The sequence below is a fragment of the Nicotiana attenuata genome, unplaced genomic scaffold, assembly GCF_001879085.1.
Source record: "Nicotiana attenuata strain UT unplaced genomic scaffold, NIATTr2, whole genome shotgun sequence".
Taxonomy (NCBI): domain Eukaryota; kingdom Viridiplantae; phylum Streptophyta; class Magnoliopsida; order Solanales; family Solanaceae; genus Nicotiana; species Nicotiana attenuata.
Window position 1 is genome coordinate 299,137 of NW_017671011.1, and position 72,089 is coordinate 371,225.

General features: G+C 39.6%; 2 protein-coding genes across 2 annotated transcripts; both read left to right on the top strand.

Annotated features, from left to right (window-relative positions):
* The first annotated feature begins 27,189 nt into the window (after nucleotides 1-27,189).
* Nucleotides 27,190-28,989, top strand: LOC109205205. The gene is made up of 2 exons (XM_019367892.1): nucleotides 27,190-28,176; nucleotides 28,646-28,989. Exon 1 carries the CDS (start codon nucleotides 27,313-27,315, stop codon nucleotides 28,165-28,167), a length of 855 nt encoding a protein of 284 aa, XP_019223437.1. The 5' UTR covers nucleotides 27,190-27,312; the 3' UTR covers nucleotides 28,168-28,176; nucleotides 28,646-28,989.
* Nucleotides 28,990-32,393: 3,404 nt separating this feature from the next.
* On the top strand, nucleotides 32,394-33,389 carry LOC109205206. Its single transcript, XM_019367893.1, has one exon. The coding sequence runs from the start codon at nucleotides 32,487-32,489 to the stop codon at nucleotides 33,315-33,317; it is 831 nt and encodes a 276-aa protein (XP_019223438.1). The 5' UTR covers nucleotides 32,394-32,486; the 3' UTR covers nucleotides 33,318-33,389.
* The last annotated feature ends 38,700 nt before the right edge of the window (nucleotides 33,390-72,089 follow it).

Consider the following 72,089-nt stretch of genomic DNA (forward strand, 5'->3'; position numbering starts at 1 on the left):
TGAGAATGAGGGAGCTGAGGACTAAAATACGTATAAATGGATTTTATTTAATAGGTGGTAAAAATAGCACGGGCTAGCCAGGTTCGGACTGGTCATTCAAAAATAGCCAGCGTTTGTAAAGTCATTGAAAAATAGCCACTATTTTGCTGCAACACGGAAAGTTCCAGCATAATATACTGGAGATCGATGCACTTGTGTATGAACTTCTAGCATATTATGGTGGAACTCCAACACGCGAAAAGTTCCAGTATAATATACTGGAGAGTGGAGCACCGGTGCTCCAATCTCCAGTATATTATGCTGGCGGCATATTATACTGGAACTCCAATATAATATACTGGAGTTCCAGTATACTTATGCAGGAACTCCAGTATATTATACTGGAGTATTTTTTCAGATTTTGAACAATGTTTTCGTTCAGATTTATCTTTACATGAAAAGTGGCTAAATTTCGATTACTTTTAAAATTGTGACTATTTTTAGTGACCACTTATAAATCTGACTATTTTTGAATTTCTCCCTAAAAGGTGTCATCGTAAATCAGTACTGATGGATGAAAAGTTTGAATCCTATAGGTATGAACTTTTTCCTAATCTATAGGACAGGCCCAAGTTGATTTTGGTGCTCGTCTAGGCTCAATCCTTCAGCAGAGTTCATAACACATAATGCGTGAATTTTGGATGGAATTTTTACAAACTTATATACTATTTAAAATTTTATTACCAAAAATATCCATGTTTAGTTAATTATCCGGCCTAAACAAGTTTTGTTTACAAAATATATATATTACATCTTAAAAGGCTCCCAATCTATTATTAGTGCCTTTAATCGAGAGATTTAGTTACACCCTTTTCCTTTTTTTTCCTCCTCCTCTCTCCCCTTTTCTCTCCAGATTAAACTTATATTTAGGAATTTATAGAATCTAATCCCTCAGATCTCAACTGATGTATATAGAGCTTCAGTTGAAAATTCGAATTCAATTGTGTCCGCCACTGGTGGCTAAGTTTCTAAGACTAACATCCTTCTAAAGTTTTGGTATTGTTTTTTCAGTTGATAGACTATGCTATCCTTTTCTTATTCGGCCAAAAATGGAGAGAAAAAAGATTAATTTGCTTTTTTCACCACGTTAAAATTATAGAGAGTGAAAGAGATAATAGAAAAGAGAAAAAAAAATATCAAAATAGCTCATGGGCGGAGACCACTAGGATAGAATGAAGCAAATTTTAACATTAATAGTAAAAAAAGAAAAGGAGGACGTAGCTTGATACAACTTATCTACAACTTATCCAATTCATCCGATTTTCATATATTATTTTTACCCAGTTATATACAACTACAATATCAGACAACTTAAATACAAATTTTGTACAAAATTTATGCAATATGTCTTTGTATATTTTGTATCTGATTTATATACAGTAGAAAACAAACGTCATACAACTAATTATATATTATACAACTTATCTACAACTTTCATACATTATTTCTATCCAGTTATATACAACTACAATATCATACAACTTAATACAATTTTTATACAATATTGTTCAACTTTCATACAATATTTAAATAAAAAAATATATATAAACAATAGAATACAATTTTTCTATAATTTTACTAGAACTTTACTACAATTTCTGCAGTATAATGTACGTCATGTCTTCTTCTTTTTCTTCTTCTTCTTCGATTTTCAATCTGAAATTCAGCCAAAATCAAGTCTAATCTTCACCAAAACACCCTCAAAATTGAGATACAAACTCCAAACAGTATTTCTAATTGTTTGCAATAATACCCAATCCAAACAAATAATGGTTTTTGAAAATCCAAATTCGAATTCAAAGCTTCAAAGCTTTTTAATGGCTGTCAATGGTGAAATTGCTTCTCTCTTTTCCTTTGCTTTACATTACTGAAATTAGGGATTGAGAGATAGAGAGGGACGTAGAGAGAACTCCCAATTGCTTGCAACAACACCCTATCCAAACAAATAATGTTTTCTGAAAACCCAAATTCGAATTCAAAGCTTCAATGATTTTTAATGGCTGTCAATAGTGGAATTGCTGATCTCTTTTCCTTTGCTCTACATTACTGGAATTAGGGATTGAGATATAGAGAGAGACGTAGAGAGAGAGAGAGAGAGGGAGAGAGAGGGGGAGAGAGAGAGAGAGAGAGAGAGAGAGAGAGAGCGTAGGAGAGAGAACCACTACAAAAAACGGAACAGTGATAGTGTTTTTAAAGTGGCGGTTATCAAAAAACCATCATTATAGCACTATAATTCGGCAATTTTTAAATCGTCAATGATGCATCTGTAACAACTAAGTTTCGCTCCTGAAAAATAATAATCAAGACAAGAAATATAGCGACAAATATTATATTCGGTTTCAAGTGACGGGGTTACAATCTCTAAAATATCTCTAAATCTAAAGAGATGTAGTCCTCTGATTCTTCTCCTCACGGACGATAGTTCAAGAGCTTGAGAGCTTGATCTTGAACTTGACGGATTTCAGATTTGTAGTACGTCACGAACAATTTGAATGTCGTCACGAACCAGGATTTGGTGTTGGGTAATCACGAACGGAAGATTTGAAGCCGCCCGCCTATGATTTGAGTTCGCCTTTGGAATTTGACCACAGACGACGATTGCAGATATGGATGGAGACCTTGATGCTATTCTTCAGAGCTTCTTTAGCCTTTCCTTCTGCTTACTTGCTTGTCTTATCCTTCTCCTTTGACCCCTTTATATAGGTGTGGGGTGGAGTAATCTCCAAGAATACCCTAGTGGATCATTGGGCTTGAGGTTTATGGGCCGACCCATTTGATAGAAGACCAATTGACGGGCTATCCCAATAATACATTGGACTTTTATTTAAATCAATTCATTTTAGATTTAAATAATCGACCCTATTATACTAGCCAATAGTATCATTTGGATTAATATGTATTTAATATATGATGAAATCCAAATTACTTATGGGTTTAAATTTAATAAAATTTATTTGTCTACAAATTCCCCCTACTTCAAGGCTTGTCGAGGCTTGCCGAAATCAAAGAAGAGACTTGAGGTACCCATGAAGATAACGTCCCTTCGTGAATCATTTAGTCAAATGGTCCGATGTACCAACGTTAACTATCTTGGTTTTTTTTCCATGTTAGAGAAAAATTTAGTTGCGTCAATTGCCTTTGGCAAATACCATGATCACCACGTTGCAGCCTGAATGTTAGCCTGCAATGCAAATTGATAACCATCAATGTAGAACTAAGCAGTGGTATTACCAAATTTCTAAAATAACTTGGCTTGTCGATCGGATAAGTTTTTTTTGTTCCATGAAACACTTGGTCGTCATTCCTTCTATGGAAAGAACATATATGGACTTAAAATAAATTAGTCAAACCCATTTTATATATGATCAAGTAAAGACTTAACAAATTTGGTAAGAATTCTCCAACACTTCGACATTAAACAAGGATTACAATACTTGGAATCTTTTTTTACCAATCATATTATAAAAGTGTTGGAATTTGTTTTCATGTTTGAAATCCTTGTCCAACAAGCTATGGTTGTTTCTGTTGAAAATGTATCAAGGGAACCACCTCTGAGAATCTACATAAGAGAGCATGCTTAATATAACTTATTTTTAGACGTGGCCATACCTCCAGCCTCATTGTAGTGATCAACAGGCAACAACTAGCAATTTGCTTTTTTTATGCTTTAGTTAAGTCGGACGTCTCCCGTTAGTCCGAGAGCTTGGAGCACTTATAGAAAATAATTCACATCTTGTCATAGGTGTGTCCAAAACTTAATCCATTTGATCCTCCAAAAAAGTAGACACTTAGAGGAAAGACAAGTTAAAAAACTGAGGTTAAATTCGCTTTGTACTGTTCCATGTGAACTTCTTAAACTTGGTTCCAAGTTCTGTTGCGTTCAATATTTCAGTTTTGCGCGTCTTCACAAAAAACTTCATATCTTGGTGTAGGAATGTCTAAATCACGAGCGGTTTGTGGCTACAGAAACTAGACTCGGAGTACTGCAACATACGAAAAATTTGGATTTAAATTAGCATTGTATTATCCCAAGTGAGCTTCCTAATCTTGGTCCAAGTTCTGCCGCGCTCAACATTTCAGATTTGCGTGTCTTCACCAAAAAATATGATATTTTGGTGTAGGATCATCGAAATAACGAGCGGTCCACGGCTACAGAAAATAGAATTCTGGATCTACGACATAGGTAAAAATCATAATCAGAATGTTCTAATATATTCCTAGATATTTTCTCGAATTTAGGCAATATATTGTGACATGCTGTCCCTTCAGTTTTGCTGGTTTTCATAGATTCTTCCCTTTTCTTTTCGCAGACTCTCGGAGCAGCCCATAGGACTGTAAATTCCATCAGCAAGGATGCATTTTATCGACCACGATACACCATATCTACACCTTAAGATTAATAGCGACAAGCAGAATCCGCACGCTCAAGTTCTCGCTTTAAAAGTTCATCCTCCGGTGATAGGTGCTTTCCAGTTTGCTAGAAAGCCGCTTGACGCATCCCTTGATCTTGCAGAATGGTCGACTAGAGAGACTCAGGATGCATTGGACAAATTTTTGGGCAATGCAACCAACATGAAGGTCCTACTTTTGAAGTCCTCCACCCATTAGAAGGTCGCGTCTCTAGTCCTCCTCATCGTGATCACGATGGATGTCTGCCACTTGGAGTGTTCCTCCTTCCGGCTTTGGTGAAGTTTGCTATACGTCCAAATATTGGGAGTGAGTAGAAGATGTTCTTGCCTGCAACAAGTTGACTCTGGATGGCATCAAGGTCTATGATGCCATCTTTGCTTCATTGTTCACATATGACTACAAAGAGAATGTCCTCCGTGCCTTTTATGAGATTTGGCGTCCATATACCAACACAATTTCTACCTCTATTGGTGAACTCTCCATCTTTTGTGGGACTTGCGAGCAATCAGAGGCCTTCCGGTGCAGAGTTCCTTCTACGACGAAGTTATCCCCTCGGCTAAGGAGTTGACACAAACGGATGATCAAGGAAAACCTTTCCTCACAAGAAGTTGTCTGCACCTATTGTCGGCATTCTACAAACTCATAAAGGATGATGTCCGCAAGGTCTCCATTCGTGATTGGGTGGAGTTTTGGTTTCGAGGTCCGAGTAGGTATGCCAAGCCTCTGCAAAAGTCATCAAGGAATCGGACTACAAGGCCGAAGTTGAATCATAATCCTTCTGGAAATATTGACGCGGGCTTCCTACCATGAACCTATGAGGAGAATGCCCCTTTTATTGAGCTTGGCGTGGAGGAGTCACTTAGAGCTGAGGCTTATTTGGCGGCTTTCCTTGCATGTTGGCTTTGCAAACGATATACGATCAACCTTATCTGTTATTATATAACTAGGAATGCCGAAACGATATACGATGTTCACTCGAAGTTTGCAACATTCTCTTTCTTCACTTCCTTGAAAGCGACAGCCTCAGACCATTTTGAGAAGTAATTAGTTGCAACCAAGATGTATAGATGTCCTCTAGAAGATTTTGGAAGTAGTCCAACAACATCTAATCCCCAAGCGTCAAATGGCCAAGATGTAACAGTAGGGTGTAACATTTCAGGTGGTTGGTGTATAAAATTTGTGTGAAACTGGCAAGCCTTGCATCTTCGAGCATAATCCAAGCAATCTTTCACCATTGTCGGCCAGTAGTAACCCATCCTCTTAATGTGGAAGTGGAGCTTCGGCCCAGATGGATATGATCCACAAACTCCAGAGTGTGCCTCTTGCATAGCTTGAGTTGCTTCATCTTCCTCTAAACAACGCAAGAGAACTCCCTTAAATGATCTTCGATACGAAGTGTCTTTATAGTAAAGGAAGCGAGGGGCACGCCAACGAATTTTAGTCTTTCTCCTTGGATCTTCGGGAAGTATCCCATAACATAAGTAGTCAATAATGGTTTGTCGCCAATCAACCTTTTCAACTTTAGTGACGGCTACCAAACGCTCGAGCTTGCTTTCTTTATCCTCGTTCTCATCTGGTGGTATTATCCATTTTTGGCAGATAGTGATTTGTGTCTGGCCGGGCAGAGTCAATGTCGAAGCTAAAGCAGCTAAGGCATCAACTTTCTGTTTTCCTTCATTGGCACATGTTGAAGAGTTACATTGCCAAGCCATCCTATCAATTTCTGCGCATAATCATGATAAGGGCGCAATTCTGGCTTTTTGACCTCGTAGCTACCTAGAAATTGATTGATCACTAACTCAGAGTCTCCAAAAATATGTAATTGGAGTTGTCTCATATCAACGGCCATCTCAAGACCAAGTATGAGTGCTTGATATTCTGTAACGTTGTTGGTGCAATGTTGTGTTAAGGTGAAGGAATATGGCAAGACTTCTCCTTGAGAAGTGACAAACACAACACCTGCACCAGCTCCTTCACGATGTGAGACACCATCAAAATACATTTTCCATGGTGGTTGCACTTCGATGACCATTGCATCCTCATCAGGTAGTTCATCAGTCAACTCCCAATCATTAGGTATTGGATGATCTGCCAAGAAATTCGCTAAAGCTTGTCCTTTCACAGCTTTTTGTGTGATGTACACAATCTTGAATTGTTGAAATTGGAGGTACCACCTTGCTAATCGATTCATTGAGGATGGGTTTTGACATAACAAACTTGATCGGGTTTGCCCTTGAGACGAGACGGATGACATGAGCTTGAAAGTAGTGCTTCGGCTTTTGAATTGCGAAAACCAATGCTAGACACAACTTTTCGATCGGAGAATACTTCAGCTCATTTGGGCTAATCATCCTACTCAAGTAGTAGAGGAAATTTTCTTTACTTTCACCATTTTCTTAGGCCAAAAGGGCTCCAACTGACCTTTCTTGGGCTGCATATATAGAATCAATGCTTTCCTGGTATAGGGGCTTCTAGAACCGGAGGTTTCATCAAGTAGGATTTGATGCTTTGGAATGCGTTGCTACAAGCTTGGTCCCATTCAAAAGGTACATCATTCTTCATGAGACGACTAAAAGGCTGGCACTTCCCTACTAGATTTGAGATGAATCTTCTAAGGTACGCCAATCTTCCTTATAGACTTTTCAGTTCATGTATATTTTTGGGCTCCGGCATCTTCAAGATTGCATCAACTTTGGCTTGATCTATCTCAATCCCTCGACGTCGAATAATGAAGCCAAGGAATCTTCCAGAAGTAATTCCAAAGGCACATTTCAATGGGTTCATTCTAAGTTGATATCTCCGGAGTAATTCGAACACCATTCTTAAGTCTTGCAAGTGGTCTCATCCCTTTCTTAATTTCACCACTAAATCATCCACATAAGATTCCACATTCTTGTGGAGGATGACGTCAAAGACATTCTGCATTGTCCTTTGATATGTGGCGCCGGCATTCTTCAAGCCAAAAGACATTACTTTGTAGCAATAAATGCCTTTAGGGGTGAGAAATTTAGTAAGCTCTTCATCTTTCGGTGCCATACGTATTTGATTGTAGCCAGATAATTCATCCACGAAAGACATCGCCTCATATTTGGTGGTGCCATCAATCATAAGCACTGGGATGGGGAGCGGAAATTCATCCTTAGCATGCATTATTGAGGTCTCTAAAATCGACACAAACTCGAATTTGGCCATTCTTCTTCTTCACAAGAACAATGCTTGAAATCCATGTAGGATATTTAACCTCCCGAATGAAACCAGCTTCGAATTGACCTTGGCTTTGATTGATGGGATCAATTCTGGCTTGAAGCGTCTTTGGGCTTGCTTAACAGGACGAGCTCTTTTCTTGACCGCGAGATGATGAACTGCTACTTTAGGATCCAAACTAGGCATCTCTTTGTAGCTCCAAGCAAAGACATCTCTATCTTCTTTGAGTAGCTCCACATAAGTGCTTTCTTCATCTGTGGTTAGTAGGGCACTTACATAGGTGGGCCTGGAGTCTTCTGCAGTGCCAAGGTTGACTTCTTTCAATGCATCAACTGTCATTTTAATTCCTTTTTCTAGTTATAGAGGAGAATTCTCGACATCTTCGTCTTCTTGGGGATCACCATCATTAAAGGATATATGGCCATACCAAGAGGCATCTCCCAAATTTTCGTCGACCTTCCTTAGAAATGAAGTGTATTGCTCTTCATTCGCAGTAATGTGATATGAAGATCCTACACTTTCTTCATCTTTGTCGCGCTCTCTAGTGTGGACCACTGGGCGAGTCTTCACTTTGAGTACCTCTCCATATGAAATCAAAAGTTCTGATTGTCGCCTCATTCTGGAAGGGATCAAGCTTTGACACTCTTTGGAGATACTTTGGACTCTAGATGGCAAAGGTCTTCTTATTTTTTCATAATTTCTTTGGGACTTGTTCTTCTTCCTTTTCAATGGCCCCAACCTCTCAAATACAGAAGTTCTTGTAGTTGGTTCTCCAAGTCGATCAAAGACAGAAGACCTTTTATTAGGATCAACAGGCTCATCTTCCTTCGTGATATAGTTACTACTTGCTCTTCTAATGGAGATGCGAACTGGTGGGGGTTGTTTGTAACCCAGACCCTCACGTGATTGCTTCACCATATGCTCCTTATCCTTCATCGTGTTTGCTTTCCTAGTAGCTTCTGGTGGGAGCTTCCCTAGCTTAGATGGTTCGTTGGGATCATATCCAGCCTTTGCAAACAACCTGTAAGCATCCAGATCAAAACCTTCATTTGTGCGTTTCGTGGGGAGTGCCTTATTTTGAGGCATGTTAGGGGACACAAACTTTTGCAGTAGCTTTGAAGATAACTTTATCGTATCAATCTGCTTGATAGGAAGGGTTAATTCTCTTGGTGCATCTTTTTGAAGGCTTGATGATTCTCCTTCATCTTTCTTCACTTTTGGGACGTAACGAAATAAAGGAGTTATTTTCTTGCCTGCAGTTGCAACATTCTTTTTGTGAGCTTTAGAAACTTGGTATGCTTCTATTGTAACTTTATCTTCACCAGAAGCTACTTCAGCCCTTTTGGACACGATATTATCACCTTTGGCCTTCGTGATGTCATCAAACTTTTACTCCCTTCACGATGTGGTTCTTCAAGTAGAACTTTGCATCAATGAATTATGCCCCGGCTTTAACGAACGACTTATCGTCAATAACTATCTTCTTTTCAACTCCATGTTTATTATATTTCAAACATTGGTAGTAAGTTGTTGGGACAACTTTTTTCTCGTGTATCCACGGTCTGCCAAGCAACAAATTGTATGAAGTCTTTGCATCAATCACATGCATCCATGTAGTTGATTGCATATCTCCCATGGTGATTTCTAGTTTGATAGCTCCTATGGACCTTTGTCCCCCCTGATTGAATCCTTGAATCATCAGTCGACTTTCAGAAAGTTCTTCAGTTGAGATGCCGAGTTCTTTTATTATGCGAATGGGAATAATGTTAACTCCAGATCCGTCATCTATCAAGATTCTGTTTATCCTCCACTCGAGCACGTAACCCACCATAAAGAAAGGGCGATTGTGTGGTGTCTCACCAAGTAGGAGATCGTCTTCAGTGAAGGTAATTTTTGTATTACAGACATCTGCTTCTTGGAAGGAGGACTTAACAAGACTATTAGACAGTGATGGAGACGGTGTTGATGTAACTTTATTCTTTTCCTCTTCTTCTTTATCAGCATTACAACACAAGGCCTTGTCACCATCGTCAGAAATCCTCATGCGAAACCAACTCGGCAAGAATTCTCCCAAAGTCACCGGGTGGCGTGGATTTGGTGATGGTGTGTCTCTATCTCCACCTTCTTTGGGTTCTTAACCATTTGTTGCTTCTTTGGTCTTCTCACCATCTTATTCCTTGTAGGTTGCTTCGTTGATCCTTTTTGCGGACTCAATTTACGGCGTCTTCGACGAGTCACCAGGGTCCAACCTTCTTCATCGGGTTGATAAACTCGGACTTTGTCATCCTCCAACAATTCTTCATCTTTATTCCCTTCACAGGTGCACATTTCAATCGGATCGAATGATCCAAAGGTAATGGACACATGGTTTGTGCTCACCTTTTCGTCTTCAAGCTCGATCTTCTTTTGTGTGCCAAATCCATAACTTTCTCCTTGAAGACAAAGCATTTCTCAAGAGGGTGACCTACAAGGTGATGGTATTTGTAGTAATTCGGGTCATTGCCTTTTCTAGCTTCATCTGGCCGCTTCATCTCTGGCAGCTCAATAAGCTTTAGCTCGAGGAGTTCTTCAAATATTGCAGGCACACCAGAGTCTAGAAATGGGTACTCCTTTTCTTGCATCTCTTTGGGAGTCAAGTTCTGATTTGCATTGTCTTGAGAGGAAGTTGTTTTCATACTCTGTTTCTTGCTCAACTTGGTAGTAAACTTCAAAGGAGAGGCATTGACGTTCATGGATTCTTTGTTTTCATTCTTGGGTATGAACTTGCTCGATTTCTTTACTTCTTGCTCATCTCTTCCCTTGCGAGGTTTGTAGATGGGCAGCTCTTCATTTCCCGAAGAAGCCATGCTCAACTTTATATCATAAGCACGGGTGGCAAGTTCTTCAAATGTCCCGGGCTTAATACCTTGCAAGATATAACAAAGTCCCCAATGCATTCCTTGGATGCACATCTCTATGCCAGAAGCTTCGCTTATCCTATCTTTGCAGTTAAGGCTTGCATTCCTCCATCGGTTGATAAAGTCAATAACTGGTTCATGTTTTCGTTGGCGAGTGTTCATAAGTTCCACCATGTTCACAGTACGCCTCGTGCTATAAAAACGATTGAGAAACTCTTGCTCCAATTGGTCCCAACTATCAGTAGATCCAGCCTCGAGGTCGGTGAGTGAGCGGACAAACTGATTGACAAGGTAATCTCCGTAAGTCCCTGCATTGTTGCATGTCTCAACAAAGTGCACGACATATTGCTTTGGATTTCCCTTGCCGTCGAACTGCTGAAATTTGGGAGGTTGATATCCGGCAGGCATCTTCAAGCTATCGATTCTTGCAGTATACGACTTTGCGTACGTGAGAGAAGACTTTGAAGCGACCTCACACTTATTTTTGATAGTTCCCATAATGAATTCCTTCAATTGTTCGATGGGAATTGATCCTTCGGAGGAGACATGAAATTCTTTGGCTGATGACACTTGTTTTGATGGAGGATCAGCCTTCTCGTGGACTTCAGGGAGCTTTCCAGGTTCGTGACTTGATTCTCCATCCATCATTCTTTCAACTATGCCTGTCAATTTTGCGATACGGACATCTTGATCTTGAGCATACTTTGTTAAGCCATCGATCGACTTTGTCAGGTTTGTGAGTTACTCCTCCATTGTCGAAGTATTAGTCATCAATGCCCCCATGATTATTGCAGATGATGAAGAATAACCGAGACCTTCCCACGGACTGAACTCAGTTTGGAACATGTCATGTGGCGAGATTGACATAGTGCCAACACTTAAAACTTCATCATCAGGTTGGGTAAGCTGACTCTTGGTATTGTATAAAGTTAGTTGAGCAAGAGCTTTCTCCACAACTTCTGCAATATTATCTCCTCTCTCTCATTTGCTAGCAGAGGACCTTTCTTCTTCGGATGATGAAGATCTCAAAGCATGCATTGGTGCAGACGACACTTGGAGTGCTTGCTGTCCCAAGACGCTCGCCTTTCTTGGGATGATTCGCTCAAGACTCCCATAATAGCATTCAGGATACTTTCAACGTCAGAAGAAAACTTGGAGTCAACAACTTTTGAGTTGATCTTCTTTGAAGCCATCTTAGTGATCTTGAATGTTGATAGTTGAGAAGAGATGAGAGGTAGAGATGGTCCCATCGGGCGTGCCAAAATTTGTAACAACTAAATTTCGCTTCTGCAAAATAATAATCAAGACAAGAAATATAGCGACAAATATTATATTCGATTTCAAGTGATGGGGTTACAATCTCTTAAATATATCTAAATCTAAAGAGATGTAGTCCACTGATTCTTCTCCTCACGGACAATGGTTCAAGAGCTTAAGAGCTTGATTTTGAACTTGATGGATTTCAGATTTGTAGTACGTCACGAACAATTTGAAGGTCGTCACGTACAAGGATTTGGTGTTGGGTTATCACGAACGGAAGATTTGAAGCTGCCCGCCTATGATTTGAGTTCGCCTTTGGAATTTGACCACAGACGACGATTGCAGATATGGATGGAGACCTTTATGCTATTCTTCAGGGCTTCTTTAGCCTTTCCTTCTGCTTACTTGCTTGTCTTAACCGTATCCTTTGACCCCTTTATATAGGTGTTGGGTGGAGTAATCTCCAAGAAAATCCTAGTGGATCATTGGGCTTGGGGCTTATGGGCCGACCCATTTGATAGAAGATCAATTGACGGGCTAGCCAATAATAGATTGGACTTTTATTTAAATCAATTCATTTTAGATTTAAATAATTTACCCTATTATACTAGCCCATATTATCATTTGGAGTAATATGTATTTGTTATATGATAAAATTCAAATTACTTATGGGTTTGAATTTAATAAAATTTTATTTGTCTACATCATCCATAAAGCAGCGATTTTAGAATATTAAATGGCGGCTTAAAATGCCACTATTATTGTTTTAGAATTTAAATGTAATTTTATGATTTATTTGGAAAAGTTGTCTCTCTCACACAAATTAGGACTTGCTCTCTCACTCTTCTAATAAAACCCTTTTCTCTCTTCCTTGCGGCGATTCATCATATCGTCTAGCTGGCGACTCTCTCTCCTCTCCTCTCCTACTCTGTCCTCTCCTCTCCTACTCTCTCCTTTACAATTGCAAGTGAACCAAAAAAAAATTTCCCGTGAAAGAATGTCAATTGCCGCTATTTAAACAAGGGTGGTTCCAGTCAAAGAGCATCAATGATCAAATGAAATTGATTTAATTATGTTAATAGCTTATAGCTAAATGATTGGGTAATACATAATCTTATGTAGCTCTTAGTATAAATAGTTGTCTTTAGGGTTTAGCTCATCAGGAAGAATATATATTGAATATACTCTTTTTGAATTAGGGATTGCACAACCTTTTTCCATTGGACCCTCTAGAATTCTTCCATAGTAAGAATTCCATGCATAAGTTCCAATTACCTTCTTTGCAACCAAATGCTAATTGCTTTCAATTATTCCATGCATAAGTTCCAATTACCTTCTTTGCAACCAAATGCTAATTGCTTTCAATTATTTAGCATTAATTCTTTCTTTCTTCTAAATTTATTTCCCCTTCTTTCTAATTCTTGTCTATCTTTTTAATTTCTTTGTTCTTGCAATTTATTTGCTATCAGAGTTAATCGACCAACAAATATTTGGGCCAGGCATGTAAGATTGACTGGAAAAAAAAAAATTTCTTCCATGCATATTCAGAAGGTTTTATGAAAATTGTTTTACGGGGTGTCCTATTTAGTTGCCCCTATTTAACTTGTACCTAAAAAAAATTAACTTGTACCTAAAGTACATACATATAACTTCAAATAAGTTGCTTCTTCTATGCTTTTCCTCCTCCTCCTCCTCCTCCTCCTTTTTCTTAGTGGGTGTGAAAACAGAGGTGACAATGAGTTTACATGGTATTTATGAGCAGGTTGTAAGGTGATTTATGGTATCTTACGATAGTGATCAGTTGTGACGCTCATTTCTTTGCTATTGCATAGGGTTTTTTCTTTTTTCTTCTTTATTGCAAAATAAATTTGTTAGATTTGTTATTATTTTGATAAATTGATGATTGGGGTTTGTTCTTTAAGATATTTGAAAGTTATGTTTCAAACCTGCGCTCATTTGAAGTAGATTTGGGCCATGAATCGTGTGTTGGCTAGTCAAAAATTTGAAGAACAAATTTCTGTTTCTCAATAATTTGCACTTCACACTAAAACGTCTTAAGTGCATGCAGAAATTTAGCTACACTTCAGACTAAAATATCTTAAGTGCATTTAAGTACAAAATTTACACTTTTGACTAAAATGTCTTAAGTGCGTGCAAAAAAATTAACTGCACTTCAGACTAAAATATTTAAGTGCAATTTTTTATTCTTTTTCTTCTTCCGCTTCAAAAACTTTGCTCGGTGTTTGTTAATAGAGATTCCATGGCTTATTGTATTGTGAATCTCCATAGCTTTTGTTTATTTTTGGGCTAATTTCGAGGCCAAAGAAGAATAAATTGAATGTAGCATTTTCATATATACCTATTTTGGGGCGATCATTGAAGTTATACCCGCATTGCACAAAATTTACAAAGTATACCTGCTCGAATATGAAGTATTTTAATTTCTTCAATGTAACGTTACAAAGCAAATATGATGTTCTTCTATCTTTCAAATGCAAGTTTAGAAATTCAAAATCTGAATTAGTTCAATCTTTCAACGCAACTTCAGAACTCAAATCTGAAGTTCTTCTATCTTTCAAATGCGAAATTCGAACCTTAAGTAGTTCAATCTATTGATTGAAACTTCAGATTTCAAATCTTAAGTTTTGAAACAAAAACTTGTGTCATGACCCCAAATGCCGGGCGTGATGGCGCCTATCACATTACTAGGCAAGCCGACTGAACAATTAACCACAACCTTTTTTCTTAAACATTAAATCACTTTTACGCAGGTTTAAATACCATATTTTATAATAAGCAAGTAAAGCAACAGATAAATATGCAGAAGTCAATAAAACATGAACTACACAGCCCCACAAATCTGGTATCACGAGTCTAGAGCCTCTAATACAAGTCTGAACATCTACTACATCAATAGTCTAGGAAATGCGGAAAAGATAACAAGATAGAAGGGAGAAATCAGGGCTGCGGACGCCATGCAGCTACCTCGAAATACCCGGCAAATGCTGAATAACTGAAAGGCTCTCATTCGGCCGCTCGGGCACCTGGATCTGCACACAAGGTGCATGGAGTAACGTGAGTACGCCAACTCAGTAAGTAACTAAAGTAAATAAGTACTGAAAGCAGTGACGTGCAGTTCAAAAAGCATGTAACTGGGAAATCACAGGATAACAGATCAACTTTACAGTTAGAAACCAGTTTCGTCAAAGAATCTTTAAACATTTGAAATCAGATACTTAGCAATAATTTCAACAGAGTCTTATTCAAAGGAGAGTGAAAGCAGTGAAAACATCATAACAGGGCCCCTCGGGCAAGAAATCACTCAGAATATAGCCCCTCGGGCAGCCTCCCAGTCACTCGTGACCCAACTCTCGTCAGACAATACTCAGTATCGCACTCAACTCAGTATTATCTCGTAATAATAGAAATCATAGTAACCGCTGCGGCGTGCAGCCCGATCCATACACTTATAGTCGACTACGCTCACTAGTTATGTGTAGACTTTCTCAGTCAAACCTCACAGCCTCTCGGGCACCACAATAGAAATTGGGAACTCAGCCAAACAGTCCATCACAACTAGGAAATGGAGTCATAAAACCAGTTTTAAATAGTTATATGGATAAAACATGACTGAGGATATGTTTTTAGCAAGTAGAGTGAGGAAAACCGTCAAAATGCCCCTAAGGGTTTCTACAGGTCGGCACAAGGCCCCAAACATGGCATACAGCCCATAATACAGTATAATATCCAAAATAAGGAGTAATATATTATTTCCAAACCAAACACGTAGCTTAATAGTCGCTACGGGACGGACCAAGTCACAATCTCCACCGGTGCACGCCCACACGCCCGTCACCTAGCATGTGCGTTACCGTGTTTATCAAAGCAAGTCAAATACCGGGGTTTTGTACCCTTAGTTCCAGATTTACAATGGTTACTTACCTCAAGCCGGTGAAAATCTACTCCGCGATGCCTTTGCCTCTCGAATCGGCCTCCACCCGCGTCGAATCTAGTCAAAATCAGAATTACGGCGTCAAAATATGCTAAGGGAACGAAGCCCAAGCGAAAACAATCGAAAAATACCAAAAATCCCGAAATTACCAAAACCCGACCCCCGGGCCCACGTCTCGAAATTCAGAAATTTTTACATCAATAGATTCCTCGTCTCCCCACGAGTCTATGCATATAAAGGACACCAAAATCGGAGTCCAAATGACCCCTCAAATCCCCCATTAAAGGCCTCTTAAACTCAAGCCCTAATCCTCCATTTTTAGCCCTTTAATCCTCTTAATTACAGCCATAATTCATGAAATTCTACCATAGGAATGTGTTTTATGTCCAAAATCCTTACCTCAATGAAGCCTCTTTGATTTCTCTCTTCAAAATCGCCTAAAGCTCCCAATTCCGAGTTCAAAAATGGTTAAACCCTTCAAAAATCGCGAAGGAAGAAATATATACATTCTGCCCAGTCCTTTTCGCATCTGCGGTCCCATAACCGCTTCTGCGGTACCGCATTTGCGGTCATTCATCCGCTTCTGCGGAAGTCACTTAAAAGGCCCAAAACCGCATCTGCGGTCAAGCTTCCGCACCTGCGGCTTCGGAGATGCGGCTCATCAACCGCATCTGCGGCTCCTGACGAATCTTTCCTAAAACCGCTTCTGCGGCTCCTCTCCCGCACGTGCGGCACCGCACCTGCGGTCCCCAAACCGCAGGTGCGAAAACACCAGAAGCAGTAAACTTCAGCAGCTGCAATAACACTTCGACTCTTCCGCTAACCATCCGAAATCACCCCGAGGCCCCCGGGACCTCAACCAAAAGCACAAACATAACCCAATATCTTATTCAAACTTGCTCCAATCGTCAAAACACCTCAAACAACATCAGATCTACCAAATCACATCGAATTCAAGCCTAAGTTTCTAAATTCTTCCGAAATATGCTTTTGATCAAAAACCTAACCGAACCACCTCCAAATGACCTGAAATTTTACACACACATCCCAAATGTCATAAGGAAGCTATTGCAACTCTCGGAATTCCATTCCGACCCCTATATTAAAATCTCGCCTATCAACCGGAAATCGCCAAAATATCAACTTCGCCAATTCAAGCCTAAATCGATTCCAAACCTTCAAAACCCATTCCGATTACACTCCTAAGTCATAATTCACCTCCCGAAGCTAACCGAACCATCGAAACTCACATCCGAGCCCTCTAACACATAAGTCAACATCCGGTTGACTTTTCCAACTTAAGCCTTCTTAAAAGAGACTAAGTGTCTCAAACTTCACCAAAACCAAACTAGATTCAATCCAACCAACCCGATACCTCAAAACACAGATGAACAAAGCAATAAGAAGCAGAAATGGGGGAAACGGAGCGGTAACTCATGAGACGACCGGCCGAGTAGTCACATCCTACCCAACTTAAATAAACGTTCGTCCTCGAACGAGTCAAGAAACATACCCGAAGCCTCAAACAGGTGAGGATATCTGCTCCGCATCTCCCGCTCGGTCTCCCAGGTAGCCTCCTCCACGGGCCGACCTCTCCACTGCACCTTCAATGAAGCTATATCTTTTGATCTCGACTTCCGAACCTGTCGCTCCAAAATAGTTGCTGGCTCCACATCATAAGTCACATCACCCTCCAACTGAACCGTGCTGAAATCCAGGACATGGGACGGATCTCCAATATACTTTCGGAGCATAGAAACATGGAAAATCGGATGCACACTCGACAAGCTGGGTGGCAAAGCAAGCTCATAAGCCACCTCCCCAATCCTCCGAAGCACCTCAAAAGGCCCAATGAACCGCAGACTCAACTTCCCTTTCTTTCCGAATCTCATAACACCTTTCGTGGGCGAAACCTTCAACAGGACCTTCTCACCAACCATGTAGGACACATCTCGAACCTTCCTATCAGCATAACTCTTTTGCCTTGACTCCGCTGTACGAAGTCTCTCCTGAATCTCCTTCACTTTATCTAAGGCATCCTGAACCAAATCTGTCCCCAATAGCCTAGCCTCACCGGGCTCGAACCAACCAACTGGAGATCTACACCGCCTCCCGTACAAAGCCTCATATGGAGCCATCTGGATACTCGACTGATAGCTGTTGTTATAATCAAACTGTGCAAGCGGTAGAAACTGATCCCATGACCCTCCGAAATCAATAACACAAGCGTGCAGCATATCCTCCAATATCTGAACGGTGCGCTCGGACTGCCCGTCCGTCTGAGGGTGAAAAGCTGTGCTCAACTGTACCTGATTACCCAACTCTCGCTAAACAGACTTCCAAAACTGGGAAGTAAACTGAGTGCCCCGATCTGAAATGATGGAAACTGGGACACCATGCAACCGAACAATCTCCCGAATATATAACTCCGCCAGCCGCTCTGAAGAATAAGTAGTACAGATAGGAATGAAGTGCGCGGACTTGGTCAGCCTATCCACAATCACCCAAATAGAATCGAACTTCTTCAAAGTCCGAGGGAGTCCAACAACAAATTCCATAGTGATCCTCTCCCACTTCCACTCAGGAATAACCATCTGCTGAAGCAAGCCACCCGGTCTCTGATGCTCATATTTCACCTGCTGACAATTGAGACACCGAGCTACAAATCCCACGATATCTTTCTTCATTCTCCGCCACCAGTAATGCTGTCTCAGATCCTGATACATCTTCGCGGCTCCTGGATGAATGGAATACCGCGAGCTATGGGCCTCCTCCAGAATCAACTCCCGAAGCCCATCCACATTGGGCACACAAATCCGACCCTGCATCCTCAATACCCCATCATCTCCAATGGTCACATCTCTGGCATCATCATGCTGAACTCTATCTCTAAGGACGAGAAAATGTGGATCATCATACTGGCGCTCTCTGATGCGCTCATATAGGGAAGACCGAGAAATCACACAAGCCAATACCCGACTGGGCTCCGAAATATCCAACCTCACGAACCGATTGGCCAAAGCCTGAACATCAACTGCAAGAGGTCTCTCCCCAACTGGAATATATGCCAAACTCCCTATACTCACTACCTTTCGGCTCAAAGCATCGGCCACCACATTGGCCTTTCCCGGATGGTACAATATAGTGATGTCATAATCCTTAAGCAACTCCAACCATCTCCGCTGCCTCAAATTAAGGTCCTTTTGCTTGAACAAATGCTGAAGACTGCGATAATCGGTGAATACCTCACAAGATACGCCATACAAGTAATGCCTCCAAATCTTCAACGCGTGAACTATGGCAGCCAACACCAAATCATGAACGGGGTAGTTCTTCTCATGGGGCTTCAAGTGACGAGAAGCATATGCAATAAATCTACCCTCCTGCATCAACACACAACCAATCCCTACTCTCGAAGCATCACAATATACGGTATATGAACCTGAAATTGATGGCAAAACCAACACTGGAGCTGTGATCAAAGCTGTCTTGAGCTTCTGAAAGCTCACCTCACACTCGTCCGACCATACAAATGAAACACCCTTTTGAGTCAACTTGGTCAAGGGCGATGCGATATATGAGAATCCCTGAACAAACCGGCGATAATAGCCTGCCAAACCAAGAAAACTACGAATCTCTGTGGCTGAGGACGGTCTGGGCCAACTCTGCACCGCCTCTATCTTCTTTGGATCAACCTGAATACCCTCACTGGACACCACGTGTCCCAAGAATGCCACTGAACTGAGCCAAAACTCACACTTGGAGAACTTTGCATAAAGCTTCTCCTCCCTCAATCTCTGCAACATAACCCTTAAATCCTCCGCGTGCTCCTCCTGAATACGCGAATATACCAGGATATCATCAATGAAAACTATGACAAATGAGTCAAGATAAGGCCGGAACACGCTGTTCATCAGATGCATGAACGCTGCTGGGGCATTGGTCAACCCAAAAGACATAAGCAGGAACTCATAGTGACCATATCTGGTCCTGAAGGCTGTCTTAAGAATATTCGAATCGCTGATCTTCAACTGGTGATAACCCGAACGGAGATCAATCTTGGAGAATACCCTCGCTCCCTGAAGCTGGTCGAATAAATCATCAATGCAAGGAAAAGGATACTTGTTCTTAACTTTTACCTTGTTCAATTGCCTATAATCAATGCACATTCTTATAGTGCTATCCTTTTTCTTCACAAACAGAACCGGCACACCCCAAGGTGACACACTAGGCTGAATGAACCCCTTACCTAGGAGTTCTTGAAGCTGCTCCTTTAACTCCTTCAACTCCGCTGGTGCCATACGATACGGCAGAATAGACATGGGCTGAGTGCCCGGCACCAGGTCAATACCAAAATCAATATCCCTGTCCGGTGGCATGCCCGGCAGGTCTGCAGGAAATACATCAGGGAAATCCCTCACAACTGGAACAAAATCAATACTGGGAGTCTCAGCTCCAACATCCCTCACAAAGGCAAGATACGAAAGACAACCCTTCCCAACCATACGCTGGGCTTTCAAGAAAGAAATCACTCTGCTAGGAACATAATCAGCCACACCTCGCCACTCGATCCGTGGCACACCCGGAATAGCTAACGTGACTATCTTGGCATGACAATCTAGAATAGCGCGACACGAAGATAGCCAATCCATGCCTAGAATGACATCAAAATCCACCATACTCAATAATAAAAGATCAACTCGGGTCTCCAGACCCCCAATAGTCACCACACACGACCGGTACACACGGTCTACAATAATAGTATCGCCCACCGCAGTAGATACATGAACAGGTAAAGCAAGAAACTCACTAGGAGTACCCAAATAGCGAGCAAAGTATGATGACATATAAGAATAGGTGGAATCGGGGTCAAATAATACAGAGGCATCTCTGTGGCAGACTGAAATAATACCTGTAATGACAGCATCAGAAGCAATGGCATCGGGTCTGTCGGGAAGAGCATAAAAACGGGCCTGACCGCCCCCTGATCGGCCTCCCCCTCTGGGGCGAGCATTGACTGACTGATCCCCACCCCTAGCTGGCTGGGCGGGCGGTGGTGGAGCAACTAGAGCTGAAGCTGATGACTGGCCCCTCTGCTAGGATGAACTAGCAACACGGCGGGGACAACTTGTTCTTCGAATTTCGACAATGCAATGCACGATTCATTGCCTAAATCTACTCCAAATGATCTCAAATTTGAAACATAACTTTTAAATATCATAAAGCACAAATCTCAACCATCAAATTGTCAAAACAATAACAAATTTAAAAAATTCACGTTGGAATTAAGAAGAAGAAGAAACTCTAAGTACAAAGAAGAAGAAAACAACACTAAAGAAGAATAGAAAAGCGTATGTATCTGAAGTTATCCAAAAATTGGGTATTAGTTAAACTCTTTTTTAAAAAGTGGGTACAAATTCAACAAGTGGTGCAAAACTGGCTACCACATGAAAATTTTATAATTTAAATTGAGTGTTACGACCCAAAATCTAACTAGTCGTGATGGCACCTAACCCAACCCGCTAGGTTAGCCAATTAACAACTATCCAAATTAATGAGATTTATCAAGAAAAGAAGTGATAATACAATTGCTTTTATACACTAATAATGGTACAAGAAACATATTCAGATATAAGATGCTCAACTGATTCACAATTTTGGAAAAATAGGCATGCTTTTCAAGTATATCAGTGAAAACTCCACTTACACCGAAATCACCAAAACATGAGTAGGTTTGTAAAACTGTGATTTTTCCCGAAACTTTTCAACAACAAATAAGATGTTTCATTATTAAATGGCATGGAGAAAATACATCTCTATGCCTACATGTCAATATATGCATGCCAACTGCAATACAATGCAGTGATAAAACCGTATGCATACTCTTGGTGTATCAATGCACTAAGTCCTCCCAATCACTCAATCCTCACGGTCACTCAGTCCTCACAGTCACTCAATCTTCCCAATCACTCAGCACTCGCGCTCGACACTCGCACTCTCACTCGGCACTCGCACTCGGCACTCGCACTCAGTAGGTACCTCCGCTCATTGGGGGTGTGGACAGACTACGGAGGAGCTCCTTCAGTCCAAGCGCTATAATAGTCCAATTATGGCATAAATCAATAACATCTGCTATGGCGTGCAACCCAATCCCATCATAAATCAATAATATTTGCTGCGACGTGCAGCCCAATCCCATAAATATCCTTACAATCAAGCCATCGGCCTCGCTCAGTCATCAATCTCTTTAGTCTCTCGAGCTCACAATATCATGAAAAAATCAGCCCAAAAATAATGATGTGATGTATCAATAAATGGTAACAAAGACTGAGATATAATATATATATGAATGCGTACAACTGAGTATGTAATTGCAATGTAAGCAAATAACTCAACAGCAGAAATGACCTCAGTGGGTCCCAACAGAATAAGCATGTATCCTAGACATGGTTTCAAACATGGATCACAACTCAATAGCTCTAGTACGTAGAGATTTTATAGTTGTAGATAAGATCAGGCAACTACACAATACCACGAAAATAGCGGAGTCACAATTCACACGGTGCACGCCCATACGCCCGTCACCTAGCAAGTGCGTCACCTCAACACCAAACACATAACACGTATATTCAGGGTTCATACCCTCAGCACAAAGTTTAGAAGTGTTACTTACCTCGAACAAGCCAAATCCAATACCGAGCAAGCCAAACGATGCTCCAAAGATGCCATCACGCGCGTATCGACCTCCGAAAGGCTCGAAAGTAGCAAAAAATAACTCAAATACATCAAATAATGCCAAAGGAAACAAACCCAATCGATAAAGGTCGAATCTTTAATCAAAATCCCAAAATCGATCAAAATGTCAAACCTGGGTCCGCGCCTCAGAACCCGACAAAACTCCTAAAATCCGATAATTCATTCAATTAAGAGTCCAACCATACTAGTTTCACCCAAATCCGACTCCGAATGGATGTTCAAAACTCAAAAATTCACTCTATGAAACTTTGGACAAAACCTCCCAATTTTCTCTTTAAAATTCACAATCCAATTATCAAAAATGAAGATAGATTTACGAAATATAACCAAAACCGAGTAGAGAGCACTTACCCCAATTTATATGGTGAAAATCGCCTAAAGAATTGCCCAAATCCGAGCTCCCCAACTCAAAATATAACCAAATGAACAAACCCTCGATATTAAATATTTTTGCCCAGACGTTCTGCCTCGTTTCGTGTGTCAAACGATCCCGAAACTCGCTTTTGATGTCTCCAATGAATTTTTTGTGAAATTTGAGTCAAGTTAGGCTTTTGAATCACTCAATTGGACCATATAATGAAGAGATATGTTGGTTTCAATATTTGAAAATAATGCAGATTTTTAAATACGATGTCAGTGGCAATTTTGTAATTAATATAAAAAAAATCTGGCAACCCAATTCTTCGTAAAATGGCCATAAACTCCTCATACGATGTCCAGATACGACGATTCTTTTTGATATGGCTCCGTAATTACAATACGGATTTAATGATTCAATAAAATCACAAATTGGAGCTCATTTGCTTAATGTGGTATAATTTATGCTTGAAGAAACGACGTCGAAACATAAAAAAGGAGCGCAACACAACCCAAACCTATGCGAAACTCACCCGAGCCTCTCGGGATCCCGTCCGAACATACAAAAAAGTCCCAAACATAACACGGACCTACTCGAGACCTCAAATCACGGATAACAACATCGAAACGATGAATCACACCTCAAATCAAACTTAATGAACTTTTCGACTTCCAAAAACTCGCGCCGTAACATATTAAATCAACTCGGAATGAACTCAAATTTTTCACACAAGTCCCAAATGAAATAACGAATCTATTCCAATTCTTGGAACCTCAATCCGAATCTGATATCCTCAAAGTCAACTTCCGGTCAAACTTATGAACTTTCCAAACCTTCAAATTTCTAACTTTCGCCAATTAATGTCGAATCCTTCTAGAAATGTCCAATTGAAAATTCGGGAATACGCTCGAGTTTCAAAATCACCATCCGTACCTAACAGAACCATCAAAACTCCGTTCCGCGGTCAACTTCACAAAAGTCAAACTTGGTCAGCTCTTCCAACTTAAAGCTTCAACAATGAAATTCGTTCTTCCAAATCGATTCCGTATAACCTAAAAACCAAAACCGACGATTCACACAAGTCATAATACATCATGCGGAGATACTCATTCCCTCAAACTATGGAGCGGACTGCAAACGCTCAAAACTACCGGTCGGGTCGTTACATCCTCCCCCGCTTTAATATACGTTCGTCCTCGAACGTGACAAGAGTCGTTCCAAATCCATCAAATTGCGATGTAACCTATCCATGCACAATACTCGGGGGTGATCCCACATCACCCTAATCCATATAAGCCTGACGACACAACCTAACTGAAGATCCTTAATTCAACCTTAGCCCATAAACCTTGGAATCCAATTTTCCAACATCCGGAATTTCCTAGAAGACCCAAATCTCGCATCTATACACCATATAAGTCTGAATAAACTGCATCGAGCCTTAACCGTAACCCAAGATAGAATCACGTAATATACCACATAACTCAAATACTCATAGCAATAATTTCTAATCACCGTAGCTGCTTAAAAATAAATCGGTACTGGTAATAAACCTGATATCAAACAAAACCTCGGTCTAAAATCTTCGTACACAACAGATGATGAAAGAAGCACACAGAAACTCATAACCATTCATCAGATCAACAAGTCATGGAGCTCCTTCTCGTTCGACAAGAACTATAGCCAATTTCTAAGCCGACTTCCGATATTATTCTTCCAAATATACCACAATCAGATCTGATAGCATCCATTCTAGGTCAGAGGACATCATCTTATCAAATACAACCGCCCTACTGACATGCCACACTAGTACAACCTTAAGCCACAACCCGTGCAATCCGTGCACCAATACACAACAATTCAAGTGTACTCAAGCATAGAAAATGACTCGTATGAGAGAACTGTCCCGTAAGCTCAACAAGTACCAGCACAACGCAATGCTAAGAACCCATCATATACCGTAGAACCAAAACACACGAATCAATCACAAAGGATCATATCCCGACATACCCAGCTGCAATGCGTGACCCCATCCAAACACTGGTCCATATTAAATACCTCCAGTCAAAATGCTCAAAACCAATGGCCACATGCAATTCGACATCCAGTACCCAAGGTGCATGACCATAACCACGGAGGAAGCAATAACACATTACCACATACCAGGAAAGAACATCACCAAATGCGCAATCAGTCATTCAATATCCTAATACCCATCTCGCTCAAATTCCTCTATAAGGCCCAAATAGAACCGCACCATGTGTGCATATAACCAACGGATCACAACCCCTCATAGCATAGAAGGGTAACTCATAGAATATATCAGAACACGAATAAGCTCAACTCTAACTGAATGTCACATCCCTCAACAACAGCAGTACGGAGTCAATGAATCCGATCCAGTGTAGAATACACATCATCATTGGGCCTACCAATGGACCCCAGATCAACTCTGGTCACCTACAAATAGATAACTAACCCTCCGAAATTCCACAATGACCTAACCATAACACATACCATCCTCTGGCTAGCTTTGACCATATTTTCACAGTCCACAACAATAAAACGATCTACTCTTGAGAACTCTCGTTCTCCAAATCCATAGAACACATGAACCACCATATCTGATCCGAACTCCACCGCCCGAATGACTAACACATCTCTCATACATAATCACCCCCCGAGAAATACTTCTATAATTCTTCCATGCCACATAGCAAAATCTGAACATCAGCAGTCGATCAACCAGGAGAGTACCGCAATAACCATGAAGCATCCGTAAGTCAAAACTTAGTGCGCCTTCTGAATATACATTCTCCTCAGGCAATACCAAGTAGTAATATCCTTCATCTAGTCATCTGGAACCGTCTACGTTGCCTAAGAATTCATGATCTTCCCTTCAAAACTGAATCGTGACCTTGCACATGCAAATCTCAGTCCCCTACAACACACCGCATCTATCATGTCATCATAGGAAAAGTACAAGAATCTCATAATCAGCTCTGATACCAACTTGTCATGACCCAAAATCCAACTAGTCGTGATGGTATCTAACCCAACCTGCTAGGTAAGCCAATTAACAACTATCCAAATTAATGAGATTTATCAAGAAAAGAAGTGATAATACAATTGCTTTTATACAAGAATTTCCCAAGGACTGGTAGTACAAATCATGAGCTTCTAAGATTTAAAGTTTATAAAGCTAGTGTAAAATAAATACATTATCTGTCCGAATTATACATAAACAGATTTTTCATAAGTCTAGAGCTACCATGAACAAGAGGCAGCTATAACCGGAATGCAAGTATGCTTTCAATGCTAGCTCCCGCCATACACAACAACGTCAACATCATAATCTGCACGCAAGGTGCAAAAGTGTAGTATGAGTAAAACTCGTTTCCGGGTTCAACTTCACAAATGTCAAACTTGGTCAACTCTTCCAACTTAAAGCTTTAACAATAAAATTTATTCTTCCAAATCGATTCCGAATAACCTGAAAACCAAAATCGACGATTCACACTAATCATAATGCATCATGCGGAGATACTCGTGCCCTCAAACTACAGAGCGAACTGCAAACGCTCAAAATGACCGATCCGTTCGTTACATTGAGGTACCATGAGCGAAACAAATGAAGGTACAAATGAGATATTATGAGTGAAATAACCCAAACTTCAGACAAAGTTGTTCGAAGTTGCTTTTTTCAAGCCAAAACTTAAAACTTTAGACAAAAATAATATGCCAAACTTTAGATAATTTATCTGAATTTTGGCTTACGTCAGACCCGTTTTTATGTCTTAAGTTTGTAAATTCTGACACAGTTTTTTACAACTTTAGACTCACTAGTCTAATGTTAATTCTAAAATGAATAAACTTATAAATTTGTATGCAATGCAAGTATAACTTCAATGGTAACCGCAAAATTAAGTATGCATACACTTGTCCATCTATATGAAGGTCCAATTACAAGTAGCCAAAGTTTTGATCAAATGAAAAACAAGTCTATATTCCTAATTGTTTTAGGTCCATGCCCATATATTATTTAGATTTGAAAATTGCTAAGATCGTTACATATATGTTGGGATAAGATGCTTTGAACCCGAAAAGTGTAAACCATCACAAATTCCTTCTTCTACTACTGATCTCCTCCTATATTTCAAAGTCCTCAAATTAAAGGCCTATATATATCAGTTAAAAATGGTTGATATTCTACTCTTCCCTCCAATCCTTGCGTTAAACGCCACATTTTCTTTCCTGTGCTAATATTCTCTTATCCATTACACTCGATCCAATCAACATTAGCTAACCTCTTCTTCACTTGAGAAAAAAACACACTTGGAATTATTCCACTTTCCATTTTCATTTTTCCATATGCTTCTGTCCTTCTCACTGATTTAGAAAACAAGGGGAGAGGGAAAAAAATCGTTGTTCTAGTCATGGATTTCTCAAAGAATATTGAAAACCAACAAAAAACTGTCATGGGTTACCCTTCGATGGCTAGACACAACGAAATTTCTCATAAACAAGCTGCAATATTCCCTTCAACATATGATAATAATAGTATTAATGTTCTTCATCCTCCTAGTTATATAATGCCAGCTCAAGGATATCCTAGTAATTATAACCCTAATTCATACCCTTTAGGCGCCGATGCTGCATACTATGTGAATTATTCCCAAAAATACACGCCGTTGCAAGAAGAAAACAATAGTAGGGCATCATTTGGTCGTTATATGACTAGCATGATGCTAATCTTGATTATTGGAATGATCATGTTTAGTTTAGTCATTTGGCTTTTATTTGGCACGGAGAAGCCTGAATTTCATCTAGTATCGATGGAAGTTCCTAGTCTTATGATTACTAGCACCTCAATATTAGGTAATTGGCAGGTCAATGTGTCCATGAAAAATTCGAATAAAGACTTAGATATTAAATTGAATACTGGAAATACTGCCATTATATACAAGACGAATGTTTTGGCTGAGACAGCTGTTGATCCTTTCAAATTGGCGTCACAAAGTTCGGCTATATTGTTTTCAAATTTGACAACGTCAGCTGGAACTTTCTTGGATAAAGGAATTTTAGCAGAAGCTACGGGGGAGAGAAATAATGGAGTTTTGAAATTTACACTGCAGATTTATTTAGGGATTCAATATACTTCAAACACTGAATCGAAAACTGAGAGACTGCGAATTTATTGCAATGATGTGAAAGTTCAGTTTGGGCATGGACCTCAAGATAAAGGGGAGTTGACCAAAGCTGATCCTATTGATTGTCTCATTAACACATAAACAATTTTCGTAAGTGATATTCTCCTTTTAATTTTCTACAGTTATATATATATATATATATATATATATATATATATATATATATATATAAATATATAAAATTCAGTTAAAAAGGCATTGACACCTAGCCCTACTTTCAAATTCATTCAAATAAGGTTTCCAACCAAATAAAATTATTAGGAGGATGAGTAATTATGTAAGAACTAAGTTGTTTTATATGTGTAAGCTTAAGTATCATTAAAAGTCACTAGGAGAAAATAAAGGGACATTTTATACGATATTTGCCAAAGTTTAGTGACTTGTTGATTACAAATAATTTAATACGTTACACAAGCAACGTTGCATGACTTTTTTTGTTAAGAATAATAATTTAGTAACCTTAATGAAATAAAATGAAAGTTAGGTGATTTGTTTTTAATGTGTTTCTTGTATACTCCTGCGTGTACTAGTATTAATTCAAATCTTTCTGATGGCAAAGGTACATTCACTTTAGGGGAATGGAGTTGCGTTTCTGGCAGCTCAAGGAAATAGGCTGCACCATTTGGATTTTCAGAACAGGCTGATGCTTGAAGTGGACTGATGCTGGTGTTAACATCAGTATTTTTTTTTCGTTTTTTTTGTTTTTTCTTGTGTGCGTATAGTAACCTCATGTTAAATATTGGTTCCTATTCGGGATAAATGTAAGTATAGTGATTATAGGCAGGTGTGAGAGAGTGTTAGTATTTGATCCCACCTGCTTTCTCCCGTGGTAGATCGGCACAACTCACTAGACGTTTGTATATGAGTAATTTGATTTATAAAAATTTTCTGTAGTAGAGTGTACTTCAAATTTAAGGCAATTCATTGATCTACAAAAAAGCTTGACACCCTAAGTTGCCTTTACGAATTAACGATTTATTCTTTAACCACAGAAATCTCTACAATTCCTCCTTCATCACTGTGCTAGCTATTTCACAATTCGAAAAATACTAAACTATCACATTGACAATTACTATATTTTATGGAACGGTCAAAATTAAGATAATAGCTTAGGATGACAAGCGGTGCGGTGCGGTTGGGGCAAACCCGCATAAACCCGTGAAGATCTCGCCCCGCCCCGCTGTAACTAGAAGTTTCAAAGTTTTCTTGAAAATTTCATTTGATTTGGTGTTCAATTGGTAGTTTTAGGTGTTATTTTGGCGATTTGATCGCGCGAGAAAGTTCGTATGATGTTTTTATACTGGTGTGCATGTTTGGTTTGGAGCCCCGAGGGCTCGGGTGAGTTTCGGATAGGCTATATAGTGAAATTTGGACTTAGAAATGTTGCTGGTGTTCAGTTCTGGTGCAGGCCTCTGATCTCGCATTTTCGCATTTGCAAAGAGTAGCTGGGAAGGCCAGAGTTCGCATTTGTGAACAAAGCTTCGCATTTGCAAAGTGGGACAGGGGGAGGCAGTGATCGCAAATGCGATCAAATGGTCGGATTTGCGGAGATCATTGTTCGCAATTGCGAACTATTCTTCGCATTTGCGAAGAAAACAGAAATGTGGAGAGCTTCGCATTTGCGATGGTTTTTTCGCATTTGCGGGGTTCGCCAAGTAACAAATGCGACATTTGCAGCTGATCAAAATGGGAGTTAGACGGAATTTTGGGTTCATTCTTCAAATTTTCAAACCTAGAAACCCTAGAGGCGATTTTTCAAAGAACTTTTCTTCCCCAAATCATTGATAAGTGATTCTAAACTAGTTTCTTTCAATCTTTCACTATATTTCCTAAGATTTCAACCAAAAATCTTGTGTTTCATGGTGAAAATTGGGGGTTTGGATATAAATAAGTTTTTTTGTAAAATTGGGATTTAGACCTCAAATTGAGATCGTATTTCAAAACAAATTATATAATCGGGCTCGGGGGTGAATGGGTAATTGGGTTTTGGTCCGAATTTCGGGTTTGGACCAAGCGGGCCCGGGTGTTGTCTTTTTCAATAATGACCTAAATTGAATTCTTTGCAATCGTGGGTAGTTCCTACGGCTTAATTTCAATCGTTTGGCTGGTAATTTGCTAGACTCTATTAGTTTGGAGGCTTGTGTGAGAGGTAAAGTTGTGGTTGAGCGTTGAGTTTGATCTTTGGAGCGAGGTAAGTATCGTGGTTAACCATGACTTGAGGGAATATGACTTATTTGTCTATTTGCTACGTGTTTAGATGTTGGGTACAACGTATATGTGAGGTGACGAGTAGTTATGCGTTGTTGTCGGGTTAAAGCATGCATGTGAGACTTGTTTCTTGCAATTAATGCTTACTTTAATCATATTATCCATGCTTAGACTAGTTATTTATTAAATTGATCGTTCTTGTCGTGTTTACGGGTTTTGGTGATAATTGAGTGCATCCCATATCTGCTTCGCATTAGAGCACACAGAAATTTTATTGTACTCATCAGAATCAAGTCCACAGATAAGAATTTTCTTAGCCTTTGCATTCCTCTCCATCATTCTATAATTTGCTGCCAGAAATTAGGAGGGGTCCTTAGGAATTATTTCATTTTGTGCATTTTTTTAGTAGGAATCAAAGGACCTTGGTTCACTATGGTCCATAGTTCATAGTCTTCAGCTATTAGGAAGTCTTCTATTCTTGCTTTCCACCAACCGTAATATTTTCTATTGAACAAGGGTGGCCTGGTAGTTGATTGTCCTTCATTAATTCCAGATGGAGCACTCATCTCGCTTCCAAGATCTCTATAGGTGTTAGCTGTGTAAGTGAGAGAGCCTGCTCTGATACCAATTGTTAGTTTGTGTGCCCGTATGAATTACTAACGAACTTGGTTCTTTACCGTGTTCCTTAAGAGTAAAGTGAATAAGCAATAAAATGAATACATCAATTTTGAAGGAACAAAAAACCACAACCTACCATGTAGGATGTTCAACTCCAACTCCAATAGAACAATGAGCTAAAATGTATCAATTACAAGACTGTAACTAAATACTCTCCAGTACTCCTACTACTCCTATTTGATTCACAAGTTACTCTAATTTGTAAAGCAAAATACTTACTCCAACTCACTAATTGTTTATGACACTTGATTACAACTCAATTCCCTAAAATACATTCACCAGACTAACTCAGGATGGATACAATGCAAGTACTCGACTCGAGTAAATAACTTATGACTCAGTTGTTGATGTGTAAAAAGATAGTTTTGAAGTCTAAAGTCGATCATATTTAAACACTTCAACTTGAGATCTTCTAGGAGTCCTATTCATAGTCAGCTTCCTCTTTGATATGACTCTACTGTTCCAAGGATTGCACACGCTTTGACACTTTTATCTCCGACTGAAATATCCGTATCTTCTTGAGAAACGACCCTTATCACTTATAGCAGTCTTGTTTCACCAAACTCAGACCTGGGTAACTTTGAGATAAAGTTACTGTCTTCTGCCGAAGTACAAGTATCAACATGAGGAACTGATCCTTTCTCCTGAAGACCTGGTTCTTCAGAACAATTAAGCAGCTACATTGAGGACATGATTCTTTGAATACTTAATCCTACTTCGTTAATCATCAAAACTTCAATACTCAACAAACTACTATACATACGCAATGCAATGTTTGATTTCCACTGTTAATTGCCCCTCCATGAGTGATACCGTCACACTTATTTAGGAATTTATGTTTTATTTTAAACATGGATAATAGTATTTAATGAAAGACCAGTGCCTTCATTAAAATGTAAAATTTCTGTCCTACAATCACTATTATCATTAGCATGTAAGAGTACCTACACTTTTCTAACCACAATTTGTATATTATCATTTACCGTGTAACGATCACTCTATTGTGATCCCTGAAAATTTAACGAACCCTGCATTATTTATGCAGAAATTCCACTTCTTATCATTTGAAATAAGAATACGTGTATTAATTGGATAATTGTATCTAATTAAAGACGATGAGTACCTTTAAAAATATACAATTTATGCTTAACAATTTTTAATCATAATCTCTATTTCTTGAATAATAAAATGTGTCACTTGCTGTAAACCTTAATCCTCACAAATTATAAACGAAGTATGCTTTGATACAAAGTAGCCGCGTGCTGGATTATATATCCAACATCTATACTAGGACTATTCTAAATGTCAATATTTTTTCTTCTTATAATATAATTTTAACTAGAAATATAATTTCGGGTTCACTAATTCCATGTGTACTACACATCAATTTTAGCCAGTAGATCTGTTTGTCGTTTGACTTAACATAAAGTTTTCTGTCTCTTTTCTGAATTCTGATCCCTAATTTCTTCTCTTTCTTTCATAGATGAGAGAAGACAAAGTAGGGTAGAGGGAGGATGAATATGGCAAATCATAAAAAGGAAGAAGTAAAACCAGTTTTGGGTTATCAAAGATCAGAAAATTTCTACCAAACAGATCATAATAATTATCAGCAATTTCATCATGCAGGATATGCTCAACCCTGTCCTGGTTATCCTGCTAATCCAAATGAAGCACAACCCTTTCATTATTATGATTATAATCAACAACCCAATAATAATTATCCAGCTAGACCTTTGCCTTATGTATCCCCTGAAGTTAGCCAAGGATTCTCTTTCGCCCGTGTAATGCTCTGCCTAATGGTTTTTTTAATCTTGTTTGCATCTCTTATGAGCATGGTTGCATGGTCAGTATTTTCATCAGAGTGGCCAACAATTAAGGTGGAATCATTCGTTGTTCGTTCCTTTGAGATTTCCAACGGATCGTTGCTGAAAGCAAATTTGGAAACCAAAGTATCCGTGAAAAATACAAATCATCGATCATCGATCGTGATACTGCAAGCAGAGACTACGTTGGTATACAAGTACGTTGTTCTTGACACGACTTCATCGGTTGATCATTTGGAAATAGCCAAAGAGAGTAGCGTCATGTTGCTTGACGCTTTTGCATTTCCCAATTCTAAACGGAGCTTCACCGGGGATTCGGTGCTCAATGAAATGGCTAAAGATCAAGGAAGAGGCCACATTCTCTTTGGTTTGAAAATTGATGTTCAAGTCATGTTTAAGTCCGGGGTTTGTTCCAAGAGAAACAAGATCCGTGTGTATTGTGAAAAGATTAAATTGAATTTCCAAAATGGTTCCACGATTCCAGCGTGGGATGGTTCTAAAACTGAATGCATAAATGGTTGAATCAAGTTTTGTCATCTTTTTTTCTTTTTGATGTAACACAGTATGATAAATAAAGTTAAATTTTTTTTACCAGTAAGAGCATAGGTATAAATCGAGTTAAAATAGTATATATTAAGTTATTAATTCCTTCTCAAGCTACATAATGGCTTTGCCAAGTCCAAGGGAATTGATGGAGATTGCACAAAATATGTGTGGATGAATCAACTTATTTTCTTTTTTGTTAAATTCATTTGTGTTAGATATCAGTGTTCACAATCCGAAAATTAGAAAAAAAAATTTAGATGAACAAAACAGAAACAGAAAAGTTTCGAGCCCGACAAAAAATTGTGTTTTCTTAAGGAATTTAATCCCTTCACTATTACCCAAGTTTGTTGGACTAATTCTTCTCAAGATAGAATGAAACAACTATATTATAATACATGCAATAAGAATGCAGAATTTCAACGAACTCAACTGAACACTTAAGTTTTTGTTTTTAAAACTATGCAAAAATGCACAGAAGAGATGAGAGAATGTATGCAGATTTGCTAGTTTTTAGTGTCTGAAAATCCGTTGTATTTATAGCCAACGAATTTGGGTCTTAACTTGTGCAAAGGTACCTGTTCGGAAATAAGTGCATGTTTGGTAAAAATGTTCAAATTTTTTTTGTTAAGGACTGTTTGAGAAATTTGCAATATTAAATTTAGAAATTACTGTTGGGAAATAAAATTTAAACCACGATTTTTACTTTAAAATTTCACTCGAATAATTTTAGAAAAATAAAAATAGATAACGAAAAAGTAAAATAAATTTGGTATAAAAAATTTATCAATCAAATCAGATCTAAAGCCGAAGCCGAAGCCGAGCAAAGATGACGACAACGTGAGGTTTGATCTCTTCTCAACTCTTAAAGAGGTAGAAGAAGTGTTTCTCTATATGGCACAAGGATTTTCTTTCCATTTTCGCATGAGGGATAAAGCTCCTTTGTAAAGAGGAGTATTTTCATGGGAGTATTCCCCACATGAATGAAAATGACTATATGATGGAAAAATATATAAAAAACTGCGTGATTCGCAAGTAATTAAGGATTTATTATACCCTTTGAATTTTTCATAGTGAACTATGTCATATCTAGATAACCATAAGTCACACAGTCAACTCTCAGCCCTTTTTGGTTCTCATTTTTGTATTTGTTTCAGCAATGAATACCATCTCGTTTCATAAGTACGTAGAGAAGTGCCTTACAAAATTCTCCTTGAACCGGCTTACACTTCATACTTACATACGTAATTTCTAAACGTGTAATCTCATAGATACACTATTTGATAATCCTCATATCAAATTTAAAAACCATTAAAAAGCTTTAATACTTTCTTATTAATAGTAAACATTGTCTTTATCATGAATAAAATTAAAAATTTATTTGACAATGTTGAACCGTCAGTCATAACTTTATTTGATCTCCTTAAACTTAGATCTTGGGATCTCTAGTCAGCTAGGTAGAGTTACCGCCATGATGACTTGTCCTCGTCCATAGTCTCATTCCCTTTGATGATTTATCAACCACATCTCTAGTTGACTTTTATAAGTAGACACATTATCTCTTGACTTTACATAGTAGAGAGTAATTGTCTAACGGTATGTCTTTGACGTATGTGACGAGATTTCCTGTTATACATAACGCTTCCAGCCCTTCCTCCTACTGCTTGACTATCACAACGAATAGATATAGGAGCCACTGGTTTGAACCAAAATAGAATATCTACAAAGAAATTTCGGAGTCATTTAACTTGTACTTCAGCTTTGTCTAAACTTATAAACTCAGACTCCATTGTAGAGCAAGTGATGCATGTCTGTTTGGACTATTTATAAGATACTTCTCCTCCACTAATAGAATAAAAGTATCACTAGTAGATTTAGTTTCTTCTGATCCACTGTCCAATTTGCATCACTATATCCTTCAATCATTGGAGGATACGTATCATAGTGCAAAGAATAATTTTGGGTGTATTTTAAATTCCACAAAACTCGTGTCATTACGACCAATGAGTTTCGTCGGGATTACTTATGTAACGCTTCAGTTTATTTACTATACAAGCTATATCAGATCATATACAATTTATAATGTACATCTAACTTCTCAACACTCGAGCGTAGTCCAATTGGGATTTGATCTGACCTAGTTTCTTTGTAAGAGCAACGTTTATATCAATTAGAGTTTTTGCAACTTTGAAATCTAAATACTTGAGTAGCATTTTAACGTAATGGGATTGAGACAATGCTAGACCTTGAGGAAGGGAATCCTATGAATTTTAATTCCTGGAATTAAATCTGCAACTCTTAAGTCTTTCATATAAAACTTGCTAGCAAGCATACGGTTAGTAGCATTTATGTCAGCAATGTCTTTACTTATTATTGACATACCATCAACATATAAACAAATAATGACTATGTGATTTGAATGGTTCTTAATGTAAATGTATGTATCAGACTCATTAATTGTAAGCCCATTTTCCAATATTGTTTGGTCTAATTTTACATGCCATTGTTTGGGTGCTTATTTTAGTTAGTTTAACAAGTTGACATACCTTCTTTCTTTTCCGGGAAGTTAAAACCTTTCAGGCTGTTCCATGTAAATTTCTTTCTCCAAATTCCCATTTAAGAAGGTTGTTTAACAGCCATTTGATAGATTTCAAGATCGTACATGGTGCCAAATTCTTAACATCCGAATGGATGTAATCCTTATTACTATTGAGTATGTATCAAAATAATCAAGACCTTCTCGTGTCTAAACCCTTTGACAACAGGTCTTACCTTTTATTTATAATAGTGCCATCATCTTTCATTTTCCTCTTTAAAATCTATTTGGAACCTAAAATTTTGTTACCTGATGGAAGATCAACCAATTCCAAAGCATGATTAGTTAATATGGATTATATTTTACTATTGACTACCTTTTTCTAATATTGTGCTTCCGAAGAATACATTGCTTCTTTAAATATTTGAGGCTCATTTACCAACAAGAATATCAGAAAATCTGGTCCAAAGGAAGTAGTTGTTCTCTGGCGTTTACTATGACATGAATTTTCCTCATCAAGCATACTTTCATTTGCTTCTTTCCGAGGTTGCTTAGATTTTTCACTAGACGAATCGTATTTCTTTTTTGTATGAGCATGATCTAATTATATTACCGTATCAATATAAATATCGGGATTATCTGATTTATGATCTAGGAAACAATATGTTATACTATTAGTTTCATATCCTATGAAAACACAATTAACTTTCTTTTAGATCTTTAGCCTTTTGGCTTAAGGAATTTGTACTCTAGCCAAATACCCCCACACGCCCGTAACCTAGCATGTACGTCATCCCAACATAACTCATATAACACGATTTCAAGGGGTATATACCCTCAATTCCAAGTTTAGAAATATTACTTACCTCAAAGCGGGCAGCTCACAACTCCAAAGAACTCTTGCCTCGCGAATCGACCTCCGAACGACTCGAATCTAGTCACAAATAACTTAATATAATTAATACAAGCTATGGGAATTGATTCCATACGATAAAGCTATGATCTTTAACCAAAATCAAAAATTCATCCCAAAGAGTCAACCCCGAGCCCACACCTCGGAACTCGACAAAATTCAGAAAATGCGAACACCCATTCAATAATGATTCCAACCATACCAAAATCATCGAATTTCAACTACAATTGATCGTCAAATCTCCAAATCTTACTCTCCAATACATCGTCCAACAATCCCCAAATTTCACCTCAAACACACATAATTTAGGTGTAAAAATCAAAGGAAAATAATATTTATCAATAAAAGGGATGAATCTTCACTTACCTCTTCAATTATGGTGAAAAACATCTCAAAAATCGCCCCTAGCTGAGCTCCACAAGTCCGAAATGAGAGAAACCTCGAAACCCTTCGAAATATATCACTGCCAGGCGATCCGCACATGCGGCTCACTTAATCGCATATGTGGTTTTGCAGGTGCAGCCAAATCCCGCATCTGCGATACATCAACGGCCCCTGACCTTCTGTATCTACGGACCATGCCCCGCATCTGCGAATCCACTTCTGAGAACGAACACTGCACCTGCGCTTCCGCAAATGCGGCTCCCCATCCGCATCTGCGACCAAGACCTTGCCCAGCTCAGCTTCGCTTCTATGGAAAGCCAAACGCATCTGCGGGCTCACATATGCGGTATATTCCTCACACTTGTGACCCATCAGCATCCATCCAAACAAGCACCTACAATACCAGGGCCGGTTATGTGGCGTCGCACCTGCAGAATATCCCTCGCAGGTGCGATTGCACCAGACTGAAACTTCAGCATTAACTCTAAGTCGAAATCCCAATCTGATTCAATCCGAATCATACCCGAGGCCCCTGGGATTCCACCCAAACATACCAACAAGTCCTAAAACATGATACGAACTTAGTCGAAGCCTCAAATCACATCAAACAATATCGAAATCACGAATTGCACCCCAATTCAAGCCTAATGAACTAATGAACTTTCATCTTCCAAAACTAGTGCTGAGTCATACCAAACCAACTCTGATTGACCTCAAATTCTGGACACAAGTCATAAATGACACAACAGACCTACTCCGACTCTCGGAACCAAAATCCGAGCCCGGTTATTAACAAAGTCAACTCTCGATTAAACGTCTCAACCTTCCAAACCTTCAACTTTCTAACTTTTGCCAAAATGCCTCAAACCAACCTACAAACCTCCAAATCAATATCCGAACATACGCCTAAGTCCAATATCACCGTACGAAGCTATCACAACCATCAAAAATCCATTCCGGAGTCCTCTACACCAAAGCCAAACTCCGGTCAACTCTTTTAACTTAATCTTCCATCCTTGGACTAAGTGTCCCAATTTACTCTGCATCATCCTCGAAACCAAACCAACGACCCCATAAAGTCACATAACCACAAATGAACATAGAAGAAGTGATAAATCGGGGAATATGCTACAATCCAAAAAAATAACCGGCTGGGTCGTTAAATTCTCCCCGTTTTAAACAAATATTTATCCTCGAACGGGTCTAGAATCATACATGGAGTCTCAAATAAGTGTGGATATGTGCTCCGCATCTCCTTCTCGATCTTCCAAGTAGCCTCCTCGAGTGGCCGGGCTCTCCATGGAACTTTCACTGAAGCAACATTCTTTGATCTTAACTTTCAAACCTCTCGATCCTAAATGACCCCCGGCTCCACATCATATGTCAAATCCCCATCTAACTGAACCGTGCTGAAGTGCAGAACATGAGACGGACCAGTATAATACTTCCGGAGCATAGAAACATGAAATACTGGGTGAACACCCGATAGACTAGGTGGTAATGCAAGCTTGTAAGCCACCTCACCAATCCTCTCAAGCACCTCAAAAGGGCCAATATACCAAGGGCTCAACTTGCCCTTCTTACCAAACCTCATCACACCTTTCATGGGAAAAACTCTTAACAATTCCTTCTCTCCCACCATATATGCAACATCACGAATCTTCCGATCAGCGTAACTCTTCCATCTAGATTGTCCTGTATGAATCTGATCCTAAATTAACCTGACTTTCTCCAAGGCATCCCGGGCACAAATCAATACCCAACAACCTAGCCTCCTCTGGCTCAAACCAATCAACTGGAGAACGACACCACCTCCTATATAAGGACTCGTAAGGAGCCATCTGAATACTCGATTGGTAGTTGTTGTAGGCAAACTCTGCAAGCACTAGAAACTGATCGCAATAGCCCCCGAAATCCATAACACAAGTATCCTCCAAGATCTGCATAATGCGCTTAGGCTGTCCATCCATCTGGGGGTGGAATATTGTACTCAACTCAACCCGTGTGCCTAACTCTCGCTGCACCACTCTCTAGAACTGTGATGTGAACTACGTACCTTGATTAGAAATAATGGACACCTCTACACCATGAAAATGAACAATCTCGCATATATAGACTTGAGCCAGCCGCTCTGTAGAATAGGTGGTCACAACCGAAATCAAATATGCAGACTTAGTCAACCGGTCCACAATCACCGAAACTGCATCAAATTTCTCTGTGGGAGCCTAACAACAAAGTCCATGGTAACACTCTGACATTTCCACTCAGGAATATCAAGTTATTGAAGCAAACTGTCTAGCCTCTGATGCTCGTACTTCACCTGCTGATAGTTCAAACACCGAGCCACATACCCCATTATATCTTTCTTCATTCTTCTCCACCAATAGTGTTGCCTCAAGTCCTGATACATCTTGGTGGCATCCGGATGAATGGCATACCGCGAACTGTGGGCCTCCTTAAGAATCAACACACGCAACCCATGCACATTGGGCACGCAAATCCGACCCTGTATCTGTAATACCCTATCATCTCTAATAGAAACATCTTTAGCATCACCGTGTCCTTATGGACGAGCAAATAGGGGTCGTCATACTGAAGCTCTCTGATGCACTCATGTAAAGAAGACCAAGAAACCACACAAGCAAGAACCCAGCTAGGCTAAAAAATATCTAACCTCACGAACTTATTGGTCAAATCCTGAACATTTGATGCTAGCGGTCTCTCACAGCCTTTCTGACTCAAGGCATCGGCCACCATATTGGCCTTCCTAGAATGATACAAAATGGTGATATCATAATCCTTTAACAACTCTAACCACCTCTGCTACCTCAAATTTAGATCCTTCTGCTTAAACAAGTGTTGTAGACTCTGATGATCTATAAATATCTCACAAGACACGCCATAAAGATAATGCTTCAAAATCTTAAATGCATGAACAATGACTGCCAACTCTAAAGTATGAACGGGGTAGTTCTTCTCATGGGGCTTCAACTGGCATGAAGCATAAGCAATCACCCTACACTCCTGCATCAAGACACACCCAATACCAATCCGAAAAGCATCACATATAGGCCGTATATGAACCTGATGCTGAAGGAAAAACTAGAACTAGAGGTGTGATCAAGGCAGTCTTGAGCTTCTGAATCTCTCCTCATACTCATCAAACCACTTGACTGGGGCACCCTTCTGGGTCAATCTAGTCAAAGGTGCAGTAGTGGACAAGAAACCCTCCACAAAACGGCGATAATATCTGTCCAAGCCAGGAAAACTCTGAATCTCAGTAGCTGAAGACGGCCTGGGCCAACTTTGAACTACCTCAATCTTCTCCGGATCTACCTTGGTCCCCTCACTGGACACCACGTGCCCTGAGAACCCCACAAAATTGAGCCAAAACTCACACTTGGAGAATATATCATAAAACTTCTTCTCCCTCAACGTCTGGAGTACAATCCTCATATGCTGCTCATAATCCTCCTAGCTACGTGAGTACACCGGTATATCATCAGTGAATACTATGATGAAAGAATAAATATATGGCTGGAATACATTGTTCATCAGATTCATAAATGTTGCGTCAGCCCAAAAGAAATCACAAGAAACTCGTAGTGACCATAGCAGGTCCTAAATGTCATCTTCAGAATATCAGAATCCCGAATCTTCAACTGGTGATACCCAGACCTTCAATCAATCTTCGAAAACACTCTAGCACCATAAAGCTGGTCAAATAAGTCTTTAATGCACGGTAGTGGGTACTTGTTATTAATTGTAACATTGTTCAACTGCTTGTAATCAATGCACATCCATATAGTACCATCCTTTTTCAGCGCAAACAGAACCAGTGCACCCCTAGGAAACACACTAGGCCTAATGAATCCATTATCAAGTAACTCATGAAGTTGTTCTTCAATTTGTTTCAACTCTGCTGGTGCCATACGATACAGGGGAATAGAGATGGGCTGAGTGTCCAGCACCAGGTCAATACCAAAATCAATGTCTCTGTCAGGTGGCATGCCCGATAGGTCTGCAGGAAACACATCTGATAAGTCTCTCACTACCAAACAGACTCAATGGTAGGGGTATCGCACTAACATCCCTCACAAAGGCCAAATATGTCAAACATCCCTTCTCAACCATCCGTTGAGCCTTCAAATATGAAATCACTCTACTGGGAACATAATCCAGGGAACCTATCCACTCAATCATAGGCAATACCGTCATCTCCAATGTCACGGTCTTAGCGTGACAATCTAAAATAGCATGACATGGTGATAACTAATCCATTCCTAAAATTACATCAAAATCAACCATACAAAGCAGTAAAAGATCAACTCTCATCTCTAATCCCACATATAAACCACACAAGATCGATACACACGGGCCCCAATGATAGAATCACCCACCGGTACAGATAGATGATCAAGTATAACCAAGGAATCGCGTGGCGTATCCAAATTGCGATCAAAGTATGATGATACGTATGAAGAAGTGGAAACCAGGGTCAAATAATATGGAAGCATCCCTGTGGAATATTGAAACAATACCTGTGATCACTGTGTTAGAAGCAACTGCCTCTGGCCTGGCGGAAAAAGCATAGCATCGAGCCTGACCACCACCTGATCAACTTCCCCCTCTAGGGCAACCTCGATTTGCCTGAGTACCACCCTGAGCTGGCTGAGCGAGTGGTGATGTAACTAGTGTGGAAGTTATTGCCTGACCTCTCAACTAAATTGGACCTCCCATAAGACGGGGGCAATACCGCCTCACATGCCCCAACTCTTCACACTCATGGCAACCTCGATCTACAAATGGTGGCAGAGATTGAACTGAACCTCGAGAGCCAGAATTGCCACTAAAAGAACCAGGTACTCATGAAACCTGAACTGATGGAGCACAGGATAAACTTTGAGCCGGGAGAGCAGTGAAAGATGACTGACCCGGATGAGCACTATATGAACCATGAATAGTTATGCACCATGATGAACCGGATGAACTGTCTAAACGGGGCCTATAAAGACAACCCCTGCTATGATGAGACTGTTCTCCAGATGAAGCACTGCTGAAACCACCTGAACCACGAGGCCTCTTGGCCTCCCGCTCCTGACTGTGAACCAACTCTAAGCATTTAGCAATATCGACCACATGGTCAAACCTCGTATCTGTCACCAACTCCCGAGCCATAATGAAGCGTAATCCATAATTGAGGCCAATAATGAACCTCCTAATCTTCTCCCTCTCAGTGGGAACAAACCATGCCGCGTGACAAACCAACTATGCAAAACTCATCTCGTACTGAGTCACAGTCATACCCTCCTGGTGTAGCTGCTCAAGCTGTCTATGCAACTCCTCTCCGAGAGTCTATGGGACAAACTTCTTGAAGAAGAGAACCGAGAACTCATGTTATGTAAACGGTGTTGCATCGGCTGGTCTACCCCACTCATAGGCCTCCCACCATCTGTAGGCTTCCCCCGTCAGCTGAAAAGTAGTAAATGAAACTCCACTAGTCTCCAAAATACCAATTATGCGAAAGATCCGCTGGCACCTCTCTATAAAATCCTGAGCAGACTTTGACTTTGCCCCCACTGAACTCTAGAGGCTTAAGCCTCCCAAACCGCTGTAGTCTGTTCTGCTCCGCATCACTCATAGGTGGGCATACCTAGGCCCGAGCAGCAGCAACCGACTAGGCTGGCAGTACCCTCGGTGTCTAGAGTCCATGTGCTACCTGATCTAGAGTACGGGTGGCGGGAGTATGAGAACCTCCGCCGGCCTGAGAAGTGGTTGGTGTAGCTGGAACTAAGACTGCATGTGCCAGGCTCGTGCACACAGTCAAACTCTGGGCTAAGGCCTCCTGAAGGCTTGGGATCACAATGGGCAAAGTTGGTCCCACCAGCTCAACAACATCCGATTCTGCTCCTTAGATGGAGCAACTGGTCGCTCCACAGGTGCTGCTTTCGATGTAGTATGAGCCTCACCTCGGCCTCTACCGCAGCCCCGGCCTCTCGTGGCCCCAGCTGGTGGCCCTGGTGATCGTCCGCCAGATCTAGTCATATGTGTCCTCACCATCTGTGAGAGAATAGAAGAGTAGAAGTTCAGATTCTAGAAGTACAAACCCGCACGACAAGAATGCAAGAAAGTGAAGTTTCCTAACGGTTCAGTAGTCACTCGAAGATAAGTACAGACGTCTCCGTACCGATCTGCAAGACTCTACTAAACCTGCTCATGATTCGTGAGACCTAAGTAACCTAGTGCTCTGATAACAACTTTTCACGGCCCAAAATCCCAACCTGTCGTGATGGCACCTAACACTCTTGCTAGGTAAGCCGACAATCACATAACAAGTAAATATTTGGTATAAAACATGTTATATAATTTAACAGGGGAAAATATCATAAATATCTAATAAAAGTATATGAAATACTAGTACAACCACCCCAAAATCTGGTGTCAACGAGTACATGGGTACTACTAAGTATCAACATAAGCAAAACTCTAGTATAACTGTTTGAGTAATAGAACAGTGCTGAAAAAAATAAAAGGAAGGAGAGACAAGGTCTATGGGGGTCATAGCAGCTACCTCAAAGTCTCCAAGCAGGTACTAGCACGAATTTAGCAATCACCTCGTCCAAATGTACCTAGATCTGCACACGAAGTGCAGAGTGTAGTATGAGTACAACCGACCCCATGTTCTCAATAAATAACCAAACTAACCTTGGGCTGAAATCAGTGACGAGCTCAGAAGGTTACAGTCAAAACTAAATATATTCTTGGAAGCAAACCGCCCGACCTTTGATGCTCGTACTTCAGCTACTGACAGTTCAAGCACCGAGACACATACTCCACTATATCTTTCTTCATTCTTCTCCGCCAATAGTGCTGCCTCAAATTCAAATACATCTTAGTGGCACCTGAATGAATGGAATACCGCGAACTGTGAGCCTCCACAAGGATCAACTCATGGAACCCATCCACATTGGGCACATATATCTGGCCCTACATCTGCAACACCCTGTCATCTCCAATAGAAAGCTCATTGGCATTGCCATGCTGCACTGTTTCCTTAAGGACAAGCAAATGGGGGTCGTCATACTTACGAGCCCTGATGCGCTCATACAAAGAAGACCAAAAAATGACGCAAGCAAGAACCCGGCTAGGCTCCGAAACAATCAATCAGACAAACTAATTGGCTAAAGCCTGAACATCCATTGCTAGTGGCCTCTCTATTGCCGGTAAATATGCCAAACTACCTATATTCTCTACCTTCCTACTAAATGCATCGGCCACGACATTCGCCTTCCTGAGATGATATAGTATGGTAATATCATAGTCTTTTAGCAACTCTAGCCATATCCGCTACCGAAAATTAAGATCCTTCTGCTTGAATAGATGTTGGAGACTTCGATGGTCGGTGTAAATCTCACATAGAACACCATACAGATAATGCCTCAAATCATCAATACATGAAAAATGGCAGCCAACTCTACATCATGCACCGAGTAATTCTTCTTATTAACCTTCAAATACCGAGACGTGTAGGAAATCACCCTGCCGTCTTGCATCAACGCCACACTAAGCCCAATACGATGAATCACAATACACGGTGTAACACCCCAAACCTGTAGGAAATACCAACACTAGGGTTGTAGTCGATGCAGTCTTGAGCTTTCGAAAGCTCTCCCCACACTCCTCATACCATATGAAAGGAGCACCCCCCCACCCCAGGTCAATCTAGTCAAAGGTACAGCAATGGATGAGAAACCCTCTACAAAATGGAAATATTACTTGGCCAAACAAAGAAAACTCCGGATCTAAGTAGCTCAAGACGGTCTGGTTCAACTCTAAAGTTCATCAATCTTCTTGAGACCTACCTTAATCCCCTCACTATACACCACGTGACCCAAAAATGCAACCGAATCAAGCCAAAACTCACACTTTGAGAATTTTGCGTATAATTTCTTCTCCCTTATGGTCTGGAGCCCGATCCTCAAATGCTGCTCATGATCCCCTCGGCTTCAAGAATACACCAAGATGTCATCAATGAATACGATGATGAAAGAATCGAGATACAGCTGGAATACACTATTCATCAAGTGCATAACTTATTTTGGGGCATTGGTCAGCCCAAATGACATCACTAGAAACTCGTAGTGACCATACCTAGTCCTAAAAGTAGTCTTCGGGAAATATGAATCCCGAATCTTCATCTGACAATACCACAGCCGCAAATTAATCTTGGAGAATACTCTAGCACCCTGAAGCCGGTCAAACAAGTCATCTATGCGCGATAGTGGATACATGTTCTTGACTGTAACTTTATTCAACTACCTATAATCAATACACATCATCATAGTACCATCCTTGTTTTTCACATACAAAATTGGAGAACCCCAAGGCGATACCCTCGGTTGGATGAAACCCTTATAAAGCAACTCCGGAAGTTGTTCCTTTAACTCCTTCAACTCCATTGGTGCCATATGATATGGTGGAATAGAAATGAGCTGAGATCCTGAAACCAAGTCAATACCAAAATTGATATCTCTATCGGGCGGCATACCCGGAAGGTATGCTGGAAACACATCTGGAAAATCCCTCACCACCGGAACTGACTCAATGGTAGGAGTATCAGCACTAATATCCCTCACAAAGGCTTGATGCACTTCACACCCCTTCTCAACCATCCGATGTGCTTTAAGAAAGGATAGAACCCTGCTAGGAATATAATCCAATGTACCACTCCACTTTAACTGCGGTAAACCAGGCATAGCCAGTGTCACAGTCTTGGCATGCCAGTCCAGAATATCATGATAAGGTGACCTTCAATCCACGACCAAGATCATGTGAAAGTCCACCATACTGAGTAGCAATAGATCGACTCTGGTCATAGAACCACAAATGACGACTAAACATAATCGATAAACACGATCAACAATAACAGAATCTTCCACAGTCATGGACACATACACATGAGCACTCAAAGAATCACGAGATATATCCAACTACGAGGTAGAGTAAGATGACACATATGAATAAGTGGATCCCGGATCAAATAAGACCGATGCATCCCTATGACAGACCGAAACCAAACTTGTGATGAAGGCATCCGATAAAACCTCCTCCGTCCTACTAAGAAAATCACAGAAACGAGTATGGCCTCCCCTCTAGGGACAACTCTACATGTCTGACCTCCACCCCTAGCTAGTAGTGCAAGTGGAGCGGCAACTGGAGCAGCAACCATGGCCTGTGAACCCTATGGACCCTATGGAATCTATGGAGCCTATGTAGTCTGTAGAGGTGAACCCCTCCTGAGTCTAGGACAGTCCCTCACCATATGTCTGGTATCACTAAGCTCAAAACAAGCTCTCGGTGTGTGTGGCTTCTAAATCTGACTCTAGCCTGGTCGGTTAGACTGGCCGCTGAAAGCACCCCGTGTAGGAGGTGCACTAGATTGTGGCTGAGCAAAAGGGCAACCTGAGACCTCAGAATATCTAGAGCACCACTTGTAGTTGGAACTGTTGAATGAACCGGGAGGCTCACATAGCCTCTATCATGACGAGCTACAACCGGAGCGCATGAACAACTATATCCTCCAGAATTTCGAGGCCTCTTGGCCTCCCAGTCCACTCCTTCTCTCGGCCCCGTATACCCTCTAGATTTGAAGCGATCTCTACAATCTGTAGAAATGGAGTATCCGTCTCCAATTCCCAAGCCATATTGAACCTAAGACCATAACTGAGCCCCTCGATGAATCTGCGGACTCGCTCTCTGACTCTAGAAACCAAGGCAGGTGCATGTTGGGATAAATCATTGAATATGATAGCATACTTTGACATCGCCATAGTCCTCTGACGCAGCTGCTCAAACTCTATGCACTATTCATCCCGAAGGTTTTTAAAAAATATCTCTGAAAATTGAGCTTAAGTGATGGGGCTGCATCACTTGGACTACCCTCATCGTAATCCTGCCACCACTTATACGCTGCTCCTGACAGCTGAAATGTAGTAAAAGCAATGCCGCTCACCTCCACAATACCCATGGTGCAGAGGATACTGTGGCATTTCTCTAGAAAACCCTGTGCATTCTCGGTAGATGTGCAACTGAAAGTTGGAGGATCATATTTCTTGAACCTCTCAAGTCTCCTCTGCTCCTCCATAGATGCCTCTGGCCTGACCTCAGGCTGAACCGGAATAAAGGGCTATACTGGCATGACACCGGAACTTGATCCATGTGGACCCAATTCTCTGGAGTACGGGCCGTAGGAGTCTGAGCTCCTCTCCATCGTGTGATATAGTTGTGCAAGGGGAATTAATTTCTTTTGAGCTAGAGTGTCGAACATGATAAAAAAAACTATGCTAGGGTCTCCTGAAGTCTAAGGGCAACAACAAGCGCCTCGGGTTCCTGTCCCCCAACTGGAGCTACTGGTGGTTCCTCAGTTGCTACTCAGGCAGGTGCACTAGTAAATCATCTAACGGGGGCACGGGTGTCTGATCATCAGATCTAGCAGTTCATGTCCTCGCCATCTATGAGAGTAGAAAGACAATGACACAGATTTTGAAACCAACACATTCACACTATAAGGAATCAAAGAAGTGCAATTTTCTAATGGTTTCGTAGCCTCTCGAAGATATGTACAAACGTCTCCGTACCAATCCGCATGACTCTACTAAACTTGCTTATGACTCGTAACACCTATGAATCTAGAGCTCTGACACCAACTTGTCACGACCCCAAATCCCCAGCTTAAGATGTCGTGACGACACCTAGTCTCTAAGACTAGGAAAGCCTAACATACATCAAGATTTAGCTAAAATAATAATCCAACTATCAACATAAACTTGAAATCTTATCATAATAAAACTAACAGTACAACTGACAATACTCCCAAAACCTGGTGGAACCGAGTCATAAGCTCTACAGAGAGTGTACTAATAATCTTGAAATACAATATTATTCTGAATAGGTAATAAACAGTAACACAACTAAAAACCAAAGGTGACTTTGAGACCTGCGAACATCGGGTATGTGTACCCTGAAATCTCCGAAAATAGCTGATCAATCACTGGCGTCCGACATGAGCAGATGTACCTGGATGTACAAAAATATGTAGAAGCACACAATGAGTACACCACAATGGTACCCAGTAAGTATAAAGACTAACCTCGGTAGAGTAGTGACAAGGCCAAGTCAAGACACCTAATAGGACAAGAAAAACTAAATAGAGAATAATATAGTCTAATGACGGAAAAAGAAGGATATGAATGACAACGAACAGTAAATAATATAGGCTAACAATAGAATTTAAGGCAATAAATGCAAAAAAGAGTTAACGCACTATTGAAACAACAAAGGAGCAAACACATGATAGGGACAATAAGTAATAGCACTGATGAGAACAACAAGAAATCAAACACAGTCAACACAAGTAAGATAAATGAAGGACTGACAATAATCGTTTCATCAACAAGCTCTTTAACATGGAATGTACAACAAGAATCACAACCGAGGCACCACACTTTATTTTCGTTCACATTTCGTAAATCATAATCACAATCCTCCTTATATCACCGCGTGAGCCTTGCATTTATTTTAGTAATATTTTCGCGAAATAGCTACATGCGTTTCAGCCCCATTATCTCACCGTGTGGCTTCAAGTAATTCCCTTACTAGCAACACGCATATAAATCCCACCTTATCTCACGGCATGTGTATCCACCTCTATCCTTATACCACCACATGCTTATCAATTTCACAACACAATAATCAACTCGCACCACACATGCCCATATACCACAACCCTTGGTAAAATCAATAATACCAATGAAACCACAACATATAGCCCATGGCTCAACCACAATGGGAACAAAAATCTCAATGATAAACAAAATGAAGGAGAAATACTCAAACAGGAAGATATCTTACAAATCAACAACTTCAACCTCATTGTGTTAATAATTTTCACAACTTCAATCTCAATAACTCAAAATGAAGGTATTCCCACGAAAAGACAGCTTCAAATAAGAGTAATTCAACAATAAAAGAGGTAAAAACTTCAACTAAGTCATATAAGAACAAAATTAACAATATTAGATAGAACATGCGCTAATAACGTCAAATAGAGCATTTAAGAGTAAATTTAACAATGGAAGATATAGCATGTTATGATAAATTCAATTAAATGCAGGGAAGAAGTCTAAAAGTAAAAAATCGGTCAAAATACCACAAATAAGCCCATGTACACATTTTTCACCTTCTGTACACATCTTTCACATAATTCAAAGAAGACAATCAACCCAAATCCTAAGGGGTAGTTCCCCCCCATAAATTTAGACAAGATACTTACCTCAACTAGGTAAAATCAACCATAAAAAATAGCTTTTCCCTTAAAACTCGCCTCCAAGGGTAGATTCCTACTACCTATAACCCCACGAGTCTATATATGTATTTTGTTTTCAAATCCGAGTCCAAATCGACTCTCAAAACCGAAATTTTTATATTTCAAAATTTAGAAAAAAATCCCCAATATTCCTCTTTGATTATCATAAATTGATATTAAATCCCATATATAGTCATAAAATATAGATAGAAATTGAATAAAACTACTTACCCAATGATTGTAGATGAAAATCCCATCTCCAAGTCGCCTCCTACCGAGTCTATGGTTCTAAAATGAGAGGAATGAGATGAAATCCCGACATTCCAACCTTTTGTTCAGTTGCAGATGTCGCTATTGAGACAGTGGGTTCGCACTTAAAATTGCGAAGAAAGTCTCGCAATTGTGGCTACTGGCATCCTACGGGGGAAGTCGCAAATGTGACATTGGCTTCGCATTTGCGAATCCTGTCCCATCGCAATTATGACGAAATTATCGTAAATGCGATACTACCCAGTCTAGCCTATTTTTTGAAAATGCAATGAAGGCATCGCCAATGCGATACCTGAGGCCCCTTTGCTATGATCACAATTGCAATGCTGGTGTTTGCAATTGCGACATCAGAGAAACCAGCACACGAGCCCTCGGGGCTCCAAACCAATAATCCACACAAGTCTAATAATATCATATGAACCTTTTTGCACAATCAAAACACAAAAATAACTTCTAGAACTACAAATCAGACATCAAAATGCATAATTATCCAAAGAAAACTCAAGAACCTCTAGAATTCCAACTAAGCGTCTAAATCCTATCAAACCAACTCCAATTGACACCAAAGTTTGCAGACAAGTTCCAAATAGCAAAACAGACCTATTCAAAGTTCCAAAACAAAATTTCGAACCCCATTTCGAAAAGTCAACCTATGGTCAAACTGGGAAAAACTTCTAAACCTCAAATTGACAACTTTTGGTAAAACAAGTCAAATCAACATATGGACCTCCAAATTCGATTATGGACATACATCCAAGTCCAAAATCACGATAAGAACCTATCCGAGCCATAAAAATACCATTCCGGGGTTATTTTCATAAAATTCAAACTTTGATCAATATTTTCAACTTGGGCTTCTATACCAAGAACCAAAGGGTCCAAATCAACCCAAAACCTTCCTGACACAAAACTAACTAACCTGGAAAGTCATAAAACAACAAGTACGCATGTGTGAAGCATCAATAGGGGAAATGGGGCTCAAATACACAGAACGACCGGTCAGAAAGTTACAGAACCCTCAAGTCTCCGGTGCTTTAGGGTTCACAAGAGCCTTGAAAGGGCTCCGAGCAGTGCTTATACCAGAGGAGGTTATTGAGTCACTACCATCGTGGCCTTGGCTTTCAGCCGGCTAAGAACCAAATCAAACATGATAGTTTCAGAGAACCAGAATGGAACATTTGCGGGTGAGAGAAGGTTAATAAAAAGAATGTGTTAGGGGAATTGGGGAGGGGTTTATATAGTGGAGTAATAGATGAACAAATATTTGAAAAAAATCAAAACCATGCAAACCTAGTAGGAATTGGATTTAGGTCAAATCGCACACAAGCCCTAATCATGAAGAAATCAATGGAGAAACGCCAGAATCGAGAGGATATTCCCTCTTTCTAGGTGTATATAGCAAGGATCATATCCAAATCCATAGGGCCGAAGTTGTATCCATCCTATTCAAGAGAATCATCCCTGCCATAGATGGACTAGTAACCATAATTTCCATAACTGAAAAGGAAAAACAAATAAGGCAAGTGAGATTCGCGTATGAACTTGTATAAGGAAAGAGCGAAGGAAAATCCTCCGACTTGGCTAGGGTTTAGTCCTTGAGAGAGAAGTGAGCGTGTGAGGGTGGCTGGAGCAGGGAAATGAGGGTTAGGGTTTGGGTGAAAGGATATATGGAGAAAGAAGGATCAATTGTGAGCCGTTGATCTCTAAAGATTAATGATTGTGATTTTAGTGAACGAGATGGGGCAGATACGGGTCACAGATGGGTTAAGAGGCTATGGGTCATTTGGATTAGGCTTTAGATGTGTCAAATAGAGTGGGCCTGGTGTTTGGGACTATTTGGGCTCCAAATTTTACACATATGTTGGGCCATAATTAAAAATATCGGAAATAAATAAAATAAATTATAAAATGATTAATAAAAATCATAAAAATTTTAATTATGAAATTAACACTTTAGAAATAGTTGATTGTATTTGCAAAAATATAAAAATTGTTATTTTGGCCCAAATATCATAATAAGTACAATTATTTATAAAATATAGGATATTATCGCAAATAATACATAAATAATATAAAAATGCAAATATAATTGTATAAACTAATGTAAATTTCTATAAAATATGCATGAAAACATAATTAGTTTGGACAATTAATCACTCAGAAATAGATTTAAAAAATGACAAATAAATATTTATCAATTAAGAAAACCAGAATTGACTAAAAATGCTTATAATATGAAATAAAATTATTCGTATAAAACCTCAAGATAATAGTTTATGAAGATAATAAATTGATATTTAAAACATGTCATGGAATAGTGAAGCATGAAAATATTCTATAGATATTGTTTAAAATATAAAAAAAATATATATATATATTAAAATATACTGGCTAAGTGAAAAATATGAGGGCAAAATTGAGTATCGAAAACGGTAACAACCCGACTATCTATAGTGCGGTGGTAAATGCATGACTATACGGTCAGCAGTAGCGCGGTGGTAAATGCGTAACTACCCAACTGATCGTAGCTCGATGGTAAATGCATGACAACCCGACCGGCCATAACTCTGTGGTAAATACATAACTTGCCAACCTGTTGTAGCTCGGTGATAAATGCATGAATGCCTGATCGGCCGTAGCTTAGCGGTATATGCGTAACTGATATCCAACCGGATGTAGCATGGTGGTAAATGCATGACTACCCAACCAGCTGTAGCTTGTTGGTGAATGTGTAATTGTCCAACCGACCATAGCTGGGTTGTAAATGCATGTTTTCCCAACAGGCCGAAGCTATGTGGTAAATGCATAACTGCCCAACCAACTGTAGTTCGATAGTAAATGCATGACTTCCCGATTGGCCGTAGCCTGGTGGTAAATGCGTATATAATGTCATTACTCGTTTATATATATACCTACAATACATGAAGAGCCTTTTAGGATCATTAGGACATCTTTTGGAATGACCTATAGTGGTTCACCCTCCGATTACATTATGAACATTAACATCTTTATCTCATGCCTCAATAGGGACTTAGGAATATAGTTAGACATGCTTTGAACCATAACAACATTACATCTACGTTTCATTACTTGGATCATGACAAAAGAAAGAAGGATTAGCCTTAATATACCTTTGTTGATAACTACTCAATATACACTCACGTAGTACCTCAACCTACATCAAGGTATTAAAACTATGTTTAATACCATGGAACAACTCAAAATACATTTCTAAGCTGGTAGCTCTCAAAATAATTCCCCTACATGTCCTTACTAAAATACCTCATAACATCACATTTTTATCATGTTAAGTACCTTAGTCTAAAAAGTACGGGCTATAACATTTCCAACTTGCCGAATTTCGACGAAACTTATTTGCTTCCATTCGTTTAGCTTCTAAACCTCCCAACCTTTTTAGTACTTGCTGATCATGATCCTAAATACTTGAAATCTCCAAGGTGACTTAATTAACTTACATTATATACTTTTATAGAGGATCTCATTTCCGAGCTTACATCAACTGACTTACGACGTACTATTACGTACGAAAATATGGGGTGTAGCATCAAATTAGGCAAATACGCCACAAAATAGCAATTACCATGTTTGAACAGGAGATTAACCTACGTATACTCTCTAGAATGATGCAAGTAGCTCACAAAGGGGTACAAACATAAGAAGTGTGATATCAAGAAGCTTAGCATTCAATTTATGGCATACGTTATCCTAAGCACTAACCCGAGCATGGATAAAAACCTGGTGCACGCATCACAAGTTCATCCCCTGCATGTGTGTCGCCCTTGGCACGTAGCCATCATAAACAATTCAAGCAACCAATGCCTCATAAAAGACTAGGCAAGATACTTACCTCAAATAAGCCAAATAGATATGCTAAAAATGTCTTCCTACGCGAATCGAACTCCAAAAGGCTCAAATCGAGCCAAAACAACTCAATAACTTCAAATAATGCCATAGAAAACAACCCCAAATGATAAAGCTTCGATCTTTATAAAAATACACAAAGTCAACCAAAAATGTCAACCCGGGTCCCCACCCAAGAACTCGACAAAACTCATAAATCCCGAACACCCATCCCAACACGAGTCCAAATATACTAGTTTCATCTAAAACCGACTCCGAATCAGGGTTCAAATCCCAATTAATCCTTCTCCGATGTCTAGGACATAAACCCCAATTTTCTCACTTAGGTTACATCAACCAAAAGCCAAAATCATGAGTAGAATCATGAATAATATTCAAATCCGAGTTAAAGGCACTTATCCAATCCAAGTGAGTGAAAATCGCTTCAAAAGTCGCCCCAATCCAAGCTCCCAATCTCAAAATATGATAAAATAAACCAAACCTTTGGATAAGTTACTCTTCCCAGTGATTTCCGCTTCTGCAGAGCATTCCATCGCATCTACGACCTCGCTTCTATGAACCCACGCTCGCATCTGCGATAGTCACTTGGTCCCTTGACCCTCTGCTTCTGCGAAGCACTCTCGCTTCTGCAGACAAACTAGTGCACCTGCATGTGCCCACCAGTGCCCAAAGCTCTGCACCTCCAAACACTACTAGCTTCCACCTTCTTTCGCATCTGCGACTCCCTGTCCACATATGTGGAATCGCACATGTGCACCATACCTAATAGGTGTCAAACACTAGTAACTGAATTGCCAAACAAGATCAAAATGATCTAAAACTCATCCGAAGCACACCCGAGACCCTCGGGACCCCGTCCAATCACACCAATAAGTTCCAAAACATAACACATACCTACTCGAGGTCTCGAACCACACAAAATAATACCAAAAATAAAAATCACACCTCAATTCAAACCCAATAAACTAATCAACTTCCAACTTTCCAAAACACATGCCACACCACGTTTAATCAACTCTAATTGACCTCAAATTTTACACTAGTTCTAAATGAGATAACGGACTTATACAGAATCTCAAAACAATAATCCGACCCGATAGCCTCAAAGTTGCAGATGCCTTGAGCAAAAAGGTCGAGAGTATGGGCAATTTGGCATTCATTCAAGTAGAGGAGAGGCCATTGGCTTCGGACAATTAGTCTTTTGCTAATATACTTGTGAGGGTTAGATATTTTAGAGCCCAATAAATGTTCTTACATGTGTTGTGGCTCAATCTTCATTATTTGAGCGGATTATGGCATGTTGGTACGATGATCTGCACTTGTTGGTTCTTAGAGAGACGGTACTACGAGGTGGTTCCAAGAAGGTTACTATCGGTGAGGATGGTGTTCTGCGACTCCAGGATCGCCTATGTGTTCCTAATATTGATGGCTTGATGGAAATATTCTAGAGGAGGCACAAAGTTCTTGGTATGCTATTCATCCAGGTGCTACGAAGATGTATTGCAACCAAAGGCACCATTATTGGTGGTGGCGAATGAAGAAGGACATAGTTGAGTATGCAGCGAGATGCCTAAATAGCTAGCATGTGGTTATACCAGAGTGTGGAGTGCATCACTATGGACTTTGTTGTTAGGTTTCCGTGGACGTTAAAGAGGTTTGATGCCGTTTGGGTCATTGTCGATAGGCTGACCAAGTCGGCACACTGTATTCTAGTGATGACTATGTACTCATCACAGAGATTGGCTCAGATTTACATTCAGGAGATTGTCCGGTTGAATGGTGTGCTTGTTTCTATCATTTTAGATAGAGGCTCTCAGTTCACTTTGCATTTCTAGAGAGCAAAGCGAGTTGGGTACCCGGTTAGAGCCCAGCACAGCCATTTATTCGTAGATCGATGGGTAGTAGAAGCGAATAGTTCAGATCTTGGGAGATATTCTCAAAGCATGTGTGATTGACTTCGGAGGGCAGTGGGATCGATTCTTGCCTTTGGCCGAGTTTTCTTATAACAACAATTATCAGTCCAGCATCGAGATAGCTCCATTTGAGGCTTTATATGGTCGGTGATGTTGTTAGCCCATCGGATGGTTTCATCCTGGCGAGGCTAGGTTATATGGCACCCATGTAGTGAATGATTTCTTGGATAAGGTAAAGTTGATTCAGGAGCGGCTTCGCACAGCACAGTCCAGACAGAAGACTTACGCGGATCAGAAGGTGTGTGATTTATCATTTATGGTGGGCGAGAAGGTTCTCTTAAAAGTCTCGCCGATGAAGGGAATCATGAGGTTTGGGAAGAAGGGCAACTGAGCCCAAGGTTTATTGGCCCATTTGAGGTGTTGAGGCAAGTTGAGAGGTTGCTTATGAGCTTGTGTTTCCTCCTAGTCTATGGGGAGTTCATCCGATTTTCCATGTGTCTATTCTTTAAAAGTATCATCCTGACAGGTCGCATATGTTAAATTGCAACACGGTTAAGCTAGATGAGATCTTGGGTTATGAGGTGGAGCCAATTGCCATTGTCGACACGTAGGTTCGCCAGTTGAGGTCTCAGAAGATTTCTACGGTACAGGTCTAGTGGAGGGGTCGGCCAGTCGAGGAGGTGACTTGGGAGACCGGGGAGGTAATGCGGTGCTGATATCCACACTTATTCAACACTCCAAGTATGATTCGATACTCGTTCAAGGACGAACATTTGTTCAAGAGGTGGAGAATGTAACGACCCGACCAACCGTTTTGCTTTCTAGATCCCTGTTCCCCTAATTAAGACTCCCTGTATGTGCTATTTTATGACTTGCGGGGATCGTTGGTTTGGGTTTGGAAGGGTTCAAGTTGAAATCACAACACTTGGTTACTTAATAGTGGCTTAAGATAGCCAAGTTTGACTTGAGTCAACATTTAAGGTAAACAACCTCGGAACTGGGATTTGATGGTTCCAACAGGTTCGTATGATAATTCTGGATATGGGCCTATATTCGTATCGAGTGTTCTGTGATCCAGGAGTGTTTCAGCGCTTAGTGTTGAAAGTTGGCGCATTGAAGGTTTTGAAGTTCTTTAAATTTGGTGATAAGTAGACTACGGTGTTATCGAGGTCCGTTTGGTATTCTGAGCCTGGGAATAGGTCCGTATGGTGATATATGGCTTGTACGCAATATTTTGGTGCCATTTCGAGTTGTCTAAGTAAGATTCGACGCATTCAGAGCTAGTTAAAAAGTTTTAAGTTCATAAGTTGATTCAATTTGGTTTCGGGGTGAGATTCTTAGTTTCAATGTTGCTTTACGTGTTTCGAAAGATCGAGCAAGTTCGTATTATGTTTATGGACTTGTTTGTGCAATTGGATAGATTCCCGGGTGGCTCGGGTGAATTTCGGACCACCCGCAGCTAAGTCTGAATCTGCTATTGATGGTTTTGGTTTCCTTCTTCACGAACGTGGAGGTCGAGTCGCTATCACAAAGAAGGAATTATGGGACTAGGCATTTTGCCCTTCACGTTCGCGGCCAAAGGGTCACGTTCGCGAAGGTCTAGAACTGGTAGCCTTCGTGTTCGCGTAGACAGGCATGCATTCGTGTAGAATAAGGGCCTGGGGTGGGTTAGCCACCGTTGCTCTTCGCGTTCGCGAAGGGCTGATCGAGCCCTCGTGTTCGTGATGAAGGTTTTCAGTGCTTGGGCCAGCTTTGCCTTCACGATCGCGAGGCTTCTTCCGCGATCGCGAAAAAGAGTCAACTAGGCAGTGACGAATTTAAAATCGGGACTTGGGTTCATTTTCCCTCATTTCACTTTGGGTTAGCTGATTTTGGAGATCTTGGAGAGGGATTTTTCACCTATCATTGTAAGGTAAGTAAGTACTACTTAATGTGAGTTTAATACACGGATTTTGGGTAGATTTTAACATATAAATTGTGAAAATTATAGGATTTAGTTGAAAAAACCTAGGTTTTGGTAAAAATGGGATCAGACCACCAAAATGATTATGGAATTCAGTAGAAACTATATATTTGTGTTCGTGAGGTTATGGGTAACATTTATTTACAAAACATTCTGAAATCCGAGCACGTGGGCCCAGGGGTGAATTTTAGGAACCTTCTAATTTTGGGTTGGGAAATTACTCTAATAGTGAAATTATAAACTTTTGAGTATATTTTGATTAGTTTTACTACATTTGGCTAGTTTTGGATTGCGTGGCACCGAGTTGAGGCTTTTAGAGTGAATTGTGGTCCGGGAAGAGAACTTGGAAACAAGGTAAGTTTCTTACCTAACCTTGTAAGAAGAAATTATCCATGTAGGTGCTATAAATGGTTGTTTGCTAATAATTGTGTGCGCTACATGTGCACGTTGTGACGAGAGTCCGCACGTAGCTAAAAATCATGCTTATGTCCGGGTAGTTTTAGTACTCTACAATGTACTACTTGTATTATTTGTACCCAACTTGCTAGTTTAATTACCTAGATTAATTTTGAAATTGGATAAAGGATTTGTAATGACTGAGTCTCATGACTTTGAGTTTTGTCGGGTTACTTGACTGTTAGTGGAAATTACGCCTTCATTGAGTATTATTCTTATGTATTAGCCGTTAATTGGAGTTCGTAGAGTATCCTCTCTTCCTATGGATTTGGCTGAACGCCTCGACAGTATATTAGATGCATCTATGGTTCGACGGTCGACACTCGGTAGTGTACACACTATTTTAGATCGGGTCGTATGACCTAGGCATAAATCGTGCATGATATGGCTCGGAGTCTGATTATACTTGATATTTCATCTTGATTTGAGACTAGGAAATTACTTGGTGGTTCTTATGTGTTAAATACCTAGCCTGTGATAGTCGGAGACTTCAAATTAATATTATGTTTAAGAATTATAAATTTCTGTTTCTTATCTCATTATTATTGTTGTATTTCTTTCCTACTTATGATTTCTATATTTTATTTTTTGACCCTTAATAAGTGTCGATATCGACCCCTCGTCACTACTTCTTCGAGGTTAGACTAGATACTTACTAGGTACATATCTTTTATGTACTCACGATATACTTTTGCACTAATCGTGTAGGATCTGAGGCAGGTGCATTTGGCAGCCATTCAGGCGCGTACCCCTGCTACCTGGAGACTTAGTGGTGAGTTGCTCCGTATGCTCCATTCTGCAGCACCCGAAGTGTCTTCTTGGTTGTACTTATTTCTGTCTTACTCGAGACAGTAGTATAGGAAGTTTTGTATATACTACTAGTTTGCTCGTACACTTATGGCACCGAGTTTTGTGAGATTCTACTAGATATTTCATGGTTTTTGATTGTTAAATTCCCTGCTTCACTCTTTGGTTTATTTCATGCTTTACATTATTACGATCACCTATCAATAGTTCCCTTATTAAATAAAATGAATGACTTTAAAAATATTAAAATGAACAATTACATGGATATTTCATCGTTGGCTTGCTTAGCAGCGAAGTTGGGTGCTATCACGGCCTATAGTGGGAATTGAGTCGTGATATGATTTTAGCATCAGTTCCGACTTTCGGTCACGCGAGCTCGAGGTTGACTTTTGGGGAATTCATCAAATATTAAGGCTTTATAGATTGTGATTACTTCCTATGGCATTGGTTGACTTCCTTGATTGATTATTGGCTAGATTCGAGCCGGTTAACGTGATTTCTAAAGGAAATGCGATTTTTGGAGCTTGGGAATAGCCCGGATGAGGTAAGCATCTTGCCTAGTTAAGGGAATTTTTCCTACTAATTGATGTTGTTTGCTACATGTGGGGGTGATATATATATATATATATATATATATATATATATATATATATATATATATATATATATATGTGTGTGTGTGTGTGTGTGTGTGTGTGTGTGTGTGTGTGTGTGTGTGATATGTGACGAGCGTATATACATTTGCCATGGATATTCATGCTCGGGGTAGATTCTAAATTACTTTATACCTTGTTTGGTTGTGTGTTCTACGTAATTCAATGCGTTATTCAATTTATCGACTACGTGAGTACAATAAAATTTGATAGAGTAACATTGAGGCTATTGGTACATTATTTTGAATATGATGAGAAAAACATGAGATCGATGCTATACTTGCCTCGGACGTAGTCACACGTATTTTATGAACACGTATCTGTATTTGTTGTAATTGTGTTGTGCGTTGATTTGAACGTGTGTACTCTATGATACATGTGAGATCCTTTATATGACTACGTGAGCTTATCCTTTCATGCTAGAGATCACGTTTTGGGATTATTATCTCCTAATTAGCTAAGATGGGCATTTGTGGAATCATTGCTAAATTTATTTAGTCGTAGTCATGTCTTATATCTTGAGCACAAATCCATACCTTACTATTTCCATGTCCTTGTATACTTTATTGATAAATTATGATATTATGTCTCTTGATGATACGTTGTTATCTTGAATTTTCTTGGTTATGGACATGTTAAGACGGATATTGTTATTGTGATGTTATGTGGGAATAAGTGTGTCATTCTTATTGATAAAATGTAGAGCATAAGGGCGGTATTCTTGTTGATGAGATGTGAAGCATAAGGGTGGCATTTTAGTTGATGAAATGTGGAGCATAAGGGTAGCATTCTTATTAATAAAATGTGGAGCATAAGGGTGGAATTCTTGTTGTTTAAATGTGGAGCATAAGTGCGGCGTTCTTGTTAATAAAATGTGGTGCATAAGGGTGGCATTTTTGTTAATGAAATATGAATCATAAGTGTAGCATACATGTTGATGAAATGTAGAGTATAAGGGTAGCATTTCACTGTTGATGTTCATGTGGCGATATAAGGGTGGAATTCTTGATCATGCTCATGCATTCTGTATAAGTTGTCATGCATTTTACATATTTTTACGTTGCAGCTAACTTGATATCATGTGCCTCTGTTATTAATTGGTGGTTTGATTGTCAAGATGGATTTTACCAAAGTGAGTTGATATCTCATGTTTTGTTGAATTGATGGTAGCGTATCGGTGTCACGGCCCAAATCGGAGAGCCGCAACGGGCACCCAATGCCTTACTCAACCGGATACCAACGAAACGTATCTTTCTTATCACACCATCATGAGTAAATGGGCCAGAAGAGCCATCATAAGATAACCATAATAAAATATAAGAGAATACTAGACATATGACGACCCAACATGATATAGAAACTTATTCATGTGACATACGGGCCTATAAGGCCGACATGATCATTTGTATACTCAAAACATAGGCCAAAAAGTCCATACAAGTATCCATATATATGACATATGTCTACAAGCCTCTAAGAGCACATAAATGTCATAAAGGACGGGACAACGCCCCGCCATACCAATCAGTACATGAACAAAGCATACTGACCAAATAGGCAACTCCGGAGCAAGTGGAGTGCATCCACACCTTCCGCCGAGCTAATAGCCTACTAGGAAGACTGTCATCTTGTCTCTCTGGACCTGGGGGTATAAAATGCAGTGTCCCCAGGCAAAGGGGACGTCAGTGCAAATAAAGTACCGACTATGTAAGGCATGAAAGCAGTATATAAAAGACATGAAAGAAACATGGAGTAAAGAACTCAATTTGTAAGTTTGAATAGCTTTGTGAATCATGAAATATTTATAATGTCATGCATATGCGTATAATTGTCATATCATGCATAGGTATATGCGTACATAATATCATCAAGCCTCTAAGGGCATCCCATCATATCATCTCGGCCTCTGCGCGCGAAATCATCAATGTATACCAACTGATCAGGTGGTGGTGCGTATATAACGTCATAACCTTTCCCCATACCCCATATACATATATACGTGTATATAACTCCATCTGGTCATGGGTCAATGTACATGTATGAATGAATGCAATGCATAAGAAGTAAGTCAATAAGATCTCTCGGGATGTCATAAGATCAATGTGCCTTCTGTTAATATCATGAAATAAACTTTATGAACTTACGTATTTTATGAAACCCATGAACAGATGATATAATAATAGGACACATGGGGAATCAAGAACATAGGCACCCCTAGTAATTCTAAGAATAGATTCATTTGTGAAAGTTTTGTGTTTGCTCGTTTCATTTGTATCATATGGATCATGCCAAAGGAAAGAAGGGATAACCTTAACATAACTTAACCCCATTGAGTCCTTAATACCATCCAAGAAAATTTTCAAACAACTCAGCTCAATCTACCATAGCATAAGGAGATTGAAATCAGTGCAACAAAGGCTAAGTTCGTAACTTAAGCTATTAGCTTGTTGACGTAAATTCAACAGCATCTCCCCTGTAACAAGGGATTCCTCAAATACCATATTCCAACAACAAAATCCAGAGTAATCCGGCATCATATAAGTATCAATAACAAGACACCATATAACAAAATAAGTCACAACTACTTCACGACGAGCAGCAAGCTCTTATTGTAACCCGTATACCCCATATCACCCCTTATAGACTTATTACTTTATCTTAAAAGCTTCATTAACATGATAATGAAGCCATTCATAAATGATTCCAGCCTTATACCATATATTTATAACAATGAAAATAATCCATAACTCCAATTATCCTCAATTAGAAACTTTATTCGCTAGTTCATGTCTAGTCCATCCATTTAACTTAATGTACATCAGGATAACTTTAAGCACATACAAGGATACAATATAGTTACCTCCTATAGTAGCTTCAAGTCAAAATCCAAGTTGTATTTATATTAGAATAGCCCTCAATGGCATTACAACACCATAGAACTGACTTAAGCTAATTTTCACTTCCAATCTCAAGTTTCATGTGTTTATTTCATCAATTCACTTGATAAACATATAGACATGAATAAGAACAGAATATATATATATATATATATATATATATATATATATATATATATATATATATATATATATATTTATTTATAAAACTCAATAAAAGATAACATCTCTTCCCATTTTAAGTGCTATCTTGTAATTTTTATCTCCAAAACCTCAACCAACATGTAATTAACCTTAAACACCATCAAAAAATGTTAAAAAATAGCTTAGGTTGTAGATTAAATTCGAACCCTAAGCTTAACTTAGCTCACCATCATCCTTATTCACATCACAACACCATAGAAGGGTTATTCTTCACCTTTGGCTAACTTTGATGTTGGATTATGGTGTATCTTTTTGAAATTTGTTTGGAGACTTAGGGGAACTGTTTGGGAGGGTTTGGAGAGTGTGAGGATGGAAGGAGGAGGAAAAATGAGCGAAGCTCATCCCAAAAATGAGATAAAAACAAGTGAAGTTCGGCCATCGACCAAGTGGGCCCCGTAGGGGCTTCCTGCGCAGTCTTACGAAAATGCGAATATCTCTCTACACCTATGTCTTAATGACTAACGGTGTAATGATCTAGATACTAGACACATGGATCTTTAAATTTTTAGGTGGATCATCCCATTATTTCAATTATATTGGGATAAACATTTGACTTAATTTTCAGCACATTTATGAATGTAACTTGTAATGATCTTTGCCAACTTTTGTTCCACAACTCGCTTCACTTTAAAACTTAATACACGACTATCATACGCCTAAAATAACTAGTAACTTTAAAACTAGTCTCACCCAAAGTACATGTTATAATTTTCCAAACTTATCGACTTTCGACTAAACATATTTTTCGTTTAGCTTCTAAGCTTTCCATACCTCTTGGTACGTGTTATTCATGATCTTAAATATTTGTAACATCCAAGGTAACATGATTGACTTACTTTATGTACTTACAAAAATGATATCATTTTTGAGCTTACATCAATTGTCTTACGACTTACTCTTATGTATGAAAACATGGGGTGTAACATCATTCCCCTCTTTAAAACATTCGTCCTCGAATGTTGACTGATGCGCTTATCAGTCTCATAACCTATAGCTTTTGCGAATACATTAATAATGTCCTTTCCATCTAGGAAATTGTTCTGTGAATAAATTTAAGGACTATGGCATTCCTCCCTGTAGGCCTCTTTCTCACACCACGACTTGTGGTCGGAATCCTTACTGCCTCTCCCCGGCGCCGTGCTTGCATAATGATCTGGAGTCGTGTCAAATCTGTAGGATCTGAAATAATACAATCTCATTCCTTTCTCCTCTCTACCACATTCTTCCTTTACTATTTCATAGTTACCTGAACCACATAATTTGACTTAATACCATATCATACCATCTTCCCCCCTCTCTTCATCTTTGGCGTCTTTTCACATCTTCATGGATTCTTTGTCGCCTTGTGGTAACCCTTCTCAACCTAGGATAGCAAATTCTTGCACACAAGGGTGACACCTAGTGTAACAGACACACTTAGTCCCTTAAGATTAACTCAGCTCACAGTGCTTGCTTTAGGCAACCTTCTTCCTGAATGACCTTTGAAAGTTATTCTTTTGTTGTCCATTCTATTATTGCCAAAACGCGATCTCTGAAATTCTCACGATGTCGATTATTATCAAATCTTTTGATCGCTAATGCATGTTCAGTGTATCTTGTTTACTAGACCATACTACTTTATGTTACTATGGGGGTCTAACTTAGCCTTCTGGTATTCACGTTTGAGTCTCCACCTAATTTCTCGGAATGAGGATATGACCTTTGGCCTATACTCTTTTATTTTCTCAAGGCCTGTCACCTCTTGTCTTTTCCTTCACTTGACTATAGACTCTGTAATCCTGTCATATTTTGATTTACAGTTATCACCCATTTATCACATCTTACTCATAATGCTTCATTTACTCTGTTCTTATTCTCCAGCTAATATTTTTGCCTATCACCTTATTCCGATAACTTCAACAAAACGTTCTTTCACTTTTATTCTTCTTGCTTCATCTAACTGGCTCTTCAGGATGCCTAACATTCTCTCTCTTTTTTTACTATGGGCGGGAGTCATACTAAGGTAAATATTTATACCTTCTAGGATTCCACTGCCTATCATCAAAATTTTTGAACATTCTAGTATTTATATCTGACTATACTATTCTAGAGTGCACCATCTGGGTGTCTCACAAGGAGATCTATTACCATGTTTGCACTATCCTTCGGAAATATTAGCTAATGATAATAATCCATCTACCATTATGGGTTACTCTAACCCCAGCTGGATCCTGAAATCCCATCCTTCTCTTAAACGATATCTGTTAGCTCTCATAGAGCATAACTATGATGGGTGCGGCCAATTGTACATATCTCTGTTATCATTGAAAGTAACTAAAATGTTTATATTTCTCTGCCTGAATTGTAAAAACGATAATCTTCACTAACTGGATACCTCATAGCCTTCTTCACCTTGCTTTTTTTACTTGTTGAAACTTGTATCTACCTTCTGATTCTCTTGTTGCTTTTTAAATCATATGGGTAGATAGATATGCATGCCTTAGAGATCCTTATCAAGAAGCTTACACGTCTTAGTATACACATGATCTGCTGAAGACCTTACATTTACTCATCATAAACATGATGCAAAATTGAGTTCCTCTTACTTAACTCTTCCACACCCACATTCAATCTTGTACCAACTGTCGTTTTGGATGAGGTATCCTTGTATTACAAATAAAATAGAATTTAGGATCTGGAATTCTTACAACTGAGCTCTACCACACGATCTAGTGTAAGAAGAAAGAGTGATAGTCCTAAATGCCTTGTAGCCTCCTGCTTATAAGTGTGGCGCATAACACACCCATAAACAAGACTCTAATAGACACAACTTGTAGACTCCCTAGGACATAACTGCTCTGATACCACATTTGTTACGACACAAATCGGAGAGCCGCGATGGGTACCTAGTGCCTTAATCAACCAGATACCAATGTAATGTATGCATCTTTCTTATCACACCATCATGGATAAATGGGCCACAAGGTCTGTCATGAGATAACTAGAATAAAACATAAGGGAATACTAGACATAGGACGACCCAACATGATATAAAAACTTTTACATGTGACATACGCGTCTATAAGGCCGACATGATCATTTGTACAGTCAAAACATAGGCCGGAATGGCCGTTCAAGTATCCACATACATGACATATATCTACAAGCCTCTAAGATCACATAAATGTCATAAAGGTCAGGACAGGGCCCCGCCATACCAATCATTACATGACCAAAGCATACTGACCAAATAGGAACCTCCAGAGCAAGTGGAGCGCGTCAACACCTTCCACTGAGCTGATAGCCTATGTATACGGTGTTGATACCCAATTTTTCCCTGTATATTTTTATATACAAAATACCTTTCAAATAACATAGGTATGCATATATAAGTATGTCCAAGAATCTCCCTATTTTTTTTTTAATTTTTTAAAGATTTTTAAACCAATTTTATTGCCCTATTTTACCAGTAAAAAACCAATAATTATTTCCCAAATTATCTTTTTTTGATTCACTTATTCTATTCTCACATTTATACCAAAATATAGCTGAGGTAAGTTTTGCACATTTTTTACAAATTTATTTAGTATTTTTAAAGCTAAATTGCATATAATTGCAATATTAGCCTATTTTAAGATTTAATTGCATTTTATACTTACAAAATTGAGTCCGGTATTTTTAATATAATATTTATATATTATTAATTAATTTAGTATCTTTAATTTATTTCCAGAAAATATTTTACTATTTTTTATAAAATAAATAAGGGAAAAAGTGGCTATTTAAATACTAGCCCTAATTATTACGATTTTAGCCTAAAATCGGCCCCCCAATTAAACCCAATTGCAATCTCAATTCCCCGACCCATTTTAAATTTAAACCCGCCCTTGACCCAATTAAATCCTACCCGACCCAGACCCCTTCTCATCCTGGCCGTTGATCTCTGAGATCAACGGCCCTTATTCATTCTTTCCTTTTTAATTTCCCCAATACCCCTAACCCTACTCATTCATCACCTAGACGCCGCCCTTGAATCCCTCTTCTCTCAACTCTCTCGAATATTCTCGAACCCCAGCCGCCTCTTACCATCTCCACCCTGAAATCCACCCGAATCTATGGCTTCCAAGGCTACGAGAGTCCTACATCGGCCTCCTATGGCTCCTACGTGCATGATCTCTGAAGATTCAAGGCCTGACCTTGAAGGTTCATACCCAGACCTCTGTTGATTCGGAGTTCCACGGTCATCTCCGGCGTTGCTCCGGCGTACCATGGTTATTTAAGCCTGATTCTGACCTATCCGACTCAGATCGGTGACCTTTCAAAGCCTCTCTCATCTCTAGGGTTCTTCTGAAACCCTAACCCTTCGAGGTTTTCTCCGATTTCTTTAGATTCGTTGTGTATCTACACTTTCCCTGAGCTTTCAAACGATTTCCCTAACTTTTCTTTCAAAAATTACTTTCAAAACCTTTCTTTTCCGATCTAGGGTTTTCTGAAAATGTTCAAGTGTTTTCTGACTTTCTTTTCTTTCGTGTGTATTTGCCTCTGTGTTGTTCTTGTATTCTCTTTTACCATGTTTCTTATATGCTTCTCTTACTGTGTTTTCCTATATTATGGTCTCGTATGCTTTTCTACTGTGCTCCTATGTTTTTCTTCTATCACGTTCTTGTATGTTCTTCGACTGTGTTCTCGTATGCTTTTCTACTATGTTCTAGTATTTTCTTCTACCATGTTCTGGTATGTTTCGCCTACTATATTTTTTACTGTGTTCTTAATGTTTTACTATTTTCCTTCTACCGAACCTTGTTTAAGTTTCTTCTAAAAGATCCTCTTAAGCATGCTTTCCTACTGTTCTTAACAATCTTTTCTCATTATGCTTCGAATTAGTTTCTTCCACTCTGTTTGCTTTGAACCCTTCTACTGTGTTTGCATGTTACGTTTCTATCATGTTTCTCATGAGTTCTGTTGCTGAAAGAAGCATATTAGAAGGTTCAGTTCTTTTCTGAAACCTCTAAACATGTTTCGACTCAATTGCTTGCTCTCTCATCTTTACTTTGTGATTTGCCTGAGCTAGGGTTATATTTCAAAACCCCTAATTCTTTCAGACCAACTTCGAATCTCTGAACTAGGTTTGGACATCCTTGTCTTCATACAATGCTGATTTTTACTAAACTCTTCTACACTGGATTTTCTATTGATTTTACAATGACACTACAGTTTTCTTTCATGCTTAACATGTTCGTATGCTCCTTATATATGAGGAACTTCCCTTTAAAGTGGTTTTCAAACTTGTGATTAATTCAGAATCCCTTCTAAATAGGTCTAATTGATTCCCTTTCCATTGTTTGCTGATTTCCCTTAAGTTAAACACCTTTCCCATCTTTTGACTCGGTTTATTCATACAAATCTCAGACCTTGTGATGTACTGGCTGTTAATTGATTTTCTTTCCTTATTTGTACAAACCGTGTACTTCAAAATCCCGTCCTTAAATAACCTTTTTATGTATATGCCCTTAATTGCATGTTGTGCACAAAATGTTTATTCAATTTCTTTCCTTAATTGGTTTTCACCCGTTTGAATCTGAATCCCTTAATTAAAGGGAGTTTTGTGTAATTGATTGACAATCAGTTCTTCCACTATTTTCTTACCTTATTTCTTCCTGATTTTTACACTATAAAAGGCACGCTCCTTTTTCACAAACACACGACTTACAATCCTTCACTACACAATTCACAATCTCTTCTGAACTCATTCTTGCTCATAATAGTATTCTCTCTTTGCCTGCACTATGGCCTGTTTACAAGACTTGTTGCTTTTTTCTCTATTTGTCTCTTTGAAACTGGTATGTCCTAATTTAAGCTTCAGCATCATCACAATGTGTTTATTTACAGCTTTTGTATCCATGTCTACTTTACTGCTTCTGCAGAGTTAAATATTTAGACTAGCATGTTGATTCCTTTCTGTTTGTTTGTAATGAATCCCTACCCCCTATTACCCCTATGTGTTTTGAGTTATGAGTTGAGGCATGGCAATGTAAGTTGTTGTCCATGAATTAAGTTTGATCCATGGGGATCTTAACCTCTAAACAATATGTGTTAACAGGCCTAAGGGTTTGCCAGCATCTCCCATTGCTGGGTATGTCCACCGACCTGCTTTTGCCTCTTGCAACTCCCCATTCCCTATACCCTTATGGGTATCGATTTAAACTGTTTCCCTTTTTCCTTTCCCCTTTCAGAATTCTACTTCTACACTTACACTCTCTCTTAGTTCCTAAGTTCTGCCCCCCTCTTGTGAGCCTTGCCTTGGGACCTTGAGTTCCCTCTGAACTTGGACACTTGAGGGCTGGCCTTTCCACACTGCACTATGTCTTAATCTGGTAATGTATTTGGGGTGCAAGAATTGCCCAGAGTTCACGTGGGGCTCTTAGGGAACTCTGACACACCCCAAATGAGAGAAAGTCTTTGAAATGTGACCTCTTGGAGTTGGTTTACTTCATACCTCAGACAGGAAGTCTGAATCAGGCTCTCCTTGGTTGTACTTTTAATTTCTGATGTATTTTCTTTACTTTACTTCTTTGGGCTATAATAACTTTGTAATAAAACTCTTGGGGATGGCTAATGAAAAGGGAAGGGTAACCATGCATGCAAAAAGGGGTAGATAACCTGCCTATAGGAGTTTCTGATTTTTGCACTCTCATATATAAGTACCATGTCTATAAGATTTTTGCATTCCCACATGGAGATAATATACCTGGTCGATGGAGGGTCCAGTCTGAACATTTGTCCGTTGGTAACACTCAGGACATTGGGAAAAGGGCTGCATGAGATCAAGGACGGGGCCATCAACGTCAAAGCTTTCGACGGTTCTCAAAGGTCCACCATTGGGGAAATTAGCTTGTGTTTGCAAATGGGGCCTACTTGGTTTGATGTTGACTTTCAAGTGATAAACGTCCCGGCATCTTACAATTTGTTATTGGGACGACCGTGGATTCATGCCGTTGGGGCTGTAGCATCAACACTACATCAGGTAGTGAAGTTTGAGTGGAACCACCAAGAGATGATCATTCACGGCGACGGTAGCAATCCCATATACAGTCGCCAGACTATCCCAGCAATAGGAGGCAGAAGAAGGATAGGCGGGGAAACTTACCACCACATCGAGCGAGTCAACGCCGTTGATAAGGACAAATGGTGGGGCAACAAAATTGAAAGAATACTAAATTGGAGCGGATATGAACCTGGCAAGGGACTTGGCAAGAATCTCCAAGGAATCGCTAAGCCCATCAATCTCCAGAAACATGGCACCACCTTCGAATTGCGGTATGAGTATACCTGGAAAGAATTCAACGACTGGTCGCCACCATGGCGTGGTCCTTACTACCCATTGGAGCAGCCAATACCCTGCTTGGAGCAGACTTTCCAACCGGCCGAAGTTATCTATGGGTCAGAAGAAGAGGAAGCACTAGCAGCAGTGTGGAATTTGTTCTTGGAAGACGATGACATGGATTGTTGTGTCGTTTTCGAGGAGGAGGGGGAGGAAGGCACTTCCATACAGGCTGTAAGCAGAGAAGCACACCTCAATAACTGGACCATCAGAACCACCAGAGCCCGGCGAGCCTCGAGGTAGCAAGGCTGAACAAGCATCATGCACTATCTTTTATTTTTACTAGTTGACTTTCCTTTCGCATTTTAAATTTTGCAAGAAAGAGCTCAAATGTTCAAAAATAGTTATGGAATTTATCAAAGCATTTCGGTTTTCTTATAAATCTTACTCTTATTATTTTCTCTCATTACTTTACTTATACAGCATTACTATTACTCATCCTGATGAACCAATGACTGTGACATGCAATGAGGCAACGCATCAAACGGACATAGATTCAGAGGAAGATGATATACCGAAAGAGATCGTTAAATAAGTTGAGAATTTTGAGAACAGACCTAAGTCTAACCTGGACGAGACTGAGATTGTTAACCTGGGAGATGCAGAAAACGTCAAAGAAACACGAATCAGCTTTCACTTATCACCGTTAGAAAAGAAAGAGTACACAGAATTTCTAAGAGAGTATGAGGACATATTCGCCTGGTCGTATGATGACATGACTGGACTAAGTACATCTATTGTGGCACACAAACTGCCGACTGATCCAACATGTCCACGGTGAAGCAGAAGCTCAGAAAGATCAAGCCAGATATGAGTTTGAAAATCAAGGAAGAAGTCACTAAGCAGGTCAAAGCCAAAGTTCTCAGGGTAGTAGAATATCCAACATGGTTAGCCAACATTATGCCAGTACCGAAGAAGGATGGGAGGTCAGAGTCTGTGTTCACACCGGGGCAGCTAGAGTTAAAGAAAATTTTCCCGCATCAAGATGAAGCCAATGGGAAATTCTCTCCCAACTGGCAAGGTCCATACATGGTTCACCGAGTTCTAACAGTAGGAGCCCTTATACTTGTAGAAATGGATGGAGAAGTTTGGCCAAAACCAATCAATTCAGATGCAGTCAAGCGCTACTATGTGTAATTTTCATGCTTTCCTTATATGATGTAATTTGAACTACGTCTGACCTGATTCCCGTTTAAGAGGTGATACGTAGGCAGCCTTATGGGTTCGGTCACAATTCAATGAAATTTTCATTTCCCCCCGCAATTGTAAACTGGGGCAGAATTTTGAGGAGGACCCTCAAAATTCCGAAGTAATTTCAGCCGATCATCGCAAGCAACCGTCAGAAGCAGCAGCCCAGTAAACTGGGGCAGAATTTTGAGGAGAGCCCTCAAAATTCCGGGAGAAGTTGCAATGTCTTGAACCACGTCGCAGTCGTCGGTTCATCGGAAGAAAACTATTCTCGATTATGTATTTATGTTATATTTTTACTAAATCATGCATGTCTATTACCAAAATTTGCTTTGTTTAGCAACGCTACCCCAATGATATGCACAGTATCACCGAAACAGAGCCAAGCAGGTCAAGCAAAGTCATCGGGGATACGAACTAATCTTTCCCCTTTACAAAACTCACGATTTTTCTTTGGATGCAGGCACCCAAGTCGCAAAGTCATCAAATATATTATACACTCATACTATTCAGAAATACAACTCTCAGAACCGTCACACCTATTCACAGTTGCTATCCGCACACAATATCCCCAGCAGCCACAATATCACAATCAACTATCAGCTATCAGCTAAGAAAATTTTATTCCTATTCGCCTTTCATCTCTTGCATAAGGCTACCATTCTGCCTTCCGAGGTTAAGCTCTACCTCCATCTGCATTCTTGCATTGCATAAGGCTACCATTCTGCCTTCCGAGGTTAAGCTCTACCTCCATCTGCATTCTCTGCATTGTATAAGGCTACCATTCTGCCTTCCGAGACTAAGCAATGTCTCCCTCTGCTTTCTTGCATTGCATAAGGCTACCATTCTGCCTTCCGAGACGAAGCACTGTCTCCATCTGCATTCTCTGCATTGTATAAGGCTACCATTCTGCCTTCCGAGACTAAACACTGTCTCCATCTGCATTCTTGCTTGCATAAGG

What these genes read in the sequence shown, in the direction of transcription:
- LOC109205205 (XM_019367892.1), top strand. Translation starts at nt 27,313, where the DNA reads ATGGATTTCTCAAAGAATATTGAAAACCAACAAAAAACTGTCATGGGT.
- LOC109205206 (XM_019367893.1), top strand. Translation starts at nt 32,487, where the DNA reads ATGAATATGGCAAATCATAAAAAGGAAGAAGTAAAACCAGTTTTGGGT.